This window comes from Strongylocentrotus purpuratus, unplaced genomic scaffold (genome assembly GCF_000002235.5).
Source record: "Strongylocentrotus purpuratus isolate Spur 01 unplaced genomic scaffold, Spur_5.0 spur5_scaffold_14, whole genome shotgun sequence".
Classification (NCBI taxonomy): Eukaryota; Metazoa; Echinodermata; class Echinoidea; order Camarodonta; family Strongylocentrotidae; genus Strongylocentrotus; species Strongylocentrotus purpuratus.
This window is the reverse complement of record NW_022145599.1, coordinates 27777850-27849938: the sequence shown is the minus strand read 5'-3', so window position 1 is coordinate 27849938 and position 72089 is coordinate 27777850. Positions and strand designations below refer to the sequence as shown.

General features: G+C 38.8%; 1 protein-coding gene and 1 long non-coding RNA gene across 3 annotated transcripts; one reads left to right on the top strand and one right to left on the bottom strand.

Annotated features, from left to right (window-relative positions):
* Positions 1–21227: 21227 nt before the first annotated feature.
* LOC115923598 lies at positions 21228–24016 on the bottom strand. Its single transcript, XR_004063988.1, has 4 exons — positions 23880–24016; positions 22874–23171; positions 21815–21973; positions 21228–21388 (listed from the first exon to the last, which is right to left on the bottom strand). It is a non-coding gene; the product is annotated as an uncharacterized LOC115923598 (long non-coding RNA).
* Positions 24017–31469: 7453 nt separating this feature from the next.
* On the top strand, positions 31470–69982 carry LOC105441667 (enteropeptidase-like). Of its 2 annotated transcripts, XM_030984625.1 has the most exons (17): positions 31470–32389; positions 41874–41993; positions 42944–43067; positions 43849–44081; positions 45765–45875; positions 46370–46471; positions 47096–47203; positions 48763–48893; positions 49855–50080; positions 50895–51026; positions 52063–52422; positions 53246–53356; positions 53754–54092; positions 54906–55095; positions 55508–55770; positions 56068–56204; positions 67864–69982. In XM_030984625.1, exons 1-17 carry the CDS (start codon positions 32347–32349, stop codon positions 68029–68031), a joined length of 2898 nt encoding a protein of 965 aa, XP_030840485.1. In that variant the 5' UTR covers positions 31470–32346; the 3' UTR covers positions 68032–69982. The 2 variants fall into 2 exon arrangements, with proteins under 2 accessions (XP_030840485.1, XP_030840486.1); XM_030984626.1 differs by lacking the exon at positions 46370–46471.
* Positions 69983–72089: the final 2107 nt, after the last annotated feature.

Sequence of the window (72089 nt, the reverse complement as noted above, 5' to 3'; positions counted from 1 at the left end):
CGATTAAAGGAGGAATGTCAATTTTTCACATTTTGCGTGTATTCTCTATGGGACATGATTTTTTTCTCAGAACTGGATTCTACATTCCCGTCTTTCGCGAGCAATATCTCCGTTGCTTTAGCTTCGTTTACGCTGAACTTCGAGTATGTTGTAGCTGAGACAATTAGCTATCTCAAATGAGCCATTCATTTTGTCTCCAATTTTAGTTGGACCAGCCCACCTATACTTGTTCCAAACAAGTATTACAAATCTAGTCAGCTGGGCTGTATAACGTACAGACCACCTTATAATTTCGTTAGAATTGCCTTTATTTATTTATTTATTTATCAGGTGGGCTGTATATCGTACAGACCACCTTATAATTTCGTTAGAATTGCCTTTATTTATTATTAAATATTTTTCTTATTTCTAACCACTTTTTTGTTGGCAAGATAACTTAAAAATGGCTCGATCAAATGCCTTGACATTTGGCACACATATGTATAGACATATGTACAAAACACAGAAATTTTTTCAACCTTGACCTTGTCTGATGACGTCATCTAGGCGCCATTTTGTAAAATTTTACGAAAATCAACTCATGATCATATCTTCATAACCAAAAGCTATTTCTCATTCATATTTATCATGATCAAGGTCAATATCCGTCAGGTCAATTTCAGGTCAAATAACGCGCGCGTGCGCGTACGTCCGCGCGTTAATGCGCGCGCAAAATTTTAAAATGCTCAAAATCGTCTCAAAATCATTTTGCATACGTTTTAGGCCATTCTAAGCATTTTATAAAAAATCGCGCACACGCGCATGCGCGCGCGTTTTCGCGCGTTAAAGTATTACACAACATATAGATTCGCCATTTTTTTTCTTTTATAATCAAGGTTTATAATATTCCACATATATATACAAACAAATTGATACCATGTTTGTCTCTTTATAACTATTAATAACGGAATGATCGACCGTTTAACATAAATCTCCGTGCGCGAGAGCTCTTGTAATACATAGCATATATGGGCAAAAACATACCTATACAAAATCCATTGTAGCTCTTTAGGATGCAAGGTGACCCCAATTTGTTTTCATATTTTGATAGAGTATGATTCGGAGATGTCACATTTGACCTTCAATTAACTCATGACTTCATCATAATGGCCTCCGAACTCAAAATTCCAATTTGCATATTATGACGTCAGCATATTTATGGAAAATTGATTGTATCTCTGTAAATAGTGATTGATTTTCTTCCAAATTTTGAAATGTTCTAGCTGAGACAATTTTCTACAAATAAAGTCATCACAATTGTTATTTTTGACAAAAGCATCACGGCGTATTTTTGTGATTAAAGGAGGCATGTCAATTTTCACATTTTGCGTGTATTCTCTATGGGACATGATTTTTTCTCAAAACTCGATTCTACATTCCCGTCTTTCGCGAGCAATATCTACGTTGTTTTTGCTTCATTTACGCTGAACTTCGAGTATGTTGTAGCTGAGACAAAAAGCTATCTCAAATGTACCCTTTATTTTGTCTCAATTTTTTGTTGGATCAGCCCACCTATACTTGTTCCAAACAAGTATTACAAATCTAGTTTATTATCAGGTGGGCTGTATAACGTACAGACCACCTCATAATTTCGTTAGAATTGCCTTTATTTATTATTTATTATATTTTTTCTTATTTCTAACCACTTTTTTGTTGGCAAGATAACTTGGAAATGGCTCAATCAAATGCCTTAAAATTTGGCACACATATGTATAGGCATATGTACAAAGCACAATAACGTTTTCAACATTGACCTTCACTGATGACGTCATCTAGGCGCCATTTTGTAAAATTTTACGAAAATCAACTCATGATCATATCTTCATAACCAAGAAGTATTTCTCATTCATATTTTCAATGATCAAGGACAATATCCGTCCGTCAATTTCAGGTCAAAAAACGCGCGCATGCGCGTACGTCCGCGCGTCAATGCGCGCGCAAAATTTTGAAATGCTCAAAATCGTCTCAAAATCATTTTGCATACGTTTTAGGCCATTCTAAGCATTTTATAAAAAAATCGCGCACACGCGCATGCGCGCGCGTTTTCGCGCGTAAAACTATTGCACAACATAGAATTGCCTTTTTTTTTCTTTCATAATATTCCACATATATTTACAAACAAATTGATACCACGTTTGTCTTTTTATGACTATTAATAACGGATTGATCGACCGTTTAACAAAAATTTCGGTGCGCGCGAGCTCTTGTAATACATAGCATATATGGGCAAAAACATGCCTATACAAAATCCATTGTAGCTCTTTAGGATGCAAGGAGACCCCAATTTTTTTTCATATTTTAATAGAGTATGATTCGGAGATATTGTTTCATGTCTCATTTGACCCTCAATTAACTCATGACGTCATCATAATGGCCTCCGAACACAAAATTCCAATTTGCATATTATGACGTCAGCATATTTATGGAAAATTGATTGTATCTCTGTAAATATTGATCGATTTTCTTCCAAATTTTGATATGTTTTAGCTGAAACAATTTTTAACAAATGTTGTTTTCACGATTTTTCATTTTGACAAAAGCATCATGACGTATTTTTGCAATTAAAGGAGGCATGTCAATTTTTCTAATTTTTGCGTGTATTCTCTATGGGACATGACTTTTTCTCAAAACTTGATTCTACATTCCCGTCTTTCGCGAGCAATATCTACGTCGTTTTAGCTTCATTTACGCTGAACTTCGAGTATGTTGTAGCTGAGACAAAAAGCCATCTCAAATGTATCCTTCATTTTGTCTCAATTTTGTGTTTGATCAGCCCACCTATACTTGTTTCAAACAAGTATTACAAATCTAGTTTATTTTTCTTATTTCTAACCACTTATTTGTTGGCAAGATAACTTGAAAATGGCTCAATCAAAAGCCTTGAAATTTAGCACACATATGCTTAGGCATATGTACAAAGCACAATAACGTTTTCAACATTGACCTTTACTGATGACGTCATCTAGGCGCCATTTTGTAAAATTTTACGAAAATCAACTCATGATCATATCTTCATAACCAAAAGCTATTTCTCATTCATATTTATCATGATCAAGGTCAATACCTGTCCGGTCAATTTCAGGTCAAAAAACGCGCGCGTGCGCGTACGTCCGCGCGTCAATGCGCGCGCAATTTTTTTAAATGCTCAAAATCGTCTCAAAATCATTTTGCATACGTTTTAGGCCATTCTAAGCATTTTATAAAAAATCACGCACACACGCATGCGCGCGCGTTTTCGCGCGTAAAACTATTACACAACATAGAATCGCCATTTTTTTTCTTTCATAATATTCCACATATTTTTACAAACAAATTGATACCATGTTTGTCTCTTTATGACTAGTAATAACGGAATAATCGACCGTTTAACATAAATTTCAGTGCGCGCGAGCTCTTGTAATACATAGCATATATGGGCAAAAACATGCCTATACAAAATCCATTGTAGCTCTTTAGGATGCAACGTGACTCCAATTTTTTATATATTTTAATAGAGTTCTTCTTCTTATCGAGTCACTACACAAGTCCCGTCCAGTGGTCCACACAGGCTTTGGCACGGAAATTAACGGCTTCCAGGTCATCTTGGGTGCATGGCTCTGGCAGGAGTGGGCAGACTAGCAGGTGTTCCATTGTCTATTCCTGGCCGCATTCACATGCCGTTTGTTCGTCTCCTAGACCCCACCTCTGCATTAGGACTCTGCATCGACCGTAGCCAGTTCTTAGGCGGTTGAGGCTAAGCCAGGTAGGCCAAGTCTCACTGGAGCCGGTTGCGAGGGATTCCTTCGGGCTGAGGGAGAGTTTATGTGGAGTTGTCTGAAGGTGGTTAGACCACAAAGTCATCCTTTGGTTGTGAGGGCTAGTATTAAGAGGCTCTACCGAGTGCAGAAAGCTGTGTCTGGATTTGAGCCGCTTGCCCACTGGCTGTTGTTCGAAGAGTGGGTGGAGTGGATTGTTTTCTTGTTTGTCCTTTTCTTTCTGGGACAAGACCAACCTTCTGACGTGTGGAGGGGCAATACCACAGAGCAGGTAGATGTCTTCTACTTTAGTTGGCCTTAGGCATCCAGTGATCGCTCTGCAAGATGAATTTAGAGCTGGGTCAATCTTGGGTGCATGGGCCGACCTACTCCATACTGGTGATGCATACTCCGCAGCAGAGAAGCAAAGCGCGAGGGCTGTCGTCCGGATTGTTCTGGCATCAGTCCCCCAGTTGGTGTTGGCTAGCTTCTTGAGGATGCTGTTGCGGGCTCCAACTTTTGCCTTTGTGTTGGCGATGTGGTTCTTGTAGGTAAGGGAGCGATCGAGTGTGACGCCTAAGTAGACTGGGTTGGGAGTGTGCTTCAGCCTTTTCCCATACCAGCTGATCCTTAGTTGATGGTTGGCATCCCTGTTCTTGAGGTGGAATGCGCTTATCTGAGTTTTATCAGGGTTAGCTCTCAGGTGGTTGGTCGCATAGTATGGGATGAGACCGGCCAGGGCATCACTGAGGGACTCCTCCAACTTCACAAAAGACTGGTTCTGGGTGGCGATGCAGAGATCATCGGCGTAGAGGAAGCTCCTGGTGTTTGGGTGGATCGGTTGGTCATTCGTGTACACGTTAAAGAGTAACGGTGCGAGCACACTTCCTTGTGGTAGGCCATTTTTCTGTCTGCGCCATCTGCTGCGATTCCCATTGAGAACCACAAAATATCGCCGATTGGACAGCAACGTCTGGATGAGTCCAGTCAGTCTCACGTCCTTTGTCAGCTCAAAGATCTTCCTGGTAAGGATTCTGTGATTCACGGTGTCGTAGGCAGCAGAGAGATCAACGAAAGCAGCTCCGGTGATTAGCTTACTCTCATACCCGTCCTCAATGAACTGAGTGAGGTTTAGGAGTTGGCCAGTGCATGATTTTCCTGGCCTAAACCCTGCTTGTTCTGGAATGAGATGTTCATCCACGAATGGGGCGATGCGGTTGAGGATAAGCCGCTCGAACAGCTTATATGTATGGCACAGTAGGGAGATAGGCCTGTAGCTCTTTGGACTGGCTGCGTCTTTACCAGGCTTCAATAGGGCAATAACTTTGGATTTCCTCCAGAGCTTTGGGATGTTGTTGGTGCCCAAACATTCGTTGAACATTTTGAGAAGCCAGTTGAGGGCGCCTGGTCTAAGCTGTTTGATCTGCTCGCAGAGGATGTCATCAAGTCCAGCAGCTTTGTTGTTTTTCATTGCTTTGATGGCAGCAAGCAGGTCGTTCATGGTGAACGGTCTAGTGAAGCCTGGGTCATCTTGAGAGCTTAGAGCGTCTGGGACCTTAGGGAGTCTGGCCCTTCTGGGGTATTGGTCAGGGTTTCCCCGACCATTCAATAGGAGTTGATGGGCAACTTGGTCAGCAGTGACTTCAGATCTTGGTTGGGCCTTTGTATAGTCATTGCCCAGTATCCGGATCGTTTTCCATGCCTTCCTGCTGCTATGTGTCATGTCAGTGGATTGAATGAATTCCTGCCACTTCCTCCTTCTAGATTCACCAATTTCCTTGGTCAGATTTTCTCCAGATTCCAGTGTCTCCTCACTAAAGGGGTCCATCTGGAAGTGTTCGATGTAGTCTTCATACATCACTTTGGAGTGGTCCGTCAAGCCTTGAATGTAGCTTGTGCGACATCCTCGGGGGATGTTACACCTTGACGATTTCTTCATCAACTCTACAAAGGTGTCGTAGTTTTGGGGGGTGGCAGGTAGGTCCTGGATGTAGGAGTCAAAGTCCTTAGCAAACTTTTCCCAGTTTGCCTTCCTCAGGTTGAAACGACGTCGGAAGGGTACTGCTCGTGGAGTAATGACTGCATTAACCTTAAGCCCTATCGGTCGGTGCTGGGAGTGAGGGATTGGGTCGAGAATGACTTTCTCGCACTGGTTAGCAATCCTGGTAGATGTAAATATCAGGTCAGGGTTGTAGCCACGTCTCCACCTTGCACTGTTGAAAGAGGCAGGAAGCTTAGCGTCATGAATGAGGGACAGCTGATTAGCATCTGCCCATGTCTCAACGAGTTCACCATCTTCGTTCATTTCTCTATATCCCCAGGAAATGCTATGGCTGTTGAAATCACCAATGACCACATTCATCCTGCCGTCAGTAGCTCTGCCGGGCAGGTCGAAAGGCTCTTGAGGTGGCTTGTACACGGAGCTTACGGTGATTCCCATTAGGTCAATAGAAAGGACTTCAATGTTATTGATGTCTGATAGGTAAGATTTGTCCACAGCAAGACCATTACGGGCAAAGATTGCACTTCCGTATTGGTCATGTGGTCTCTCTGCGATGAGGGTCATTCCGGAGATACGAGGGCGAACTCGTGTAGGCCCGCGATGGGTCTCCTGGAGGCAGAGAATGTCACAGAGAGTATGATTCAGAGATATTGTTTTATGTCTCTTTTGATCCTCAATTAACTCATGACGTCATCATAATGGCCTCCGAACTCAAAATTCCAATCTGCATATTATGACGTCAGCATAATTGTATCTCTGTAAATATTGTTCGATTTCTTCCAAATTTTGATATGTTCTAGCTGAGACAATTTACTACAAATGCAGTTGCTTTTATTTTTCATTTTGACAAAGGCATCATGGCGTATTTTTGCGATTAAAGGAGGCATGTCAATTTGTTCACATTTTACGTGTATTCTCTATTGGACATGACTTTTTCTCAAAACTCGATTCTACATTCCCGTCTTTCGCGAGTAATATCTACGCCGTTTTAAGCTTCGTTTACGCTGAACTTCGAGTATGTTGTAGCTGAGACAAAAAGCCATCTCAAATGTGCCCTTTATTTTGTCTCAAACTTTAGTTGGACCAGCCCACCTATACTTGTTCCAAACAAGTATTACAAATCTAGTCAGGTGGGCTGTATAACGTACAGACCACCTTATAATTTCGTTAGAATTGCCTTTATTTATTTATTTATATATTTATTTATTTATTTATTATATATTTTTCTTATTTCTAACCACTTTTTTGTCGGCAAGATAACTTGGAAATGGCTGAATCAAATGCCTTGAAATTTGGCACACATATGTATAGGCATATGTACAAAGTAGAGAAATTTTTTCAACCTTGACCTTGACTGATGACGTCATCTAGGCGCCATTTTGTGAAATTTTCTGAAAATAAACTCATGATCATATTTTCATAACCAAAAAGAATTTCTCATTCATATTTATCATGATCAAGGTCAATATCCTTCCGGTCAATTTCAGGTCAAAAAACGCGCGCGTGCGCGTACGTCCGCGCGTCCATGCGCGCGCAAAGTTTCAAAATGCTCAAAATCGTCTCAAAATTATTTTGCATACGTTTCAGGTCATTTGAAGCATTTTATAAAAAATCGCGCGCGTGTTTTCGCGCGTAACACCATTACATAACAAAGAATCGCCATTTTTTTTTCTTTCATGATAATTCCCATATTTTTTCAAACAATTTGATACCATGTTCATCTCTTTATGACCATTAATAACAAGATGAGCGTCCATTCAAGATAAATGTCCGTGCGCGCGAGCTCTTATAATACATAGCATATATGGGCAAAACATGCCTATACAAAATCCATTATAGCTCTTTGGAATGCACCGGGATCCTCAATTTTTTTCATATTTAGATAGAGTATGAGTCGGAGATATGATTTCATGTCTCATTTGGCCATTAAGTGTATCGTGACATCATCACAATGGCCTTGGAACTCAAAATTCGAATTTGCATATTATGACGTCTTCATATTTATGGAAAATTGATTGTATCTCTGTAAATATTGATCAATTTTCTTCAAAATTTCGATATATTGTAGCTAAGACAATTCTCTACAAGCTGATGACGTCATCATAGTGAAAATCTCGATTAAGGCCTCATGTCAAAAGGCCTTCATAATTTGCGTTATCCCTATGGAAGGTGAATTTCGTTCACGTCATGAAACTACATGATATTGTTTTTTAAGAATTTTTAAGCAGTATCTCGCTTATTTTTGCTCTATTTTGTCTCAAATTTAAGTTGACCAGCCCACCTATACTTGTTCCAAACAAGTATTATATGTCTAGTTAGAACTATTTTACATACACGTACAATAAAAACTAAAGATAATTTGAAGTGATCGGTGTCATCTTTCTTATCCCTCTAAAGGGAAAAAATAAATGTTGATCTCAGAAGTGGCATGGTTCATGGCATTTGTTATTTGGGGGAGACATGAGTAACAGGACAGCATTATGTCCGATATAAACAACTCAACGGCACTTCCAATTCCCTAGGTTTCTCATCTCTCCCGTATGCGCACACTTTTTGCTCTCAAAACAATAAGCTATACAGTTCCCTTATTTTGGAATAGCTTGGACATTTACAAAAATAACATAGCATACGTCTATGAAACAGGGGAGGGGCACGTTAACACACAATGCAGGCTTCAGTAATCCGCCTTGGTTAGATTCGAACCAACTTTGATTTGACAGGCAACTCTGAGCCAACTCGCCTCCTCGATTTTATCTATGGATACGTACAAAACATAGCTTTTCAATCAGCTATGACAGACGTACCTCTTATTCAGTTACTCTCTATGATATTTCCCTGCTCTTTATTTCATGTTGCAGAGGGACCCTATAGTGTAAGACTTGTGAATGGTCCATCGCCCAGTGAAGGAAGAGTAGAGATTTTATACAATGGCCAATGGAACACTATCTGTGATGATTACTGGAATCCTGAAACAGCGGCGGTTGTATGTCGTCAGCTTGGCTATAGCACCGATAATGTCATAGCGAGGGATTCGGCCTACTATGGACAAGGTTCAGGACCGATTCAACTAGTCCGGTGCTCTGGTGGGGAGTATACCTTGGCGTCCTGTACTCTGTCTTCAGGGGATCATATATGTGGCCATTATGAGGATGCAGGAGTAAGATGCGGTAAGCTTATACAGACATTTCTTTTTTTCTGCCTTGTATTATGTAACTGAGCGGATACATGAGCCAGGGGTGTATAAAAACGAATTGAGTATTCGCATCTAATATGAAAGAGAGATATGATGATCGAATACCCCCCCCCCCCCAAATATTATCCTCGTTATCTCTATATGTGCACAATGAAAGAAATTAATCTTCTCAAGAGTGACGGCGCGGGGGTCCGGCCATTGACACCAGTTGCACTGGTGTTATGGGATCATGAGGTTGGTATATAGACACCGGTTCAACTTGGTGAATGAAAGTCACACAAGAACTAGACCATCAAGTATTGCGAGAATGTGAAAGGGGTGTTTTATATCGTTTTATGTTGCCTTTTATTTCTTTTCTGGCTGCCTTTTTTCCCATTTGATCGGGGGCAGCTAGGTGCGCCATTTGGGTCTTCACACGAACCGCATCTTCTAATGAAGGTTTTGTTCCTTTTTATTAGACCACAAAACCAGTTAGTCATCTTGACTAATCAGGTGGGCTGTATATCATACAGACCACCTTATATTTTTGTTAAAATTGCCTTTATTATTTATTATTTATTATTTATCAGGTGGGCTGTATCTAATACAGACCACCTTATATTTTTGTTAAAATTGCCTTTATTTATTATCAGGTGGGCTGTATATCATACAGACCACCTTATATTTTTGTTAAAATTGCCTTTATTTATTATTTGTTTATTTTTCTTAATTCTTACCACTTTTTTGTTGGCAGGATAACTTGAAAATGGATCAATCAAAAAACTTGAAATTTTGCACACATATGTATAAGCATATAGAGAAATGACAATAAGGTTTTCAACCTTGACCTTGACTGATGACATCATCTAGGCGCCATTTTATGAAAATGAACTCATGATCATATCTTCATAACCGAAAGGTTTTTCTCATTCATATTTATCATGATCAAGGTCAATATCAGTCCGGTCAATTTCAGGTCCAAAAACGCGCTCGTGCGCGTACGTCCGCGCGCAAAATTTTAAAAAGCTCAAAATCGTCCCAAATTTATTTTTGCATACGTTTCAGGTCATTTGAAGCATTTTATAAAAATAATCGGGCACACGCGCATGCGCGCGCGTTTTTTGCGCGTAACACCATTACAAAACATAGAATCGCCATTTTTTTTTCTTTTATGATTTTTCTCATATTTTTTTGAGGAATTTGATACCATGTTTATCTCTTTATGACCATTAATAACAAGATGGGCGTCAATTCAAGATAAATGTCCGTGCGCGCGAGCTCTTTTAATACATAGCATATATGGTCAAAAACATGCCTATACAAAATCCATTATAGCTCTTTGGAATGAACCGTGACCTTCAATTTTGTTTTTCATATTTAGATAAAATATGAGTCGGAGATATGATTCCATATGGTTCATTTTGTCATTCAGTGTATCGTGACATCATCACAATGGCCTTGTAACTCAAAATACGAATTTGTGTATTATAGAGTCAGCATATTTATGTAAACTTGATTGTATCTCTGTATATATTGATCAATTTCCTTCAAAATTTCGATATATTGTAGCTAAGACAATTCTCTACAAGCTTAAAAATAATCATTTTTCATTTTGATGACGTCATCATAGTGAAAATCTCGATTAAAGGCCTCATGTCAGAAGGCCTTCATAATTTGCGTTATCCCTATAGAAGGTGAATTTCGTTCACGTCATGAAACTACATGATATTGTTTTTTAAGAATTTTTAAGCAGTATCTCGCTTATTTTTGCTCTATTTTGTCTCAAATTTAAGTTGACCAGCCCACCTATACTTGTTCCAAACAAGTATTATATGTCTAGTTATTCTTTATTTTCTTATTTCTAACCACTTTTTTGTGGACAAGATTACGTGAAAATGGCTCAATCAAATGCCTTGAAATTCGCTCACATAATGTATAGGCATATGTACAAGGCACAATAATGTTTTCAACCTTGACCTTTACTGATGACGCCATTTTGTAAAATTTTCGGAGAAGCGACTCATGATCATATCTTCATAACCAAAAGCTATTTCTCATTCATATTTATCACGATCAAGGTCCTTATCCGTCCGCGCGTCAATGCGCGCGCAAAAAAATTAAATGCTCAAAAACGACTCAAAATCATTTTACATACGTTTTACGCCATTCTAAGCATTTGATACAAAATCGCGCACACGCGCATGCGTGCGCGTTTTCGCGCGTAAAACTATAACACAACATAGAATCGCCCTTTTTTTTTCTTTCATGATATTTCAGATATTTTTACAAACAAATTGATACCATGTTTGTCTCTTTATGACTATTAATAACGGAATGATCGACCGTTTAACATAAATTTCCGTGCGCGCGAGCTCTTGTAATACAGAGCATATATGGGCAAAAACATGCCTATACAAAATCCATTGTAGCTCTTTAGGATGCAAGGTAACCCAATTTTTCTTCTTCATATTTTGATAGTATATAAATTGGAGATTTGATTTCATGTCTCATTTGACCCTCAATTTTCTTATGACGTCATCATAATGGCTTTCGAACTCATAATTTCAATTTGCATATTATGACGTCAGCATATAATTGGAAAATTGATTGTATCTCTGTAAATATTGATGGATTGTTTTCCAAATTTTGATATGTTTTAGCTGAGACAATTTTCTACAAATGCGGTAGTCACGATTTTTCATTTTGACAAAGGCATCTTGACGTATTTTTGCAATTAAAGGAGGCATATCAATTTTTCAGATTTTGCATGTATTCTCTATGGGACATGACTTTTTCTCAAAACTTGATTCTAGTATTATAAATCTAGTTTATTTTTCCTATTTCGAACCACTTTTTTGTTGGCACGATTACTTAAAAATGGCTCTATCAAATGCCTTGAAATTTGGGACACATATGTATAGGCATATGTACAAAGCACAATAACGTTTTCAACATTGACCTTCACTGATGACGTCATCAAGGCGCCATTTTGTAAAATTTTACGAAAATCAACTCATGATCATATCTTCATTATAAAAGCTATTTATTTATCATGATCAAGATCAATATCCGTCCGGTCAATTTCAGGTCAAAAAACGCGCGCGTCAGTGCGCGCGCGAAATTTTGAAATGCTAAAAAATGGTCTCAAAATCATTTTGCTACGTTTTAGGCCTTTCTAAGCATTTTATAAAAAAAACCGCGCACACGCACATGCGTGCGCGTTTTCGCGCGTAACACTTTTGCAGAACATAGAATCGCCATTTTTTTTTCTTACATAATATTCCACATATTTTTACAAACAAATTGATACCATGTTTGTCTCTTTATGACTATTAATAACGGAATGATCGACCGTTTAACTAAGATTTCCGTGCGCGCGAGCTCTTGTAATACGTAGCATATATGGGCAAAAACATGCCTATACAAAATCCATTGTAGCTCTTTAGGATGCAAGGTGACCCCAGTTTTTTTATATTTCGATAAAGTATGATTCGGAGATATTTTTTCATGTCTCATTTGACCCTCAATTAACTCATGACCTCATCATAATGGCCTCCGAACTGAAAATTCCAATTTGCATATTATGACGTCACCGTATTTATAGAAAATTGATTGTATCTCTGTAAATATTGATCGATTTTCTTCCAAATGTTAATATGTTCTAGCTGAGACAATTTTTTCCAAATGCAGTTACTATTAATCTTCATTTTGACAAAGGTATCTTGGCGTATTTTTGCGATTAAAAGAGGCATGTCGATTTTTCACATTTTGCGTATATTCTCTATGGCCCAATAAACAAAATCACGTGAAAATCACGTCAATATCAAGGTATCGACTTGAGGAGAGTTACGTTCTTCAAACACCGGACATTTACGTAAATGTGTTAATACGTTTTTTGCATTAGGTAACTTAAAACACACGTACACTAAATCACGCAATTGTCACTGCAATATCACCATTATAATAACGTGATTATCCCTACCTTGGATACCATGGTTTGTAAACCTAATACTCCCGTGTTTGTTTGGTTATGAAATTACATCTTCATACACGAAATTATCGCGTCACAGAAACACGTGAAGCGTTAGTGATAGTTTTAGTCAAAATATCTGCGTGAAATTCACGTGAATATTACGAGGCTGACTAAAGATGAATCATGTTCTTCATTCACGTGAAATTTACGTCGAAGAGGAAGTATGTTACTCTAACCCGCGTTAAACCCAATAATTACGCAAATGTTACTCAATAAATGAACCAAAATAATGACGTTCTCATCCCGTTTCTGAACATCGTGTCTAAGACCTTCCATAATTACGTCCAGGCGCGCCGGAAGCAGTTTGGGATTAGAGGGGGTTGGGTGGGGGGGGGGGGGTGCAAACATCCAGAAGAGAAAGCTAGTTGCAACTGGTCCAGTTGATGAACCATTTAATGCCAACTGGTAACCCTGGAAATTGAAATGGGCTAAATGATCCAGTTGATCCAGGTCAGTTATAATTCAACTGGTCTAGCTGAGCCATTAGAACCATTTGGTAAAACTTCCAACCAGTTGAACAGCAACAATACTTCAATACTGGTACGTCTGTATTTCCAATGTAAGGGCATTGGTAATAAGTAGACTTTATAATTGAAGTAAACGAAAAAAAAATCGTACACTTGTACTTTATTGAAATTATTTTAGTTCACAGTTAATGTTTCCCTTATTCATGTTTAACTATTTATACGAAGTAGCGAAATGTCCTAATAACTGGTTTTATATTTGTAGTATTTTCGAAATAAATTGCATATAACTAAATCATCAGTAATTAAGAAACATGCTGTTAATTCAGATAAATTGTTTAAAAAACATAGATCTGCACGCACCCCATATTCAATATGCATTGAATTGGTGTCAGCTGGGTCAACTCGAAATATGCCAACGCTCAGTCATCAACTAGTGCAACTGGAAATATGCACACTCCAGTTATCAACTGGTGCAATGAAAATATGCCAACAGTCAGTTATCAACTGGTGAACATAGAAATATGCCAACAGTCACGGGATTACCACCACGGAACTTAAATGGTAACTGTGAAACCATCAAGACACCCAAGAATAACTCATTTTCACACATGGAAAACACGGAATACCCAGCTTATATTAATAATCTGTTTGAGTCACGCGATCATCACCGCGGAACTGCTGGCAACTTTGACTACGATTTAAATAGGTATTTTAAGACACCTAATAATGACTAATTTTTCACACCTAAAAGTCACGTATGCCTAGCTTAGATTAATAATCCGTTTGAGTCACGAGATCATCACCGCGGAACTTATGGCAACTTTGACTTCCATTTAAATAGGTGTTTTAATACACCTAATAATGACTAATTTTTCACACCCAAATATCACGGATTCACAGCTTAGATTAGTAATCAGTTTTAACTACGTGATCATCACCAAGAAAATTATGGTAACTTTGAAACCATTTAAATAGGTGTTTTAAGACACCTAATAATGACTAATTTTTCACACCTAAAAGTCACGTATGACAAGCTTAGATCAATAATCCGTTAGAGTCACGAGATCATCACCGCGGAACTTATGGCAACTTTGACTACCATTTAAAAAGGTGTTTTAAAACACTTAATAATTACTAATTTTCACACCTACATATCACGTTTTCACAGCTTAGATTAGTAATCAGCTTGAGCCACGTGATCATAACCAAGAAATTTATGGTAACTTTGAAACCTTTTAAAGAGGTGTGTAAGGCACCTCAGAATTACTAGTTGAATATAACCAGAGATTCACGGACAGAACAATAAGACGATTAGCCGGTGTAAGTAACGTGATTATTACCATCAATCTTGGATAACCTGTGAAACCAATCAATAAAGGTGCTTACAAGACCAAATAATTACGTATTTATCGCCACCATCGGTTAACTGACAAAAAACTCGTTGCTTGGTCAAGTGGTTATTTGGTCATAAACACTTGATTTACAGAGGTAAGTGGAATCACGCTACTCCAGTCGCGTGATAAACTGGTGGTTTTTAGGTTAGATGAAAACGTGAAAAGGAGTACCTTTTTTGTTTAAAAGAAGGCACGTGTCGATAACGTTTAAATCTAGTTCAAAAGGCACTATACTTTAAAATCACTTAAAATACACTCCCAAAAGAGGTTACTTTTTGGTGTTCTGTTTATTGGGGGGACATGACTTTTTCTCAAAACTCGATTCTACATTCCCGTCATAATATCTACGTCGTTTTAGCTTCGTTTACGCTGAACTTGGAGTATGTTGTAGCTGGGACAATTAGCTATCCAAATGTGCCATTTATTTTGTCTCAATTTTTTTGTTGGATCAGCCCACCTATACTTGTTCCAAACAAGTATTACAAATCTAGTTTATTTATTTATTTTGCTTATTTCTAACCACTTGTTTGTAAGCACGATAACTTAAAAAAGGCTCCATCAAATGCCTTCAAATTTGGCACACATATGTATAGGCATATGTACAAAGCACAATAACGTTTTCAACTATGACCTTCACTGATGACGTCATGTAGGCGCCATTTTGTAAATTTTTCTGAAAAACAACTCATGATCATATCTTCAAAACCAAAAGCCATTTTTGATTCATATTTATCATGATTAAGGTCAAAACCCGTCCGGTCAATTTCAGGTCAAATAACTTGCGCATGCGCGTACGTCCGCGCGTCAATGCGCGCGCAAAATTTTTAAATGCTCAAAATCGTCTCAAAATCATTTTGCATACGTTTTAGGCCATTCTAAGCATCTTATAAAAAATCGCGCACACGCGCATGCGCGCGCATTTTCGCGCGTATTACTATTAGACACCATAGAATCGCCATTTTTTTTTCTTTCATAATATTCCACATATTTTTACAAACAAATTGATACCATGTTTGTCTCTTTATGACTATTAATAATTGAATAATCGACCGTTTAACATAAATTTTAGTGCGCGCGAGCTCTTGTAATACATAGCATATATGGGCAAAAACATGCCTATGCAAAATCCATTGTAGCTCTTTAGGACGCAAGGTGACCCCAATTTTTTTTCATATTTTGATTGAGTATGAATCAGAGATATGATTTCATGTCTCATTTGACCCTCAATTAACTCATGACGCCATCATAATGGCCTCCGAACTCAAAATTTCAATTTGCATATTATGTCGTCATCATATTTTTTGGAAAATTGATAGTATCTCTCTCTCTTAATATTGATCAATTTTCTTCCAAATTTGTATATGTTTTAGCTGAGACAATGCTCTACAAATGCAGTGGTCACAATTTTTACTTTTGCCAAAAGCATCATGGCGTAATTTTGCGATTAAAGGAGGAATGTCAATTTTCACATTTTGCGTGTATTCTCTATGGGACATGATTTTTTCTCAGAACTGGAATCTACATTCCCGTCTTTCGCGAGCAATATCTCCGTTGCTTTAGCTTCGTTTACGCTGAACTTTAAGTATGTTGTAGCTGAGACAATTAGCTATCTCAAATGAGCCATTCATTTTGTCTCCAATTTTAGTTGGACCAGCCCACCTATACTTGTTCCAAACAAGTATTACAAATCTAGTCAGGTGGGCTGTATAACGTACAGACCACCTTATAATTTCGTTAGAATTGCCTTTATTTATTCATTTATTTATTTATTATCAGGTGGGCTGTATAACGTACAGACCACCTTATAATTTCGTTAGAATTGCTTTTATTTATTATTTATTATTTATATATTTTTCTTATTTCTAACCACTTTTTTGTTGGCAAGATAACTTGGAAATGGCTCAATCAAATAATTTGAAATTTGGCACACATATGTATAGGCATATGTACAAAGCACAATAACGTTTTCAACATTGACCTTCACTGATGACGTCATCTAGGCGCCATTTTGTAAAATTTTACGAAAATCAACTCATGACCATATCTTCATAACCAAAGGTTATTTCATATTCATATTTATCATGATCAAGGTCAATATCCGTCCGGTCAATTGCAGGTCAAAAAACGCGCGCGTGCGCGTACCTCCGCGCGTCAATACGCGCACAAAATATTAAAATGCTCAAAATCGTCTCAAAATCATTTTGCATACGTTTTAGGCCATTCTAAGCATTTTATAAAAAATCGCGCACACGCGCATGCGCGCGCGTTTTCGCGCGTAAAGCTATTACACAACATAGAATCGCAATTTTTTTCTTTCATAATATTCCACATATTTTTACAAGCAATTTAATACCATGTTTGTCTCTTTATGACTATTAAAAACGGAATGATTGACCTTTTAACATAAATTTCTGTGCGTGCGAGCTCTTGTACTACATAGAATATATGGACAAAAACATGCCTACACAAAATCCATTGTAGCTCTTTAGGATGCAAGGTCACCCTAATTCTTTTTTCAAATTGTGATAGAATATATATTGGAGATATGATTTCATGTCTTATTTTACCCTCAATTAACTCATGACGTCATCATAATGGCCTCCGAACTCAAAATTCCAATTTGCATATTATGACGTCAGCATATTTATGGAAAATTGATTGTATCTCTGTAAATAGTGATTGATTTTCTTCCAAATTTTGAAATGTTCTAGCTGAGACAATTTTCTACAAATGAAGTCATCACAATTGTTAATTTTGACAAAAGCATCATGGCGTATTTTTGTGATTAAAGGAGGCATGTCAATTTTCACATTTTGCGTGTATTCTCTATGGGACATGATTTTTTCTCAAAACTCGATTCTACATTCCCGTCTTTCGCGAGCAATATCTACGTTGTTTTTGCTTCATTTACGCTGAACTTCGAGTATGTTGTAGCTGAGACAAAAAGCTATCTCAAATGTACCCTTTATTTTGTCTCATTTTTTTGTTGGATCAGCCCACCTATACTTGTTCCAAACAAGTATTACAAATCTAGTTTATTTTTCTTATTTCTAACCACTTATTTGTTGGCAAGATAACTTGAAAATGGCTCAATCAAAAGCCTTGAAATTTAGCACACATATGCTTAGGCATAATTATGTACAAGGCACAATAACGTTTTCGAAACTGACCTTCACTGATGACGTCATCTAGGCGCCATTTTGTAAAATTTTACGAAAATCAACTCATGATCATATCTTCATAACCAAAAGGTATTTCTCATTCATATTTATCATGATCAAGGTCAATATCCGTCCGGTCAATTTCAGGTCAAATAACGCGCGCGTGCGCGTACGTCCGCGCGTCAATGCGCGCGCAAAATTTTAAAATGCTCAAAATCGTCTCAAAATCATTTTGCATACGTTTGAGGTCATTTTAAGCATTTTATAAAAAATCGCGCACACGCACATGCGCGCTAGTTTTCACGCGTAAAACTATTACACAACATAGAATCGCCATTTTTTTTCCTCCATAATATTCTACATATTTTTACAAACAAATAGATGCCATGGTGGTTTCTTTATGACTATTAAAAACGGAATGATCGACCGTTTAACAAAATTTCCGTGCGCGCGAGCTCTTGTAATACATAGCATATATGGGCAAAAACATGCCTATACAAAATCCATTGTAGCTCTTTAGAATGCAAGGTGACGCCAATTTTTTTCATATTTTAATAGAGTATGATTCGGAGATATTTGTTCATGTCTCATTTGATCCTCAATTAACTCATGACGTCATCATAATGGCCTCTGAACTCAAAATTCCAATTTGCATATTATGACGTCAGCATATTTATAGAGAATTTAATCGTATCTCTGTAAATATTGATCGATTTTCTTCCAAATTTTGATACGTTCTAGCTGAGACAATTTTCTACAGATGCAGTGGCAATTATTCTTTATTTTGACAAAGGCATCATGGCGTATTTGCGATTAAAGGAGGCATGTCAAGTTTTCACATTTAGCGTGTATTCTCTATGGGACATGACTTTTTCTCAAAACTCGATTCTACATTCCCGTCTTTCGCGAGCAATATCTACGTCGTTTTAGCTTCGTTTATGCTGTACTTCGAGTTTGTTGTAGCTGAGACAATAAGATATCTCAAATGTGCCCTTCATTTTGTCTCAAATTTTAGTTGGACCAGCCCACCTATACCTTTTCCAAACAAGTATTATATGTCTAGTTATTCTTTATTTTTCTTATTTCTAACCACTTTTTTGTGGACAAGATTACGTGAAAATGGCTCAATCAAATGCCTTGAAATTTGGCACACATAGGCCCGAATTCACAACGGAGGTCTGAGGACAGACCCGGTTTGATCAGACCAAGGTTTGTACAAACCTCGGTCTGAGCTCAAACCTGGTTTATTTTCAAACCCATTCCACAAAGGAAGGTTTGTATAAACCTTGGTCTGTAATTCCCAAACCTCCGACCAAGGTTTGTAAAACTAGTCTCAGCCATAGGGTTTCTAACATAATTTTTATGGGCTAGGGTTTAAATGTTAAGAATTGAAAAAACTGTTAAACTAAGCATTCTTAGTACGATCCGGACATCTTAATGAGCAATCTTGAAAAGATGATGGTTAGAACATCTCTGAAATAAACTTTTGAATTGCATTTTCATGAATTAATCGAACCAAACTGGCGCGCCGATGCAGAAAGTGCCCCACGTACTCACATTTGTGTGGTGCTGGTGAAGCACTCAATCTGACCCAGAACAAATTGACATCGGCACCTGAAAACCTTCGTTAGATAAATACATCTAAGGTTGTCAAGGGCTCTTTTAAATTAACTGTAAGAGTCTTATTGTTTTGGGGGTTACAAATTCTTATCAATAAAATCACCTAATAATAATAATAATAATAATAATGATTTAATATGAATTAAGTTTTTATTGTGATTAATATATTAATTCATTTGATTGCAATTGTTAATTACTATACATCTATATAGTTATTTTGTTAGAATGGTCAATCAATTATTATTTTAACTAGTTCCCCGTTTGTTTCCCCAACTGGCTATTTTTTTCACATCAAAATTGTAACTGGTAAATGATTTGTTTCCATATAATATTAATTTTTAAAAATTCCTCTATGGCCATCTTTTCTTTCTCTCTCCCTCCCTGTCTCTTTCTCTGTCCCCGTCCCTCTCTCTTTCTACCCATTTTTGTTCTCTCTCCCTCCCTTTCTCTATTAATTCTTTTTCTTTCTCCCCTCTTTCTCTATTCATCTTTCTCTCTCTCCCTCCCTGTCTCTTTCTCTGTCCCCGTCCCTCCTCTCTTTCTATACCCATTTTTGTTCTCTCTCTCTCCTTTTCTCTCTCTATTAATTCTTTTTCTTTCTCCCCTCTCTCTCTCTCTCTCTCTCCCTCCCTTTCTCTCTCTATTAATTTTTTTCTTTGTCCCCTCTCTCTCTCTATTCAACTTTCTCTCTCTCGCTCTCTTCTTCTTCTTTTTTGCAATGAAACACATAATGCAAAACCATGCAAACTGCAAACACACACATCTGCACCCCCCCCCCCCCCAAAAAAAAGGGAGAAAGAGAGAGAGAGATAATCTGACACATATCTATTTCAGTTATCTTTGTAAATATATGAAAGCAAGAATATTGTATTTGTATTTTCATGTTTTACATAAATAATTGAGCATACAACACAATAGTAATCTACCGTTTGTTCAAACAATGCAGTTCACATTTGTAAATTTTGTAGCATGCTTATATGAAATATAGCCCACTAGAGGTTAAGAGAGGCTCTGGAAGGCCAATTAAAAGTCTCACTGTAGCGCTATTAGCAGAAAGAAAATCAGAAATACAACAAAATGGGTGACGAAAATTCAAATTTGCACATAAAAGTTCTTTAATTCTGACTTCGCTTAGTACAGTAAATAATATTTGTTCGAATACTCTCCCCTAGCTGCCAACCAAATAATTTATATTGACCCACCCCTCAACTCAGCAGTACAATGCTAATTATAGTTAAATCGGGTGCATTTAATCTATAGAGAACACTTAATTACAAATACCGTCAGAGTGACAACAAATACTTATCAACTAAACATAACATCAAACATATTCAACACCCAGGTTCTTGATGTAATGCTGCATAACTACGAAGTATTGTGGGAACACCAGGGAGTGGCCGTATTTTGAAATACTCTTAGTATTGATGAGGCATGGAACGTCCTCATCCTTGCATTTAATAAATATGCGCTCAATCACACATCTCCCTTTTTTGTGTGTGAAGTGTTAAAGCCCCACTGTACTACTTCTAGCTACTTGCTCCCTCTATATAGAAAACTTCCCCAATCTGTGCCTGTTAATCCCCCATGATCCTCTTTTTCTTATGTTAATTGAGAACTGAATTGATGAGATAGCCTCCCGTCAGTGACCTTGCTGGGTTGTCTAATCCTCTTTGGCTGAACTAGTACAGATGGCCTTTAAAGCACATCTGTGGTCGACCCTCTGAATGAAGAAATGGCTTCTGATGAGGCAGAGAAGGCATGGATACCTGCAAAATTGAATGAACAAAATAAACAATATCATAAACAATATTTTTAATTTCGACTTGTTCATTTTTTTTCTTGGAGGGGGGTGGGGGGGGGGGTAATACTATAGAAAGGATACAATGTATTGTACACATAATCAGGAATTATTCAATCCTGTGTCACTAATACAAAAACTATGAGGTTCCACTTGACAACAAACTAATCAAGTTGCATCCAGATATCAAAAACATTAATTGTGATTTGTGAACTGAAATTTAAAAGCACATGAGCTCGTTTGAATTAATTACTTAATGCGAGTTGTTACTATATTACCAAATGAACATTCCTAACATGTCACATGTTGGCCAAATACAAAAAAGGAAACAAGATTGATTAAGAAAAAGAATAAACAAATGTTTTCATATAAAGAAATAATCTACAGTACCTACCCTATAGTCTATCTCCAAGAATCAACTGTTATTCATATGCCCTAGCATCAAGCTGTCAATTCAGTGCACACTCAGAAAAGATCCTGGCATCGTGGCTGCTACCAGTCCAGGCCACCTTGCAACGATACTAGTTATTTTCCCAGCATAATCACAGACAACCTGTCAATATGAAATAACATGTTGGCATTCATTAGTTATGAAAACTCACTCATTTCACACTTCAGATAGGCCGTGAAATGTATAAATTTCACTTGTTATTTATGGTAATTAATGCAAATGCAGTTGAATATGTGATAATTGCTTTTCAATATCTATTCATACAACAAAAATTGGAAGAAAATTCTAATTACCCTATATTTATTGACTGATGAAGTATTTCTTCATTTTTAACTCATGTTTTCATTGTTTATCTTGTAACAATGTAAACAAAAATAATCTCACTTTTAACAAAACATTTCGAGCCTAAAACAACAAATGCTTTGTTTGTGTGTGGGGAAGGGGGGGGGGGGGGGGGGGGGGGGAGGGGGTACCCACTCTCGCATCTTTTTATTGGAAATGAACCTGTTTGTTTTTCTATAGTTTAAAATATATAGTGGTAATTGCCATTGATCAATTTACATGCTTCTCTTTGTTGTTTTTTCTTTCATTGATCAATGGCAAAAACAGTGGCCCAATTGCCATGGCCATCAACAAAATATCAGAAATCTAGAGGTCATATCCGTATTGCCAATAGAAGGATGGAACAAGTTTTGATTTTTCAAATTTCCCTTTCGTTAAAAAGATATTAACGAGTGTTAGGATTTTTAAGTTTAACTATTCATTGGATATTCTTAACTGTGTACAAAGGCAGTGAAATGAGTACCTGTACGCGAATATTACTTTAATATCCATTTGGCCACTAGAAATCTTGCATTGGTCACCAATGAATTAGCATGGATGTACAACACACAAGACTGGAGAGTGTATATATCTAATGTGAAAATTTTGCAAGGTACAAAAAAAAAGGTCTAAAGGGAAAGCCGTGCTGGATCCAGTCATGATGTATTCATTTATTCTCACCTGAACATCGATGGAGTACCTGTTCTTCCTATTGAAGTAGTACCTGGCTCTTGCCCCACCAGGGCTCCTGATGTAAACATGTGTCCCATCAACAGCAACTCCTGGAAATCTGCAGTACTGGAAAAACTGCTTCTGAATAGTAGTCACTATTGCCTTGTAACTTGTAGGAAACTTCATGACTTGTCCCTTTCTTCTGACAACAGCTTCGGAAACATCCCTCACTACTCTCCATTCGGCAAACAGATGAATATGACACGGCATGCCACCTCCTCACGGTGCATCCTTTAGATCGAATTACCTTTTTAAAAAAATTAAAAAAACAAGCATTCAAATAAATCATTTTTTTGCTGGTTTATGCTATTATAATTTTACATCCCCAACTGTCACTGTCACTTTACAAAAAAAAAATCCTGATTTCTAGATGTGGTGTGAATCAATTTAACGTAAAAGACAAAATTGTCTATGCCTTTTCTAATCTCCTTCACGGCTTCACCTTTTGAAAAATAAGTTTAAGTAGTTAAGTAGTTTTACACAAAACAAGAAATCACAAACCTGTTTCCAACACATAATCTGAATAATTTCCTCATGTATTAAAGCCAAATAACAGTATTGGGAAATGCCCCACACACAAATTATGAACATTAATGCTCCCATCACCTACAGTACCATGTAAAAGAATAAATATCATAACTAATCTATCAATGTATCGAATATGACAGAAAATGCTTAGAAATTGAATAAATTTATGTAAATGCACATGTGTATTGCATTGGGGGCTTGCACGGTCGTAGGCAGACCAGCGAAGCGGGGCAAACGAACAGTGAATTTAGGCGGTCAACATGAATTGAAATATTTCTGCATTTTAATAACGACACTAGTCTAGGGTTGGATTTTACAACAGAAGCCCTTTTTTTGTACTATAGCTATGTTAACAATATTCATCAAGTAGTTTGGCCATGTTTTCAGCAACTTTCCCAATACAGAATTTGAATTCAAAGTAGCCTACCTCAATCTAAAACAAAAGGCTCATCATCCAGCGGGTTTTCCCAATCTCAGACTCAGAGGCCTCTGCCCGGTTGTGCTGCTATATATTGCTCCAGCTCCTCCTTCAGGTACACCAGCTCATTATAAAATTAAACAAATGTTTAAACAATGTTTTTAAATTAAAGAAATGTTATTACTTGTGCTTGTGACTTTGTGGGTGATCCTTGCTCTGGAGACTAAGCTAGTTAATTAAGACAATCAGAACCAGATCTAAATTTAATAAAACTAAGCTTTGCTTGTCACGACTCATACTAGACTAGTCTAGATCTAGATCTAGTCATAGACAGAAATAACCGTCTGAGTGATATGGGTCATTTCTTTAATAAAAATAATTAAAACTGACATTTGTTGACATTCTATAATCGGAGGTCTAGTGGAGCCAGGCGTAGTCTCAGTGAACAACCGGCGATATAGAGAGACTGAAGCTTTTGGTCCATGCCTGTCAGTGTGATTTATTTTGGGGAACATTGGCATTGCTGATGCCATTTTAATTTCTATTTATTTAGGTACCAGTGTCAGTGAAACAAGTCAAGTGATGATGGACATCATTGCCAGGCCTATACTAGGCTAGAGCCTGGTATTATTATCATTATCATGAATTTGTAATAACTAGTGTAGGTCTAGGCCTATTCTAATAGGCATGTGTCATGGCATTGCTGACAACAAGACGAAATTAAACATGACAGTCATACTGACATACTCAGATATAACCTACTGTAGGCCCGGCTAGGCCCAACTCCAGCCCAGGGTCAGAGGGTGCGAGCTCCCCCGCCGCCTTGGGCGTTGGACTCGAGCTCCCTCGGACTCAGTCCCTGAACTCTGGAATTGAGAGGCCGTCGGATATGTAAACACCGAACATTTCATGGAAAATGGAAAGTTATAAAGCATATCACATATTGAAATCTCAGTAAAGTGAAGAGTATGGATTCGACTACATGTACAGGTTTTATACTTACGATTTTAAGGAAAGGATCGAGAGATTGAGAGATTTCAATTGCACTAAAATCGGGCTGACCAGATACTATCGCAGATTGTTTAGGCGGTGAATTATTTGGATAAAATCAATCGAGCATAAATTATCTCCACCCAGTGCTGCATCCTGATTGGTTGATAGCTCTCAAACCAGGTTTGAGAAATTACAAACCTCCTATCTGAGCAGTCTGTAAATTTCGGGTCTGATGACGTACATAAACCTGGTCTGAGGACAAACCTTGCTTTGTGAAATGTAATTTCAGACCAAGGGCTGAACTCAAACCTGAAACGCGTCATATGACGTACATAAACCTTGGTCTGAGGACAAACCGGCTTTGTGAAATGCATTTCAGACCAAGGTCTGAACCAAGGTCTAAAACGCGTCATATGACGTACGTAAACCTTGGTCTGAGCTCAAACCTTGCTTTGTGAATTCGGGCCATAATGTATAGGCATATGTACAAGGCACAATAATGTTTTCAACTTTGACCTTTACTGATGACGCCATTTTGTAAAATTTTCGGAGAAGCGACTCATGATCATATCTTCATAACCAAAAGCTATTTCTCATTCATATTTATCACGATCAAGGTCCTTATCCGTCCGCGCGTCAATGCGCGCGCAAAAAAATTAAATGCTCAAAAACGACTCAAAATCATTTTACATACGTTTTACGCCATTCTAAGCATTTGATACAAAATCGCGCACACGCGCATGCGTGCGCGTTTTCGCGCGTAAAACTATAACACAACATAGAATCGCCCTTTTTTTTTCTTTCATGATATTTCAGATATTTTTACAAACAAATTGATACCATGTTTGTCTCTTTATGACTATTAATAACGGAATGATCGACCGTTTAACATAAATTTCCGTGCGCGCGAGCTCTTGTAATACAGAGCATATATGGGCAAAAACATGCCTATACAAAATCCATTGTAGCTCTTTAGGATGCAAGGTAACCCAATTTTTCTTCTTCATATTTTGATAGTATATAAATTGGAGATTTGATTTCATGTCTCATTTGACCCTCAATTTTCTTATGACGTCATCATAATGGCTTTCGAACTCATAATTTTAATTTGCATATTATGACGTCAGCATATAATTGGAAAATTGATTGTATCTCTGTAAATATTGATGGATTGTTTTCCAAATTTTGATATGTTTTAGCTGAGACAATTTTCTACAAATGAGGTAGTCACGATTTTTCATTTTGACAAAGGCATCTTGACGTATTTTTGCGATTAAAGGAGGCATATCAATTTTTCAGATTTTGCATGTATTCTCTATGGGACATGACTTTTTCTCAAAACTTGATTCTAGTATTATAAATCTAGTTTATTTTTCCTATTTCGAACCACTTTTTTGTAAGCACGATTACTTAAAAATGGCTCTATCAAATGCCTTGAAATTTGGGACACATATGTATAGGCATATGTACGAAGCACAATAACGTTTTCAACATTGACCTTCACTGATGACGTCATCAAGGCGCCATTTTGTAAAATTTTACGAAAATCAACTCATGATCATATCTTCATTATAAAAGCTATTTCTCATTCATATTTATCATGATCAAGATCAATATCCGTCCGGTCAATTTCAGGTCAAAAAACGCGCGCGTCAGTGCGCGCGCGAAATTTTGAAATGCTAAAAAATGGTCTCAAAATCATTTTGCTACGTTTTAGGCCTTTCTAAGCATTTTATAAAAAACCGCGCACACGCACATGCGTGCGCGTTTTCGCGCGTAACACTTTTGCAGAACATAGAATCGCCATTTTTTTTTCTTACATAATATTCCACATATTTTTACAAACAAATTGATACCATGTTTGTCTCTTTATGACTATTAATAACGGAATGATCGACCGTTTAACTAAGATTTCCGTGCGCGCGAGCTCTTGTAATACGTAGCATATATGGGCAAAAACATGCCTATACAAAATCCATTGTAGCTCTTTAGGATGCAAGGTGACCCCAGTTTTTTTTATATTTCGATAAAGTATGATTCGGAGATATTTTTGCATGTCTCATTTGACCCTCAATTAACTCATGACCTCATCATAATGGCCTCCGAACTGAAAATTCCAATTTGCATATTATGACGTCACCGTATTTATGGAAAATTGATTGTATCTCTGTAAATATTGATCGATTTTCTTCCAAATGTTAATATGTTCTAGCTGAGACAATTTTTTCCAAATGCAGTTAATATTAATCTTCATTTTGACAAAGGTATCTTGGCGTATTTTTGCGATTAAAAGAGGCATGTCGATTTTTCACATTTTGCGTATATTCTCTATGGGACATGACTTTTTCTCAAAACTCGATTCTACATTCCCGTCATAATATCTACGTCGTTTTAGCTTCGTTTACGCTAAACTTGGAGTATGTTGTAGCTGGGACAATTAGCTATCCAAATGTGCCATTTATTTTGTCTCAATTTTTTTGTTGGATCAGCCCACCTATACTTGTTCCAAACAAGTATTACAAATCTAGTTTATTTATTTATTTTGCTTATTTCTAACCACTTGTTTGTACGCACGATAACTTAAAAAAGGCTGCATCAAATGCCTTCAAATTTGGCACACATATGTATAGGCATATGTACAAAGCACAATAACGTTTTCAACTATGACCTTCACTGATGACGTCATGTAGGCGCAATTTTGTAAATTTTTCTGAAAAACAACTCATGATCATATCTTCAAAACCAAAAGCCATTTTTGATTCATATTTATCATGATTAAGGTCAAAACCCGTCCGGTCAATTTCAGGTCAAATAACTTGCGCATGCGCGTACGTCCGCGCGTCAATGCGCGCGCAAAATTTTAAAATGCTCAAAATCGTCTCAAAATCATTTCACATACGTTTTAGGCCATTCTAAGCATTTTATAAAAAATCGCGCACACGCGCATGCGCGCGGGTTTTCGTGCGTAAGACTTTTACACAACATACAATCGCCATTTTTTTTTCTTTCATAATATTCCACGTATTTTAACAAACAAATTGATACCATGTTTTTCTCTTTATGACTATTAATAACGGAATGATCGACCGTTTAACATAAATTTCCGTGCGCGCGAGCTCTTGTAATACATAGCATATATGGGCAAAAACATGCCTATACAAAATCCATTGTAGCTCTTTAGGATGCAAGGTGACCCCAATTTTTTTAAATATTTAAATAGAGTATGAATTGGAGATATGATTTAATGTCTCATTTGACCCTCAATTAACTCATGACGTCATCATAATGGCCTCCAAACTCAAAATTTCAATTTGCATATTATGACGTCAGCATATTTACGGAAAATTGATTGTCTTTCTGTAAATATTGATCGATTTTCTTCAAAATTTTGATATGTTATAGCTGAGACAATTTTCTACAAATGTAGTCACTATTATTTATCATTTTGACAAAGACATTATGGCGTATTTTTGCGAATAAAGGAGGCATGTCAATTTTTCACATTTTGCGTGTTTTCTCTATGGGACATGACTTTTTCTCAAAACTGGATTCTACATTCCTGTCTTTCGCGAACAAAATCTCCATTGTTTTAACTTTGTTTTCGCTGAGCTTCGAGTATGTTGTAGCTGAGACTATAAGCTATCACAAAAAAAAATTATTTTTCGATCAGATGCCGGAATTATGCTCATATTGCACTTCCAAAGTAGGATTTGAGCATTCGATTTCCCGTTTACGTGTAATTTCTATGGGAAATGTTTTGGTATATCGGTAACGCACTTGACTTCCAACCTCGAGATCCCTGGTTCGAGTCCGGGTGTCTCCAACAATTTTTTTTCCCACTTTTTTTTCTTCTATTTGACCTTTCACTGTACCATCTCCTTTGATTATTAAAACATGTAGATTCGCAAATAATGTATAAAACAACCCTATTTACTTTATTATTACCCTATTTTCACTTAATCCATTACTTTTTGCGTGTAATCCCTATGGGAGATGACTTTTCTCAAATCTGGATTCTACATTCCTATGTTTTGAGCAACATCGTCGATATTTCTGCTTGGATTTTGTTGATTATTAAGTATGTTGTAGCTGAGACAAGTTTCCACAAGATTTATGTAGACTATCTAACATTATCATGACGTTATCATAGTTAAAAATTTAATCATAGGTGACTTGTCAATTATCATATATAACAATCCTCAATCGGATATCTGAAGGGGGCGCTATACCACTTTCAATCATGGTCATCTGGAAGGCATTGTTCTCAATTGCATCTCTCTCTCCTCTCTCTTGCTCTTTTACTTCTCCTCTCATGTTCTGCCCCTCTCCTTTTTTGGTCTGTCTCTGCATCTATCTCTCTCTCTTCTCTTTCACCCGCTCCCTCTCTCTCTCTCTCTTGCCTTGCCTCCCTCTTATTTTCTTGGTCTGTCTCCCTCTGCCCTACAGTTGAAACTTGACTCATGGATAGACCATAATGGGAGTAGTAAATGAAAGATGAAATCGTGAAAATGCGTTCTTTATTATGTTACACATGAGCATACGTATCACCTAATTCGTCAAAGTGACGAATTAAAGTCTAGTTTATTTATTATTATTCTTCCGCGAATTTATTCGCAGGATATCTCAAGAATGAATAAAGCCATTATCATGAATCTTGCAATGAGGATAGATATTACCCTTACTTAGAACTGCGTGACTTTTCGGTGACTCAAGGTCATCGTGACGTCATTCAGGCGCCATTTTGTAAAAATCAACTTATTATCATATCTTCCTAACGGAAAGGAATTTCTCATTCATATTCATCATGATTAAGAGTATTATCCGTCCGGTCAATTCAGGTCAATAAATGCGCGCAAAAATGCGCATACGCAATTGTGCGCGCGTAAACGCGCGCGTAAAATTTTAAATTGCTCAAAATCTTCTTAAATTTTTGTTGCATACGTTTCAGGCAATTATAAGCATTTCATAAAAAATCGCACAAAACACGCATTTTTGCACGTTTTCGTTTGTCACGGCCGAACGAAAAATAATTCCTCCGCAAAAACTTTTGACAGAATATTCCTCCTATTTTTCAGAACAATTTGATACCATGTTGATCTCTTCATCACTATTAATAACAGAATGAGCGTCCGTTCATGATAACAGTCCGTACGCGTGATTTTTGCAATACATAGCATATATGGGCAAAAACATGCCTATAAAACGCCCATTGGGATGAATAAGGACTGCCAATTTTTTGTTCATATTTAGATAGAATATGAGTCGGAGGTATGATTTCATATCTCATTTGGTCATTAAGTACATCTTGACGTCATCATAATGTCCTTGGAAGTCGTAATACAAAATTGCATATTATGACGTCATTATATTTATGGAAAATTGAGTGTATTTATCTCAATACTCATCGATTTTATTCTAAATTTTGATATGTTGTAGTCGAGGCAATCGTCTACAAGATCAGTTTGCACCAATTTTCATTTAAATTATGTCATCATAGTACAAAATTCAATTCAAGGTCACATGTCAGAATTTTCTTAATTTGCGTGTTATGTCTATGGAGGGTGAATTTCGTTCACTATGAGTCTACATGACATCCATCTTTCAGCACTATCTCGCTCATTTGTGCTCTATTCTCTCCCAGATTCTTGTATGTTATAGCTGAGACTACTTTGTAGATTTTACTGTCAGACACTCTTGAGTGACTGACTGACTTCTTCTTTTCTCTGGTAATAATATACATAAAATCAGCTGTATAAGGAGGATGAGCATTTGTCTACATTAATAACCCATTTTTTGTAATGGTCCAAAATAAATTAATTGAATTTCTTCGCAGCAACTTATAGTATAGGTAGAACATAACGGGTAAAGCATTTTATGGAATAAGATGAAATTGTGAAAATGCATTTTTCATTAAGTCATTTAGAGACGAAGGTGTAGCTGCTCATTGTACGTGGTTAATGGTCATATTATCTCAATCTATCTTCTATAGATCCATAATTGTCAATATGCTACACAGTTTAGGCTTTTTATTTTGGTGTTATTGTATTTATTAACGTTTATTTACTTCTCGACAATACAATATGAAACACAATGTATACAGTGCGTCCCCCCAAAACGAAACCGAGAATTATCGATGTTTTATCATAACTTAATCACAATTATAATTGATAAATGATACATATTTGTAAAGCTTAGATCCTCCTCTTTCCTTTGATGCAACTCATATAATGTATATTTCACGCATGAGTGATTCAAATGAATATGAAGAGAGGAAACCAAAAAGACATTTGGCGGACGGTATCTGAATTTCAAAGAGAAAATCACATTTCTCAAAAGTTGAGTTTCTGCTCTTTCATATGACACCTCAATCAGGAAAAATGAGCTAGGAATAACAAAGTTATGTTTGTTTTAAGTAGTGCTTGCATTTCCATTATTTTATTTAACGATTTCGTTTTCACTGGCTGCCTGTCGTAGCAACAAGCAGAAATCTACAAAATACTCAACTCCGTTTCGTTGACAATTAGCCATGCATGAACTGTGTGATCCTGTAGACTGGATATTACGCTAAGCGGACTTGGCCACATGACTTCGAGCTGAACGGACGGTTTGAGCGGAGCTCCTGCCACCCATTAGATTACACGTTACACAACGCAAATTATGGCATCCCATGGCCCGAGGGCCACTACCCGACAAACTGCAAGTAAGCAGCCGGCCCCATAAGCTCCCCCGACTGACAAAGTTCGTTCGCCTACCACCCCGGATCCCTCTAATGCGGTTTTACAACGAGACATTGCAGACTTTTCAGATAAAATATTATCTAAACTTGATAATATCAATACCGAGCTACAATCATTTCATCGTCGCCTAACAGATGTGGAATCAGTGGAGTTTAACTCTGCCAAAATATCTGAAGTAGAAAATTCCATACCAGCTAGCATCGCGCCCCTTCGAGAGGAGATATCTAATCTAAAAGAAAAACTGCTTCTGATGGAAATCTACAACAGAAAGCCAAATCTACTATTCTACGGGGTTGAAAGCGAACCAAACGAGGATATCTATCGCACGCTTTGTAAAGTTTTCATCCATCTTGGAATAGATGAGGAAACCGCCAAACAGATCCAAATGATCAACGCCCACAGATTACCCTATCGCAACCAACCAAGGACCCCAGACGCCGGTGCCCCAGTCCGTTCCCGACCCGCTCCGATAATCGCTAAATTCGTCAAGATGCCAGACAGAGATCTCATTCTTTCTTCTTTTGAGAAGCATCGCAGCAACTAGGAAACGCAACGGAAATGCGACATGCACCACCGCCTCCCCCTCGCATAACGGTCAGGACGGACCTCCCTCCCACCCTGAAGGCTCATCGCGGCCATCTTGCTGAAATTGGATAAAAGTTGCGAAAGGAGAAAAACCAATCTACGAGAATAAAGTTGCAAGGTGCTGAAATCGTCCTCCAGTGGAAAGAAAAGAGAACAATTACATGGAAACCCTACAGAGAATGAGCAAATCCATCATCATTTTAGGTGACACAAACAATTATTCATCTTTTAATTTGAGGTCCGAAAAACGAAAAGTGATATAAGTGAGTAAAGTAAACGAGAAGTTTATGAAATCATACTTATAATTATATTCTATGTCACTTTAATATCACTGTACATTGCTTGCATCGAGTTTCAAATGCCTTGCTTAGAAATAACAATAATACATGAAAAGTAAATCTTTTTTTTTAATTTTGAATTTCTGAAGCAATTTTGTATTCAGGACTCTGATTTTTGCTTATGCTCTAAGATAAAACTAAAGTGCTTCCTTTTTTCATATTTTTTGTAACAAAAACCATGAACTTGGTCGATATATTTACAGGAAGCCATTTCATGTAACGTGTGAAGAAAAAAAGGGGAAAAAGAAAGAAGGAAAAAAATGTTGTTAAAACCCTAGAGATCAACGAAAAGTACACCCGTTAGGTTGGAGGCATGTATTTTCCATCGCTGTACTTGATGAATGGAAAGTTTAAACCCAAGCATTTGCCAACTCCAAACTCTTTACCAAATGTTGGAGGTATTACATTATATTATTACTGCAATTTCCAAAGGTAAAACCTGATTATAAACATCATTCAATTCGCAGTCCACCGCAGGATATATTTATAACCAAGAATGTACATGTAGCTCTGTATATTTTGCCCCGCCCACCTTTTTTCTCACGGGGTATAGACCACCCTATAGACCGTAGAGTCGTACATGGCCGATAAAGCTACCATCTAACCATGGACCCTTGGACGTCACTTAATTCGCAGGTTAGAAGTTACATATTTTCCAACCCCTCCCCACCCCACCCCCGTTGGGTTATGGGCAAGTATTTGTGTCAAAGTACATCTTGCTTTGAATTACGGAAGCTTTTTGTAACAGGATTTTGATTCGTGTTAACCCCTCTCTTTTATAGCATATTTCCACGTTAGATTGTTCCATTTTCAGCAACATTAACCTTGAATATAGTCGTTAAAGCAATATATAAACCCTTGGACTTAAATACATGTATCTGAACGGGTAACCGACCATAGGAATTATTGCATACTAGACCATTAATGTCACCCAATTACGGTTAAACTATTTGCATGCCGACCGAAAGGTTTGAGGAAAATCTTTGTTTTGCAGGGTCACCTGTATCAATCACAAAGCCTATATTTGTATGAAACGCTTATTAACTGTATCAAATATTTGGGCTTGTCGTTCAAGTGCGTGTTACGTTGGAACAGGGCGCGGCTTTTCCGCGCCACGGCTGACCGATCCTCACATCGGTCCGCTGTGGCGCCCTATCACAAAGATAATTGACGCATAGAGCGACGGGATCATTAATTGAGCAGCCTAACCTTCAAAAAAAAAAAAAAAAAAAAAAAGATAAATGTTTTTTGTGTGCGTGTTTTACTTTTTTGTGACCAATAATACTGGAAAATTCGATTGTCCAAATACGTAAAGCAGTCGAATCCTGGAAGAATTTTACGTTGTCACGAATACTAAATTGTCATGATTGTATACCTTTCAGGAGTCATACAGTAACATTTTGTTTTATCATACAGGAATTTATTGCATACCCTCCACTGGGCTGGGGGCTGGAGACAAGTTTTTTATTAACGTTTGATCTTGATTACTGGGTTTGTCAAGAACGAACTCCTAACTCTTGGTCAATAATTATTATCTGTATAGCATTCAATTGTTTTGGGTCCATCTGTTTTATTGTAGTTGACTGAACTTGTTTTGATGACCGGGAATTCATGTTAAAACCCTCTTTGCCACTTAATAATTGTACTCCGAATTGTCATTGCTATCAAGCATTATGTCATGGTCTGCTGTAGCATGCACGAATATTTTTCGTCTGCACAACGAATCTCTTAGTTTTGCAAAACACCTGTGTCAGTCACACCATTCGTGTATGATGGGCTTATTAAACTTACTGTAACAAATATATGGACTTATCGTTTACGTGTGTCTAAAGTAGGAACAGGGCGTGGCTTCTCCGCGCCACGGCTGACCGATCTTCATATTGGTCCGCTGTGGTGCTCTATCTCAGAAATACGCGACGCATGGGTGCGATGGGTCCATTGTTTGACCAGCCTAACTTTCTTTTCAAAACCGCATTAAATGTGTAAAGCATTTGAATCTTGAGAGAATTGTATTGTTGTCACTAATCTCAAATTGTCATGACCTTTCGGGGTCATGCAGCTCCATTTTGTATCATGCAGGAATGTATAGCTTACCCTCCACTGGCCTAGGGGTCGTAGACAAATTTGTATTAACCTTTGATCTTGATTACTGGGATTGTCAAGAACGAATTCCTCACCCTTTATCAATAATTATCTGTATAGCGTTCAACTGTTTTGGGTCCATCTGTTTATTGTGGTTGACTGAACTTGTTTTGATGACCGGGAATTCATGTCAAAACCCTCCTTGCCACTTAATAATTGTACTCCGAATTATCATGCTATCAAACATTATGTCATAGTCTGCTTTAGCATGCATGAATATTTCTCATCTGCACAACGAATCTCTTTGATTTGCAAAATACCCGTGTCAGTCACGCGATTCGTATATGATGGGCTTATTAAACTGTAACAAATACATGGGCTTATCGTTCACATGTGTCTAATGTTTGGGTGTGGCTTCTCCGCGCCACGGCTGACCGATCTTCATATTGGTCCGCAGTGGCGCTCTATCTCAGAAATACTCGACGCATGGGTGCGATGGGTCCATTGTTTGACCAGCCTAACTTTCTTTTCAAAACCGCATTAAATGTGTAAAGCATTTGAATCTTGAGAGAATTGTATTGTTGTCACTAATCTCAAATTGTCATGACCTTTCGGGGGTCATGCAGCTCCATTTTGTATCATGCACGAATGTATAGCTTACCCTCCACTGGCCTGGGGGTCGTAGACAAATTTGTATTAACCTTTGATCTTCACATCGGCCCGCTGTGGCGCTCTATCACGAACATACTCGACGCATAGAGCGATGGGTCCATTGTTTGAGCAGCCTTACTTTCATTTCGAATCTGCATTTATGTTTTGGTGTGTTTTATTGTTTTGTGATCAATAATAATGGAAAATTTGATCGCCCAAATACGTAAAACATTTGACTCTTGAAGGAATTGTACTTGTTCACTAATGCTAAATTGTCACGATTGTATACATTCGGGTGTCATGCAGCTCCATTTTGTATCATGCAGGAATGTATATAGCTTACCCTCCACTGGGCTGGAAGCTGGAGACAAGTTTTTATTAACCTTTGATCTTGATTACTGGGATTATTAAAACCGAACTCCTCACTCTTTATCAATAATTATTATCTGTATAGCATTCCAAAAATTTGAGTCTGTCTGTTATATTGTAATTGACTGAACTTTTTTTTTTTTTTTTTTTTGAGCGGGAATGTCAAAACCCTCTTTGCCATTTATTATTAATGTACTCCGAAATGACGTTATTGCTATTAATCATCATCTCAGAGTTTGTTTTAACGTGCATACATTTTTCTCCTCCGGACAACAAATCTCTTTGTTTTGCAAAACTCCTGTGTCAATCACAGAATCCATTGTTATAGACTGAACTAGTTTTGATGAGCGGGAATGTCAAATCCCTCTTTGCCATTTAATAATCGTACTCCGATTTGTCATTATTGTTATCAAGCATTTTGATTCTTCCCAGCCCCTCTATTTTGCGTGTCAAAAATACACCCTTTACTCGGGCGGTATGGGCTCCGCTCTGTTGCTCCTAAGCATTTAGTAGGGACTTTTAGATTTGCACGTCGACAGCTTTGACTGCAACGTGTGACGTCATTTTAAGGCACTGCGCATGCGTTACGTCGTCTCAGTCGGCGATCGAGAATGCGTCAACCTTGATTTTTCTAAATCTAGTACATACAGTACATACATACATGTTGATATTTAAGTAGCGCCTTTACATGCTCAAGGTACTAGTAAGCCGCGTGCGCATAAAATATACAGTTCCTCAGGTAGACAAAGGAACATCCCTTCCCTGCTCAGGCGCGTACACCCCCCTCCCCTTCGATAATTTTTTGTGTGTAAACCCCCCTAAATTTCTCTAAACCCCCCCCCCCCCCTTTTTTTTTTTTTTTTTTTTTTTTTTTATTAAAAAAAAAAAAAAAAAAAAAAAAAAAAATCCCATGGTTGACCTTTAAAAGCTGACCTTACCCCCCCCCCCCCCCCACGGAGCAAAATGTCAAATTTTCAAATTTCGAGACCAAAAAAAAAAAAAAATGTGTCCTCTTACCCCCCGATTATTAATAAACCCACCAGAATAAATCCACATTCATCAACTCAGATTGACAATATTTTTTCAAACGTACATAACAACAAAACCATCGGTGGAATATTGTGTTCGGATCACCTACCCGTATTTTTAACTTGTGAATGCAAACTATTTGGCCGTAAATCATTTGATGAGCTTATATATCGCAAAGAATCCAAACGTAATATAGAATTGCTGAAACAGGATTTATTTTTCGAGGGATGGGCTGAGGTATATAATGTAAATGATGTCAATACTGCATATAAACATTTTAGTAACAAATTGCAATATTATTATGAAAAGAATAATCCTTTAGGCAAAATGAGTAATAAGCGAAATAAACCCAGGAATCCTTGGATAACGAAAGGTTTATTGAAATCAATACAAACACGCAATCGCCTCTACAAATTACATTTACACAATCCAACTGACACTAACCTAAACACATATAAAATTTATCGAAACAAATTAACAAAACTTATCCGTACATCCCGTAGATTGCATTTTTCTAATAAAATAAAAAAGGCCAATTCAAACACAACTGCAACTTGGAAAATTATCAAAGAGGTAATGGGAAAAAACGAATCCCCCACCCACGGATAATATCACATTAAATGGCACTAAAAATACATGATCCTAGTCTTCATGCAAATTCATTTAACTCATTTTTTACGAATATCGGCCCTGCACTCGCCATCAAAATTAATAGAACTCACGCTCACTTTAAAGACTATCTTTCCAATCAAAACCAAGAGTCTCTCTTTTTAAATCCGACAAATCCTAGCGAAATTATTAACATTACCTAATCTCTTAACAACTCAAAATCGCACGGTTTTGATAAAATAAGTATGTCTCTCCTAAAAGAAATAATGTATCCACTTGCAAAGCCTTTAACTCACATATTTAATCACTCGTTATCGCAAGGTGTTTTCCCTGATCTATTAAAACTAGCTAAAGTCAACCCCATTCTCAAAAAAGATGATCCTCACGAAATTAGTAACTATCGTCCAATTTCCCTACTTCCAAGTATATCCAAAGTCTTAGAAAAGATCGTTCATAATAGGCTACACAAATTTATCACTAAACACAAAATACTCAATTCAAATCAATATGGCTTCAGAAAAAATTACTCAACTGACTTAGCATTAATTCAAATTTATGACAAAATTACAAGTGCCATAGCTAACAAAGAGCATGTTATAGGTATATTCTGTGACTTGAGTAAAGCATTTGATATGCTCAATCACGCTATTCTACTCTCCAAACTCAGTCATTACGGAATTCGGGGTCAGCCACTCTTATGGTTTAAAGATTATTTAACAAACAGAAGACAATATGTTACATTTAATAGTTATGATTCTGATCCTCTTTTAATTCAATGCGGTGTTCCTCAAGGCTCCATCTTAGGTCCACTGTTATTTCTTCTTTATGTAAATGATATTATCAATACATCCCCCATTCTTTCTTTTATCTTATTTACCGATGATACAAATATCCCATATTCCCATAAAGACCTTAATTCGTTAAACAATACTTTGAATTATGAAATTAACAAAGTATCAGATTGGTTTAAATCCAATAAACTTTCACTAATTTCATGTATTTTAAACATCATTCTCATAATACAGAAACACCTACAGGGCTCAAATTAATTTTTTGTCCACGGGGGCTCTTCTCCCCCCCAAAAAGAGCCCCCGTGAGCCTTCTCACGGGGGCTCTTTTAGTACTGACGGGGGCTCTTTTTTATACAAATATCCATTGAATTGGTACCTATGATACTCCTCAATTATTTGCTGTTTCATCATTATCATTTTAATCAGCATTTTCCCTCTTACAAATTTACAAGCTACATAGCTGTTACTGACTTTCATCCCGTGATGACATTCTCTCGATGTCTTCCCGTTCTGCACATTATTTCCTCCTCATTATTGGGAGCAACCTTTACATTCTTTCTTTACTGAGCCGCGTAGCGGCGAGGCGATTTTGTGTGTGTGCTATTTTGGACAGGCGCGGATCCACGGGCCGATTCTACAGGCCAGCCCCCCCCCCCTAGCCTCCCAAACCGGTAAAAAAATAGGATAGTAACGTAAATTTTACCTTAAAAAATAAAATAAAAAACGCCCGCCCCCTGACTTGCCAGTGACACAAATGCGGCATCAAAATATTTGTGCTTCTCTGACCGTAATTAAATGCCTAAAACCCCTGCCCCCCCCCCCCCCACACCAATTTACGCTCGCTACCCTCTACCTGATCGTAAATACTTTAGCCCCCCCCCCCCCCCCCACTTTGATAAACGTTCCGCGGGGCCTGTGTATATTATATACGCATACAACACTGATCTTTATGATGTCTTTAACTTGACATATCTTCTTCTCCCCTTGCAAACGAGAAAGAAAACAAGGTCATTAAAAGGGATTAAGCGACAAATAATGATTGTGATTCAAATTGATGCGAATATTTGTTTGAATAAGCACTGCTATTCACCCGAATCTTCTTTGTAAAAACAACTTTTACAAATCTCAGCCATGCTTACTGAGTTGAGACGTTCCATTCAATGTAAAATACTCATTAAAGAATACACTTCTCCTAATCTGAAAGTGATCTTACAACACAGTGGCAGAATTGCATGGCTGAGATTTGTAAAAGCCGTTTTTACAAAGAAGATTCTGGTGAAAAGCATTTCTTATTCAAAAAAAATCCTTGCACAATTTGAATCACAATGATTATTTGTCGTATGATCCTTTTATTAAATAACCTTGTTTTCTTTTTTGTTTGCAGGGGGAGAAGAAGCTATGTCACGTTAAGAAATCATAAAGATCAGTTGTATTATGCGTATATACATAATGATACCAGAACAAAATGTTGATTATCAGAATGTCATTTTGGAATACCTCTATACAAATACCACATTGTCTTTAGCCGGTATCAGTATTAGTATGAGCCAATATAAAGCTAATATTCTTTATTCAGTTCAGTATAATGCTTTTCCTCAAAAATAGTTTCGCTATTTTTTTAGGGTTGAGATGCTAAGAAATGGTTTCAAATGTACATTACACAAACCCTGAACCATTGCAAAAGGATGGTGGTTCTCTCTCTCTCTCTCTCTTTATTTTAATCATACATTATCAACTACATATAAAGCAGCAACCAAAAACTTAGGGTTATCTGAGATAGGTGAAAGTAAGAGTTAAAAAGAAAGTCATGCTAAAATGGCGCTTCACCTCCCCCCCCCCCCCCCCCCCTGAAAAAAAAATAGTGGTCCTCCTCTCCAGCATCCCCCCCCCCCCCCCACTTTAATATTCACCGGCCGGCTGAGTCGGCGCAAAAATGTTCCCCAAAATCTGGACCCCCCTAAACTTATGTGCATTTATCCAGCCCCCCCCCCCCCCTCCGCTCATTCGCCGATCGCCGGCTGGCTGATTCGCCGCTAAATATTTTCTCCAGATTTGCCCCCCCCCCCCCCCCCCCCTCTCTCTCTTGCCGCCGGCTGGATCCGCCCCTGATTTAGGACCCCCGTAAGTGATGTTTTCCTGGCATCTACTTACATGCGAAGCATCGTCCACGAGCCGCATATCGGCGAGGCGATTTTTTGTTGTTGCTATTTTGAACCCCCGTATTGTTTTCCTGGCAACTACTAACATCTTACTGTGTGGGTCGATCTGGACACATAATGGCGTTTTTCTATGCACATCACATTTTCACTTGGCAGGCCAAGGGGGCCGGGGAAGGGGGGAGGAGGGGGTTAAACCCCCTAACCCCCCCCCCCCCCTCCCCCGTAGATCTGCCCAGGTTACCATATCATTCCACGACATCTTGGTCTTCCTCTTCTTCTCAATAGGGACTTTTAGATTTGCGTGGACGTGGACGTGTTCTTTTAAGGCACTGGTAGTCACATGTGACGTCCTTTTAAGCACTGGCAGTGCCTTAAAAGGAGGTCACACGTTGCAGTCCACGTTCTCATAGTGCAAATCTAAAAGTCCCTAATATTGATTTACTGGTCGAGGTTCATTATTTGCTGGTCATTTGAAATCACCAGATTTCAGCGGGTTTACGCTTTCACAACGAAAAACTTCTCCATGACCATGTTTCTGCCCTTGCGCGATCGCCTCCATAGCTCCAGCAGACATGGCGCGGCAGCGTGCACACGTACCATTACTAACGGCGCAGTAGGCCTATAACCACTGCTGACGGCGGAACTGCACTGCGAGCTGAATCGGTAATAATAGGCCTACTCATAGAACGAGACATCTTGCACGCTAATCTAAGTTCCATTTCATTGGTTTAAGGTTTGTAAATTGAAACTCAATATTGTGTTAAAGTTATAACAGAAAAGACAATCTTTATTTTATAATTCCACGGGGACGATTTTTAATTTTGCAATCGCCCCCGTGAGCAACCTGACGGGGGCGATTATGTAGCTCACGGGGGCGAATCGCCCACCGCCCCCGTGTATTTTGAGCGCTGTCACCATCATCACCATCATCACCATCGCCACCAGCACCGTCCATCACAGTAACCATCACTAAACACACTTACCAGTCATATTTTTCCCCTCACAATTCTTCGTCCAACCTACTAGTAAGGGAAAAATTTACGTGGTCCGTGTTTTTATTTCTCTTAAAGGTACTATGTCCCATTTGCAGGCCCAAAAAATGAAAATGATAAATTCCAACAGCATTTGAAAGATAATACTAATGTAGAACTTCCCTAGAAAAGGTGGGGCTTGAAAATGTCTTCAAGTGGGAAAATAATGAATATTAGTTGTCAAATCGACTTAGGAGCTATAGAGCCAAAAAGTAATAGTCTCGATTTTCAGACCAATGTAACGAATGGTCATACGTTTTATGCTGCGCAAATATTCAATCAGTTTAATTTTGGCCATCACAAGCAGTGGGTTATTGATGTAGACAAATGCTCATGTACCCTTTCCAGCTCATTTGATGTATGTCATTACCAAAGAAGAAAAAAGCCAGTCAGTCACTCAAAAGTGTCTGACAATGAAGTCTAGCATGTAAACGGGTTTTCTTGCATAATTTGAATATTAGGACACTGCTAATGTTTAAATTTCACAGTTAGGACATACAAACTGTACATGACATATTCATAATTCCTGCAAAGTTCTACAGAATTTGAGGTTGGCTGCAAAAGGGACATAGTACCTTTAATGTCTATTTTAACCTTTAAAATAATTTCCTTTCAACGTTTCTCTCTAGGTGTATGTACACCGGATGAGTTAGCGTGCGCGACGGGCCATGAGTGTTACAATGCAACGTATCAATGCGATGGAATCCAAGATTGTGCTGACCAGTCAGACGAACAAAATTGTACATCGGGTAAGTATAATTACGTTATAATTATTTCATTTTTTGATAGATGGACTGATAGAGGTACGTCCAACTTATCTAAATAAATGTACTAGAATATTGTTTTTCATCGTACCTTTCGTTGTCAAATGTATATATGTATCCATCACTTTGTACATTTGCTTATAATTGTTTTACGCTTTGAGAAAAACTGAATAAAGACTTTATGTGAGAAAAAAGATATCCTGCGTACGCGCATGTGTATCATTATACGTGTATGTACCATTAGACCAATACACTCCCGCTTTCCCATTTTCTAAAATATACCAACCTAAAATTTGCAGAAACATAACGCTGTTAACATGAAGTATTATGAGAGTAGGACATTATTGTTCATGTCTCAACGAATGCTCTTATAAATGTTCATTTTCATAAAAGCTACATGTATCGTTAGTTTTACCCTCCCCCTCCCCCTCTCTCTCTTTCTCCCTCTCTCTCTCCCTCCCTCTCTCTTCTCTCTCTCTCGCTCTATCTCTCTCTCTCTCTCCTCTCTCTCTCTCTCTCTCTCTCTCCCCTCTCTCTCTCTCTCTTCTCTCTCTTCTCATATCTATGATCTGACTTTTTGACCATCGACATTTTTGTCCGGGTTTATTTTGTCAGAGATATAGGTAAAGGTTGCGGGTTTCGATTGAGTTTCAAGCTAGATTTATGGTAAGGGTTAGGATTAGGGTCCAGTATGTTGTTGGCCGAACATTGGGTTTTTGAACTGTCTGTAACTGTCAGATTAAATTATCTTTGCATTTATATCTATCTGCCACTCTCATCCTTCCTTTCTCTTCCTACCTCTCCCCACTTCTCCTTCACCTTTATCCTCCTCATCAATTTTATTTCTGCACAAGTCATACAATAATGTTCTTATTACATTTCTTAACATACTTACAAATCGAATTTCTTGTTTAATCCATTTCTTTTTCTTTCAGAACTGATCGTGATAGACCTGGCTGACGTACCGGCTCCATATTACCTATCTAGTCCCAACTACCCCGAGAACTATCCACTGAATGCCAATCAGTCCTGGCTCTTTATTGCTTCATCTGGAAACAGGTACGTTACCATGGTTACGGAGTCCAGGGCCCCGTCTTATAAAGAGTTGCGATCGATCTGAATCAATCCCAAGTTTGCAGTCTCCTATTTATTATTTACGTAGTATCGATTGATATCAATCGCAAATAAGTTTGTGATTAATATCAGATCTTAATAAAAACGGGGCCCAGTTCTCTTTTTGCACACTATACCAGATCTTAAAAATGTCTCTATTTTCATGTTGATTAGAGTCCGAGAACGGTGTATTACTTTTATTCAGAATATTGGGAAATGTCGGACCCAGAACCTATCATGAAATCGTTTTTAAGACAAGATGAAAAACATTTTCATGAAACCTTGGATTAGGGAAGCACTGCAAATGTCATATCTTGAAAAACGTATATACGTTTACTATTCAAGGGGTGTTATTTTTGCAAAAGCTTTGAATCTTTCTGTTACTTTCATCATATTCATGTTAATTATAATGTTAAAATATCTCAAGATTTGTGCCTACATAGAATTGTTATCTTTTCTCTAGAAGCTGGAAATTTCATCTAAATGCTTCAAAACGGATTTGCTATTTGGGGGAAGGGTGTCAACAATCATATACATTGTAGGCCTAGGGTCATTTTGATGTGTTGAATACATTAATCTGGCACGCTTCTTTTCTAGGCTTCACCTTGCAATTGACTTAATGTATTTTGGAAATCGATTAAGAATCGATCAAAAGCCTTTTTTTCTTCTAAAGTGCTTATTTTCTTGCTAGCTTAATATCTCGATGTTTATGCTACTTTCTCCGCAGCCCGAGGATTGATGTCAGCGATTTGTACACGGAACCCAACTGGGATCTATTAAGCTTCTACTCGGGCGATGGTCCGACGGGGCAGCATCCACTGGTGCTCTCGGGTGCCATGACTCGCTCAGGCATCATCAGCTACCAATCAAGCAGCGCGTATCTCTACGCAACCTTCACGTCTGACAACGCCGTGTCCGTCCGGGGCTTCTATGCCAGTGTAACCCAGGAGCCGGCGAATGGTAGGTCAAAGATGAGAAGATGGAGACTTGCAGAATATTTCGTATTGATGAATCTGTTTATCAGGCGCGGATCCAGGATTTCTTAGGGGAGGGGGCCCAACTTTTTTTTTTTTTTTGCTCCCGAAAATTTGAAAAACGCGCCGGCCGAAAAGTCGCTCAGTGGGGGGGGGGGGGGGGGGGGGGGGGGGGGGGGGGGGGGGGGGGGGAGCACATTTAGTGAGCACATTTGCACCCCCCCCCCTTGAGCGCCAGGGGGGGGGGGGGCCCAACCCCCAAAAATCGTAAAAATCACGTGATTTTACATGATTTTTTTCTCAAGGCCCCCGGGCCCCCCCTGGATCCGCCACTGCTGTTTATGTTGCTATCGCTACGACTACATGGTTATGAGTGATAGTGGGTTGATGTTGTGTTCCAGTGTGCCAAATTTAGATTGATTGCGAAGTTTATCTGGTTATCGATCCAGACGAACGGCTTGTGTGGCAAAATTGATAAAAACAAAGAAGTACATCGTGATAAAAAGGCAGAAGAATACATAAGTATTTAGGAGGAAAAAATGAGATGCATAAGAATTGGGGTGGAAGTGATAATATCATGAGCGTTCATATGGATTGAAACTAATATGCTACAATAAAACTTATTTTCAAGTTTTTCTCAATTATTCAACAAAAAACATGTATTTATCAATAATTTTAATTTGCGTGATGAGTATTGAAACCTGAAAAGAATAGGAATGATAGCCACGGGTGCAGTTTTCCTCCTGAATGTTATGTGAGTTGTGTATGAAATTTCGTTGACATTGTGAGCAATATCTTGAGCTTGAGTAATGACTTAATTCAACCGAATCTTCAACCTCTCTAACTTTTGTTAGACTTTAAACAAAATAAAACTTATAGGTTGATACAATCTATAATATACATGCAGGCGCGTACACAGTGGGGGGGGGGGTGGGGGGTTAAACCCCCCCCTTTGGTAATTTTTGTGTGTGTAAAAAAAAAAAAAAAAAAAAAAAAAAAAAAAATTCCCATGGCCGACCTCAAAAAGACGACCTTACCCCCCCCCCAACGGAGCAAAATGTCAAATTTTCAAATTTCGATACCCCCCCCAAAAAAAAAGTGTCCGCTTCCTCCCCCCCCCCCCCCCCCCCCCCCCCCCCCCCCCCCCCCCTCCCCCCCCCCTCCCCCCCTCCCCCCCTCCCCCCCTCCCCCCCCCCTCCCCCCCCCCCTCCCCCCCCCTCCCCCCCTCCCCCCCCCTCCCCCCTCCCCCCCTCCCCCCCCTCCCCCCCTCCCCCCCCTCCCCCCCCCCTCCCCCCCCTCCCCCCCCACTGAGCGACTTTTCGGTTGGCTGAGTCGTTGCGATTTTTTTTTTGGACTACCCAAAAAAAAACAAAAAAAAAGTGTCCGCTTACCCCCCCCCCCCCCCCCCCCCCCCCCCCCCCCCCCCCACTGAGCGACTTTTCGGCCGGCGCGATTTTCAAATTTTCGGGAGCAAAATATTTTGGGCCAGATTTTAAAACCCCCCCTTGAAAAAATCCTGCGTACGCCCCTGTATACATGTACATGCATGATGATGTATACTTATAACCAAACCTGCCTATAACACTCGCCATATGTGATATTCCGTAACATACGGGTTTTTTTCTGAATGCCCTCTTCCCTGCATTCTCCATTTTGTCTTCATTGTTAGATGTGCAATGTGCCCAGAGTCAATACGACTGCAGTGATGGAATAGTTTGTATGCCGACAGACAAGATCTGCTCATGCCCTCTGCCTTCTCCCAATTGCAATCTAACTACAGGTAAGTCTCATACAAACTTTGATTTCTTTCCACCCAAGTCACCAAATCGACTCAAAAGGACCGTCACCTAAGAAAGCATTTGCCATTCTGGCAGGAATTAATTCCTTGAAATGCTAGAGCGCCGTAATGGCCGCATTGCTAAAGTCCAGGCACGTAGCCAGAGATTTTTTTTTTTTTTTTTTTTTTTTTTTTTTGGGGGGGGGCACATACATGTAATCGATCGAGGTCAAAAAAGGGGCCTAAAAAATTTCAACCGAGCCCCCCCCCCCTTCCCGTGTCTACGTGCCAGCTAAAGTCGGGGTAATAATCGGGGAAGCGCCAAGAGCGTCATGACGTGACGGACATGTGCGCTATATAAGAAGACACCATTATTATTATTATTCGTGGAAGACAATCAACCAGTTTCAGTAAACGAATACAAATCAACCCTTTGCAATCTGATTAACAGAGTATAATGTGATTAATTCTGTTTTATCATAATCTGTTTATCACAGACTGTTTTTCGTGTGACAGTGGTAAATGTATTCCATTCGAAGAAGAATGTGACGGCGAGAATCAATGTGAATTCGGAGAGGACGAGAGAAACTGTATGCAGAGTAAGCTAAGAACATCTTTTTGGTTTCCCAGATGAAAAAACGACATAGCTTTGATGTTGTCGTATTATATATGCAAACTGTCATATTCTTCTACTGAATATGTAAAAGAACGGCTCTCTTTAGACATTGTTGAGAGCGTACTGAAACGTTTGAAAGTGGAGCGGGATACTAAGCAGAAAATGTCGTATTGGTAGATAAATAGAAACATATACAGCTAATGATTTTATAACCACATTTCCTTTTTCTGACATACCACAGTATGGATTTTTTTAATTTGTGTTCTGTTCAAGAAAGATTCAATGAAATCTTCATGGTAAGAAAAGTTCAATAATACAGCTTTACTTTTCAACCTGACATTGTATCATAGAGGTTATTAAAGAAGGTGGGCCTAGTGGCCTAGGGGATGTCATTCATGAGGCCACCCGATCATATTATTTGATCAGGAGCCCTTTTAAGGATTTATTTTCAACAAGCGTTTTGTGCTTTTTATGATCCCACAACTATAATTTACAATGATTATATTATGTTGTCAATGATATTTATATACACGTCTTCGTAGTGGAAAATAAATTATTTGATTTGATTTGATTATAAATAATGTTCGTATCCTCCATATTATATTAGGATGCGATAGCTTCTTGTGCAGTGATGGGATCTGTGTGGCGAACTCGACTGTGTGTGATAACGTTAATGACTGCACCGGAGGGGAAGACGAATCGGGCTGCTCTTATCGTAAGTAGCATTATTATGCTTAGAGAAAAACCAGTTGCGTAGCGTAGTTCCAGCCAGGTGAAAATGGAATCATGGGGGAGGGGGGGGGGGGGGGGGGGGGGGGGGGGGGAGGACACCATTTTCACGAGGTTAGTTGATGACGTGAGATAAAATGCGATAAACAAGGTTACCGATTAGTGGGGTAGCTGTGGGAGGGGTTCTTTCATTTTCAAGTTCCCTTCCCGTCTTTCTGGCTTTCCTGCTCCCTCACATGCACTTGTTAGATTTCCCATTTTCCCATGAGGAGGCTGTTCCCCCTATATATGCCCCGTGTAGCTACAACACTGAGAAGGCAAATTTCATAGAATGCGTTAGCAAGCCCCCTTCCAGTCTATGCATTGCAACTATAATCAACTTTTTAAGCGAAAATAGTGTCCTCAACTCGAGATATAAACCAAAGGATTGACTAAATTATTTCACAAAAGTTTCAATCTTCTGCCCTTAATATATTCTAAGTGATAATACAACAATCATAAATCACGGGTGGGGGAGGAGGTGGGGGGAGCACAGTGTAGGTTCCATAAATATATTTGTTGATAAGGTCAAATCAAGTCCACATCGGGAAATATAAGTTATTTTTAAGACTACAGTTAATGTTACCAATAGCTTTATAAGTCTAATACGTTTACATCTTCTTTAGATCAAAATACGTTCTCATGCGCCACACCATCCGTATGCCTCTCTCTCTCTCTCTCTCTCTTTCTCTCACCTCCTTCTCATCTCTTTTTTCTATCTATCTCTCTCTCTCTCTCTCCCTTTCTCTCTAAAAGTCTCCTTCTTCTTTCTCTCTCTGTCTCTCACCTCCTCTCTTTTCTCTATCTATCTCTCTCTCCCTTCCTCTCTAAAACTCCCCCTCTCTCTCTCTCTTTCTCTCTCCCTCTCTCCCTTTCTCTCTAAAACTCCCTTTCTCTCTATATATATCTACATTCCTTTCTCTCTCTCTCTCTATTTACATTCCTTTCTCTCTCTCTCTCTCTCTCTCTCTCTCTCTCTCTATCTACCTCCCTTCTCTCTGTGTCTATCTACATTCTTTTCTCTCTTCTCTCCTTTTCTCTCTCTCTCTCTCTCCCTTTCTCTCTTTTACTCATTTTCTCTTTTAAATTCCCTCCCCCTCTCCCTCTCTCTCCCCCTCTCTCTCTCTCTCTCTCTCTCTCTTTCTCTTTTCTCTCTTTTTCCCTCTCTCTCTCTCTCTCTTTCTCTCTACTCTATCAAATAGTGCTACGAAATCAGAGCAAATTTCTTTCTATCAGAACAACAAGTTATTACGTAAATGCTGATTAACAAACCAGGACTGAAAGTTTGTTATTAATCAAGTTAATCAAAGGTCACGAGTAATATTAAATGAAATGCCAATCTTCGGGAGATGTGTTCGAAAATCACTAAAGCACCTTGATTACTGTTTTTATTAATACCATCAAGAGTCGACACAAGACCTGATATGAAAGGGAACAACTGATTACCTCTCATTGTATTTTGACCTTATAACAAATTCATTATCTTGTGCCTTTTTCTCTTTATAGCCGTTGGTGAAGAAACTATAGACATAATTTACGGGGACGTTCCCTATTCGTTGACGTCATACGGATATCCTGCCGAATATCCGAATAATGTACTTTACAGCTGGAAATTCATTGCTGGAACTGGTTACAAGGTACGTTTTATATTTTTAAAAATGTATTTTCCTCCCTTTTTTCAAACACAATAACATTAATCAAGACAGTATATAAAACCTAAGGTATCTGTAAGGCTGATTTATTCGAGAAGAAATATTTATAATTTTGTAATAAATATTTGGTAATTGAGCAAAGTGAGCATGGCCAATAAAATGATTGGATATAGGTAATGCATACAAAAATATGAAAAATGAGAATAGGGGCAATATTCATTTCAAATGATTATACAAGTCATGTACCACGATCTTAAAAATATGTTCAGTGTAACTATGAGATGACACCCCTCTCTATCTCTCTCTCTGTCTCTCTCTATCTCCCACTCTCTCTGTCTCTCTCTCTCTCTCTCTATCTCTCTAGGTCTCTCCCTATTTCTTTTCATACATGCATTTTAGTGAGCTGAGCAGTTAGATACCTTTAATGTTTTTTTTTTTTATCAAAGTTACTTCAAATTTATTTTTTTATTTTTACTGCAAGATAGTTACGGACATAGGAGATTTATTGCATAAGTATTACTCCAGCATTAGCCTTATACCTGAATCCTCGAGTAATCCTTCCTTTTCGATGCATGACTATATCTTTGTTTTTGTTGTTAATTGTTTATTTTTGTTTACTGTCAACTCAAAAATTCATTGATTTTGTATGAGTGTATTATGTTAAGTATATGTGTACCACAATACCATGTAACACGATGAATTTCCATTGTTAAATGGACAATAAAGAAGAACCTTATGAACCTTATGAACCTTAATCAACGTCCTATGGTAAGACGCCTTTAAGGCTCATGGTAAACGGTTCTCCTCAATTCAATCAGTTTTAACCCTTGACCGCGGCTGACCGAAAGCATGTCGAAAAGGGTACCATCACAAATCATATTTCTGGTGAAACAGAAACGCATGAAAATAAAGTTAATTGGATTTTGTTTCTAAATCTATCCCTTAGATTCGCCTTCAATTTTCATTATTCTCAACGCACGATGCCAATGATTACGTCATAATCGGAGATGGTGACGTCATTGGTAGTGATCCATTTCTGCGGCTCTACGGCGGCAGGTTTGTCCCGGAAGAGATTCTATCACAAGGCGGTGACATTTGGATCACCATGGTAACAGACAGAAAATTTAGGTCCATCGGATTCATGGCCAATATCACATCTGTGCTCCAAAATGGTTAGTTTGCTTTCCGCCAACAAAAATGTAACAGTAAACGTGTAAGTAAGTCTAAGTGCAACATTACATATCCAGGCACTTCGAGACATTTAGGAGACAAGAAAACAGCAAATCTATATTGAAAGTGGTGGATGTAATGAAAACAATTAAGATTCAGTATAACTTTTGGTTACATTATTAATGTCTCCAATCCCTCAAAATAGGTTAAAATTTTGCAATTTCGATAGTTGATGTTTTACGGTCGAGCTATCGATGATAATAATTTATCCGAGTCCTATATATCTGAAACTACCTTCCTATATCTTAAAATGTACAGGTTTTCTAATGATTTGACAATCACAATGACTGGTCTTATTATATCTTGAAGACTAAAATACAAATATCATGATGGTCATCGTGTGTGCAATTTGGTTTTAATCAGTTATTAGTTAGATCTAGATATGATTATTTACGTCGGGAATGACGTTTAATAGGGACTTTTAGATCGTGTGTGCAATTTGGTTTTAATCAGTTATTAGTTAGATCTAGATCGGGAATGACGTTTAATAGGGACTTTTAGATTTGCGTGGACTGATCATACGTATGACGTCCATTCAAGGCAGTGCATTAAAAGGACGTCGATCGTAGCAATCCCCATTGTCTTCATGCGAATCTAAAAATTCCTAATGTCACCTAACAAAAGACGGGACTCAGTTTCGAACCGAGGTCCGTCAGAGTCTGGTTCTTTTTATAAGGGGAGACAGCGAGCTAACCGTACCACCAGACCAACTCACATCCTCTTACGTGTGTTTTATATTTTTTGTCGTTCTGTCAGAGGTCCTCGGAGCATGCGCACCTTCCGATATGCTATGTGGAAATCACTTGTGCATCAAGGCAGAAAGGCTTTGCGACGTCACTCCGCATTGTGTTTTACCCACTTTTGAACCCGGCTGCCCGGCCCGGATAGGTAAGGAATACTAGTTGGGAAATATCATTTTATTACTCTATGATTTCTTTTCGACCTTCTTACAGCAGCCACATAATATTGTCACATAACAGTATTCAAGATCGTTTAGATTAGAAGAAACAAAATTCTCGAAGCGAATTATGGAACAATGAGAAGAGCTTCTAAGATTCATTTGTATATCCCTTGTCAGATATCTTTCTTAAGGAAATTAATCCAAAGCGCTTTGAACCGACAGTTAGTTTGTGCATGGACCTATTACGAATGGACATTCATCGTTTTCTTAAAGAATTCATTGTGATTGTCTCCGTCAATGTCGTCTCAATAACATTCCGTACATGTTTCTTCCCTTTGATCTCATGATGGTCACCGCCAATAAGCCGGGACAGAATCAAGATAGTGATTTTAAACAGGTTAATATACATGCGCAGAAGATAATAAACCGCTTAAATCATGGGAAATCGATGTGCAGTTCTGGTAAATAATTGGAAATTGTTGTTCCGTGTACTGTGTTCTAATTTTGAAAAACATGTTGATATTACCAGATAGGTTTTGTTTGGATTGTTTGTGATTTAAAATCCTGTTTTCCCCAATTTCCGCATAATATTCCAGAGTTACAACGCACAGGGCTTATAAACATCATGGCCTTCTAATTGTTTTATAAGGTCATGGGGGTGTGCGAAAGTGTGCGAATCAGTAATAATACATTTCATATCACCAAAATCGTCTGCTTTTCGACTTTGCTGCTCTCTATTGGAGATGTTTTTATTTAAGACACACTCTTACAGAGCACTCCATCCAAACAAAACCCAAGCGAGGGAAACTGCTCCTTTGTCAATGACCGAAAATGCTTACGCAGTCGTTATTGTTAAAACAGCTGAATGTTCTCATTAAGATGCACATAATCAGAAGGCGGCGACTATCTTTGGATCAAAGAAAGAATCACGTTGAATGTCCATCCGTAATAGGTCCATGGTTTGTGAGAGCGCTATATTGAGTGTAATTATTGATCATTTACTTTTTTCCGTTTCACCAATAGATCTTAGCGGTACCAGCCAACAATATCAATCCGTGACGTCACCTTTCCTGACGCTTTACAGCGCCAACTTCCCCGCCCTGTACGACAACGACATCAACGCCACCGTCTACCTGACGGCGCCGGGCGAGCAACGCATCCTTGCCGCAACGCGTCAATTCGACATCGAGGCGGATTACGACTTCCTTACGTTCTACGAGGGACACGGCACCGGTTCCAATAACCAGATCGCTAGGATCAGCGGACTGTTGCCGAATCAGGTCATCATGACGACCGGGAACCAGATGACGGTCGTGTTCCAGAGCGACTTTTCTGCTAGCTATTATGGGTTTAGGATCGAAATTGAAGGACAGGCTTCTAACGGTATGTGGAAAAGAAGTCAAGCCTGTTGCACAATGATGCGTTATTTTAAGTGCGTTATTTTGATTGCGCTGTTACTTGCGTTAATTGAGCCTGTAAAGGTCTTTCGTCACTTATTGAAAGCATTGTTTGCTAGTTTACACTCTCACATGACCCGTGAAAGGCCACTCCAGTCGCGGACGCAGTCATACGTCAATCAATTGACACTTCACGTACGTTGCATCCAAAGCGTCATTTTGCTGACGTAGGACTGAATCAGCGACTGGTGCAGCCCTTTGACGTGTCTTGTGCAGGTAGGCTGTACAAAAAAGTGAATGCAAATCAACATAGTACAAACATTGCGTTGAATTACTAGCGCATGCACTTATTGCCGTGTTAAGCTTGATCAGCGGTGGTGATAACTTAATCGAAATGCTTAGTGTGTAAACGGCCGTTAGAACTTTTAATTGGATCAGCAAATGTTTCTTCAAGCCTTCAAATAGATTTCAGCTGATGGGAAAATCCTGGGATTCGACTAATAGTTGACAACAACAAAATGAACATTTAACCAGTGAGCTTATTCGTCGTAAATATGAGGGGGTGAGGGCGACCCCAAAGGAATGTGCTCATCAATTTGATTTAACAAGGTTCACATTTTTCCTGACGAGTAAAAGAAATGTCGCATGTTCTTTAGAAAACTTCTTTATATTTGCACTCTCCCTTGTATATAATTATATTCGTCTACTTCTCAACCTGATTATGTACTCTCTCTCTCTCTCTCTTTGTGTCTGTCTCTTTTTCTCTCTGTCTAAATCTCTCTCTCTCTGTCTAACTTTCTCTATTACAGGTTCATGTAACATTGACGAGTTAAAATGTATGAATGGTCAGTGCCGGTCCAATAGTCTTGTTTGCAACGGAGAGATAGACTGCATTGACTTTTCAGATGAAGACAAATGTCGTAAGTCAATTTTCCATCTCATTTATTGTTTTGCTTTTGTTAAAAAAATAATTGAATAAAAATGTCATGCTCATAAGGGGTTGTTCAGTGTGAATTAAGTTCATACAAGAAACAAACTCCATAGCTTAGTCACTGGAAACTATTCTAGCTGGAAATGCAAACGAAATGATTCATGTGTTCCATTTAAACTATGCTAAAGCAACAACATAAAAACACAGTATATATATTGTTTTAGTATATCTATACATAACAACGTGCACCAAAGATCAAAACAAATAATTTTCATAAACTATCATTGACCTGATGATTGTCTTGACGTTGAAGTGAGTTAACAGTATACAAGTAAAATAGCCTACCTCATTTTCATTTTAATAAAAATGTTTCTATTTCCCCATAGCTACATGTCAGCCAGTCCCATCCGTGTGCTCCAGCCGTCTCGCGTGGACCACGACCGTGTTCCCCAACGCCCGCTACCACACGGAGTCGGATGCCCTTCAGGGGTATGCCGACCTGGAGTTCATTGCTTTGCCTTCCTGCGGCGAATCCGCTCTGGTGCTCATCTGCGCCGCGCTCTTTCCAGAATGCCCGCACTACGGTACGACGATCAACCTGTGCCCTTCGGTCTGCGAAGCGGTGATCGACGACTGTCCCATGTTGTCGGAGCTGTCCAATGCCTGCTCGGGAAGCACGACGGTCTACGGCTACGCCAATCTACTCTGCGAGGCCCGAAATGGGGGTAATTGCTAGGATATCTGTATGTTTGTGTGTGTGATCGGGGGCGGGGTAACCCCCTTTTCTATTACATTAGTAGGACACACAAAAATTGATTATGAAATTTGACGCTATCACTTCTGTTATTACTAATACAGTCATAATTATAGACTATGTGTGCACCTTTTTCTAATTTTTTTTCGGTATGGGAGGGGGGAGGGGTGCATGATCTAACCTCTGGTGCATACATGTTTTCTTGTATTAATATTCTTCATTCATTTGGGGATTGCAGAACGTACAAACGCGATGCTGTATATATTGATTCAAAAGTGGAAATATCTATTTGGTTATGCGTGATCACATTCCTAGTATTTATCAACTTTCGAATTCAATTTCCAGAAGACATAAGGGTATTTTATTCATAAAGGCAAATGAAAGTGTATGCATTCATAAATAGTGAAGACATTAATGATTATAAGACAGGGTTATTTATTCGGTGAAGCTTTAGTTTTCTTCAATGTTCTTTAGGATTTTAAAATTCTTTTTAAAAAGACGTGAAAGCAAAGATTTTCACGAAATGAATTCAAGGGCAATGTTAATATCCTCTTGTCTTATGAACAAGACCATGTTCGAATAATGATATATATTATTGTAATGTTCGCATGTTTCAAATGATGATAGACAAAGCTATAAATCACACAAGGTTGATTTCTTGAAAGGCTTTACGATCGAAAAAGATAAAGTGATACATAATAATATTTCCCCTCCGGTTGAGGACAACAGATATCTACAAAATGCACACGTATCACTGTCTAATTCTTACTCTCCTCACTCCCAGATCCCCTTGACACGATGGTGTGTGGCACCCGACCGGGCTATTCGGAGGTACAACCCCGCATCATTGGCGGCACTTATGCCGAGATGGGAGAGTTCCCTTGGATAGGGTCGTTAAGGACACTAAAGGGCGATCTACAATGTGGGGCCACACTCGTCAATGAGTACTGGGCCGTCACGGCTGCTCACTGCACGTAAGATTTGATATAATGTTCCTAGCATATACATATATATATATATATATAAGATGAACACGGAGAAACACCACTGATCATTATTATTGTTTAAACGACATTAAGCCTACCACGTCCATGTTAATAAGCTCATGGGGGGACCGGCCCGTGCCTCTCTCTCTCTCTCTCTTTGAAACCTTAGTGGTATACCTTTTGTTTGATATATTTTGTATAGTCCACAGTTACAAAGAAATCCTGATTGTCTCGTTTTTGTCAACAAATTTCAAGAATATTGTGCCCCACTTTTACAAAAATCCTGGACTTGTGCCTGCATGATCTTTCGATCTAACGTATTTTTTTTTAAGTGAAAGAAGTTATCAAATCATTCTTAAATAGGCAAAAAGCACCATTTTCATATCTCTTCCTTTCACAGTGGTGTCTACGATGAAATCGTTTTCGGCGACATAAAAATCGACACAGAAAGTAATTACAGTGTTACACCGAACATTGCCCAAATCATCGACCACCCCAACTACTTTTCGACGAGGGGCGGCGACGACATCACTCTCATTCGATTTTCAGAACCAGTCGAGATCAATGACTACGTCCGACCGATCTGTCTACCAAGCAACGTTAGTGAGACTCAGATCTATAGACGATGTTACGCTGCTGGCTGGGGAATCATTGTGTTTGATGGTAAATATCAAAGTTTAAGCAGCCGTACGTTACAAACTCGGGCGACAATAAAGCTCATTAGTTTATTTCTTACTGTTTGCGTTCACATTTTTTATAATTAAACTGGCTTATTTATGATAATCATTTTGTCCTGAAAACATGCGTAATTGACATTACTAATGGTTTGAAAAGAGAAGAAATTTAAGTCATATTTATTGTCATTTGAAAAACAAATAGCATTCATAAACGATTAAAAATCAATTATGCTATCACATCTTAATATAATCATCTGCTTGTTTTCCTTTTTTCTTTCCATAGGAGAAGATGCTTCCAATGATCTTCTCAAGGTCTTGCTTAAATCGGTTGAGAATGATGCATGCGGGGAAATTTATGATGACATCATACCCTCTAAGATATGCGCTGGTTATTCAACAGGCGGCTATGACAGTTGTCAGGTAATTTGTCTTCATTTGGGAAATTCGCATTATTTGTTTGTTAGACTCTCTTTTTCTACCTTTTAAACCTTTTAGTTCACCTATTTACCCAGTAACACGTGCATTTTTAAATATTATATTTTGTATCTTCAGCGTCCATCACATTAAGTTTTTTTTCCTCCTCCTTAAAATGCTTCACTTATTATGTTTTATCTAAATAAGTAACAAAATATCAATTATTATCAAAAAATCTATTTAAATTTGTTTAAAGGGAAAGTTGAGTTCTTGTTTAAAGGTAAAGACCAGTTATGAAAGAAACGTTGAGGCATGGATCAGAAAAAGTTGATCATTTAGCGTATAAGTATTGGTGTGTACTGCAAGGGTCTGAAATCATCAAAAATGATAAGAAATTTGGCCCAGTCTTGGTAAAGGTACATAAAGTGCTGTATATACACAGAAAGATATAGACACGTGCGATATCTATCTGGTCCGGATAGATATAATAATTTACCAAATATATCAATTAGTAGGTAGTTTCCCGGCAAAATTTGTATCATCACGTATTAGTCAAAACATATTCTTTCACATGACTGGTAATAAGAGCTTCCGTTTCATTTTTGAGAGGGAGGCGTTTCTAAAAACCGGTTTTTACCTTTAAGACCGCAAATGCCTTCAAAGTGCATGGTTACTGCTCTTATGTATGACATTTCTAGTGCCCTTTAAGACCTAAAAATGCTTTTAAGGTAATTTTAAACCCCAAAATGTGTGAAATTTCGATTAAACCGGATCATTCCAAATCAGCTCCACTTCCCAAAATTCGGTGACCGTTAATTTATCAATTCATTGAAATTAATAATAACAATATAGGGGCCGGCTGGTTGTGATTATTAATAGTGTTACGAATTTAGATATATGCCTGTATCATGTGCATAGTCCATTATTATTTCGCTACAATATTATTGCTTGCTGTGCAAGTCAAACTTGTCCTTCGGTAGATTTACGACGTTGTTTTTCGTCCTCGAGTAATTCTTGCAGTTCGATTGCGTAAGCCCAGGGCCACGCTCGTCTAGAGAATCTGTCCTCGTCTTACGTAACGGCAAGGACAGATACTCAGTCGCGTGCGGCCTCCGACTGACCCCGAGCGGAGGCCAGACTTTGTCCTCAGTTTGAGGACAGACTCTGCCCTTTAGCTCGAGGTCGGGTTGTGTCCTTGCTGCTACAAAACAGCTCCCTATATAAAGCCAGGGATTCTAAAATCGAGAGTTCGGACTGACTTCTTGAGACTTCTCCTCGTACTCCTTTCTGCCGTTTTTCGTAATTCACTGAACCTGACTGTATACCAAGTTGTCATTATTTGAAGTAATAAACATCGAATGGAACTGAAACTCACGAATACTCCATTTCTTCTGTTGAATTTATATTGCATACACGCATGAGCTCGAGTGAGAGAGATATTGAGCGAGAACTGAACGAGAGCAGTCTGAATTAAACACTTGTAATCAAATTTCGTTACACTGGTGGCAGCGGTGGGATTTTGGACTTCAACACGCTAATCGAAATGGCAAGGAGGCGTAGAAAAACGGATTTAGAACAGGAGATCAGGGAGCTCCAATTGGAGCTTGATGAAGCACGACTTCAAATTCAACACTCTAGCGAGACAGATGCACAACCTTTGGAAGAGGAGGTTCAAATTCGCAGCCCCGCTCAACCAAGGGCTGCTATTCAGCTACCCCATCAGGAACATTTTGATGGAACACGCCCGTGGGAAAGCTTCATCTTTTCGTTCCAGAACATTGCAGAAGCGTGTGGATGGAACAAAAACGAAAAACGATTTCGAATACTGGCTTGCTTGCGAGGTAATGCAGCAGACTTCGCTTTCCAACAACTCTCCTCTGACGTCACAGGGGACTTCGATAACCTGGTAGCGGCGCTAAATGAGCGATTCGAAAATAGGAAAACACCGGCCTCATTCGTCTCCCAGTTGGAGGCAAGGCGTCTTGGACCGAAGGAGACTATTGCCGATTATGCCGCCGACGTAAGAAGACTGACAACTTTCGGTTATCCGAGTGCCGACGTCGACACAATAGAAACCATTAGCACAAGACATTTTCTACGAGGAATCGGAGACCAAAACATGACATTAACAGTGGGAATGCACGAACCTAAATCCCTGCAAGAGGCCCGTGAGATAGCCGAGCGGTATTTCAATCTGCGAGAGGAGAGTAGCCCCAATGCCTACCGGCCGATTAGGGCCCTGTCATCCTCGCAATCGGTTAGCGTTACCGAAGGCCGGCTTGCTGATTTTGAACGTCGCGTTATGTCCATTGACGAAAGACTGAACACACTCTCATCCCTCTTAAAGGATCAGGCGGAAAGAAATTCGAGAGATGCCAATACAACGGGAGATAGACGGCAAGGTAGGCGAGGGAATGATGACAGAGGACGTCAACCTCGAGGTGGTAGACCCATGCACAACAGATGTTACGAGTGTGATAGGGAGGGGCATTTAGCTAGAAACTGCCCTAATCCTCGTTAAAACAACCGCTGCTATCAACAACAACAACCATTCGTCCCACAAGCCTGGGCACCTCCACAGTTTGTGCCGCCCCAGCCCCAGCCAAAGACACAGCAGCAAATGTGGGTACCACAGGCACCACCACCACCACAGCATCAACAACATGTACAACATCCCCAGCCTATGCATCAACGACAGGCCAACCCCTTACCATCCGTAAATAATGTCGAGGCGGGAAACTAGCTGGGGCCGATCCAATCGACCAGGTTTCGGCCCTTAAAACTACAGTGAGTAATGCATCGAGAATAATTAAACTCGTCAAAAGTACAGGGCTTTCGGCTTTTATTGGAGCAAATGTTCATGGTGCAAACGCTAAATTTTTGGTCGACTCGGGCGCAGCAGTGACTGTTATTTCCTCTAAAGTTTACGAAGGTATAGACATAGATTTGCGTAAACATCTTAACGAGCCGACAGAGGACATTCAACTTCAAGCAGCGAATGATGAAATACTACATATCTATGGGACTATTGATCTCGACATCACACTTGAGGACATGACATTCAAGTGGAATGTCTTCGTGGCTGATATAAGTGACGAGGGCCTTCTCGGATTTGACTTCATGCACCACTTTAACTTTATTCTTGAACCTAGACGTGGGCTTCGTTTGAATGATCGCTTGTTTCAATGCGAAATTATTTCTGACTTGAGCTGTAATGTGATAGCCAAGCGTGACGTCATTATCCCTGCTAACTCTGAATTCATCATCGCCGGCAGTGCTAATGTCACTAAACTAAAAGGCGATCTTCCATACGGATTGATTGAACCCATGAATAGCGGAGAAACATTACAACCAATCCATGTAGCCAGCTGCGTGATCGATATCAATAGGAATGATATCGATTTGCCTGTACGCGTAGCCAACACACTTGGGGTGGATATTCATGTGCATGCCGGAACCAAGCTCGCAAACCTACAGCTTATAGACAAAGTGTACCATGAAGGTAGTGACGGAGCTAAGCCTCTTCCTCGAAATATTAATGTTGTAAAAGGTAGCTCTGCATCAGGGAAACCTAGGTTTGAGGATTGGTCTGAAGACTTAAAGTCGTTGTATAATCGGAGCTGCGGAGAGTTGTCATCGACACAGGAGAGGGACAAATTAGCTGAGCTACTCGATAAGCATAAATCGACATTTGCAGTTTCTCCAAATGACTTAGGACGAACATCATTGGTTAAGCATGCAATCGACACAGGTAATGCCTCACCCATTAAGCAGAGGCCAAGACGCCCGCCTCGAGCTTTTGTGGAAGAAGAGGAGGAGATAATTCAGACACAGTTGCGATCAGGGGTTATCCGCGAATCCACGAGCGCCTGGTCGAGCCCGCTGGTGTATGTAAGGAAACGAGATGGATCAACAAGGCCATGCGTAGATTATCGCAAATTAAATGAAGTGACGACGAAAGATGCTTATCCACTTCCTCGTATAGAGGACTGTCTTGATTGCATAGGAGGTGCTAAAATCTTTAGCACTTTAGATTTACAATCCGGATACTGGCAAATAGAACTAAAGGAGGAGGACCAGCAGAAGACGGCATTTAGCACTAGAAGCGGACATTACGAGTACATCACGATGCCGTTTGGATTATGCAATGCCCCGAGCACGTTCGAGCGGGGTATGGAGCTTCTCATGAAAGGTTTGCAATGGAAAACCTTAATCCTTTATCTCGACGATATCATCGTTCTCGGTTCCACCTTTGAAGAGCATCTCGAGAGGCTCAATGAGGTACTCTCTCGTCTTGGCCAAGCAGGGCTAAAACTAAAACCAAGCAAATGCAACCTAGTGAAGTCGGAAGTATGCTATCTGGGGCATGTAGTGAGCGCAAAAGGCATCAAGCCCGACCCCGACAAGATAGATAGGATTCACCAATGGCCTACACCCAAGACGGTAACCGATGTTAGATCTTTTATCGGTCTTTGCTCTTACTACAGGAGATTTATCCGTGGATTCTCATCTATCGCTTCACCCTTGACTCGCCTCATGGAAAAATCTCGCACATTTGAGTGGGACAGTGAATGTCAATCTGCCTTCGATGAGCTGAAACTAGCGATCACGAGTGATAATTGCATGGCATATCCAAATGATGAGGGTATGTTCATATTAGATACTGATGCGTCAGCTACAGGCGTCGGTGCTGTTTTGTCCCAACTACAGTGGGATGAGTCAGCCCAGTGCGAATTGGAGAGACCAGTCGCATTCGCTAGTCGATCTCTTACTAAGACACAACGTCGTTACTGCACTACACGTCGAGAACTATTAGCAGTTGTCTCATTCGTTTGCCACTTCCGTCATTTTCTGTTTGGCAGAAAATTCTTGATCCGGACTGATCACTCATCTCTTAGATGGATAATGTCATTTCGCGAACCAACTGATCAAATGGCTAGATGGATTGAGAGATTATCTCAATTCGACTTCGTGATCGAACATCGGGAAGGGAGAAAGCACGGCAATGCTGACGCGTTATCTAGAATCGCATGTGATCCCGATACATGTGACTGCTATGACAAATCATCGATCCTCGAAAAACTACCATGTGGAGGATGTAAGACCTGTGAGAGGCGACATCGTGAATGGTCTGACTTCTTCGAAGAAGACGACATCATCCCGCTTTCCGCGAGAAGTATCCGGCCAACACAGAAACCGGCCTCACACATCCAAGCTGACGCAAGCTGTCAGACTACGCCAATAAGTTCTCATCAAGGAAAGGGACCTGAAGTAAAGAAGGGACTATACGTCATGATTGTGTTCGTCATCGCTTTCTTTATGAGTTTGATCAGCAGTATAACAAGGTGTAGAACGCTATGGGGAATTATGACAGTGTGTATCCTCGGTATTTTGGCAGTATTTTGGCAGAATGTTGTGCATGGAGGATATTATGTTATGAATGGAGCAGTATTGTCGTTTGGAGGAGGATTATGGTCAATCCCAAGTAGATTAGCTAGAGTGAATCGTGCTTCGACGTCGCAGAAGAAGGTGCCGCCTGATAAGCGAGGTAATGATGTTAACAACGATGGCCAGTCAGACTTTGTAAGTGGGGGGAGGCCCGAGCTCCAGGGAGTCATCATTGGAAATCTTACCCGCGAAGAATTGATAACTATGCAAAAGAACGACCCCAATGTCGCGATCGTGCTCGATTGGCTCACCAAGTCACCTGACAGACCAGCACGCAATCTTGTGCAGGATAAGAGTCCTACTGTTCGAAACCTATGGTTGTCCTGGCAACAGCTGCAAATTGTTGATGGGTTGTTGTACAAACGCCATGACACTAATTCAAAACTCACAACAAGATTACAACTGGTTGTTCCGGAGAAGTTACAAAACCGTGTGATTGAAGCTAATCATGCCTCAATTTTCGCTGGACATTTGGGAGCTAAAAAGACATTAAGTAGAATATCACGCAGTTTTTTTTGGCTCAATATGAACGAAGCAGTCCGCCTATTCATAGCAAATTGCGTAATATGTGGTGCTAGGAAACGACCAACATCGAAGCCAAGGGCACCACTGGGAGAATATAATGTCGGGCACCCCATGGATCGAATTGCAATTGACATTATGGGCCCCCTTCCAGTTAGTGACAATGGAAATAGATACGTCATGGTTGTAGGTGACACTTTCACTAAATGGATTGAGGCATACGCCATCCCAGACCAGACCGCCGAGACAGTAGCCGAGAAACTTGTTAATGAATTCATATCTCGATTTGGAACGCCCTTAGAGCTTCATTCTGACCAAGGCAGGACATTCGAATCTAACCTATTTCAGGACGTCTGCAAATTACTCGGAATTACCAAGACAAGAACAACTCCATACCACCCCTCCTCAAATGGAATGATTGAAAGATTCAACCTGACTCTTGCTAACATGATCTCATCTTTCGTGGATAAAAACCAAAAAGACTGGGACAAGAATTTACCACTTTTGACGGCGGGGTACAGAAGTTCTACACACGAAACTATAGGATTTTCTCCTAATTTCCTCATGCTAGGTCGTGAAGTACGGACACCGTTAGAGTTTTCACTCGACATCGACCCGATTGACGAGGAACCGAGTGATATCGGAGGATATGCTAACCGGATGGCCAAAACAATGAAACAATCATGGAAGCTAGCTCGTGACAACATTGGGAGAAGTACGTCTAGGCAAAAGCGCAATTATGATTTGCGTACATCAGTCAACAACTATGAAGTCGGCGACCTAGTCTACCGTCTAGACTCCACTAGGCACAAGGGCCTATCTCCTAAACTTAAAAGTGCACGATGGATAGGCCCCTGTGTAATCACGAGAAAGCTAAGTGAATTAATATTTGAAATTCGCAGTAGCCCGAGAGGAAAAACGACGTTTCTTCATCACGATAGACTCAAACCCTTCCTTTCAGCCAACGTGCCATCATGGGCCCGAGAACTATCCCAACATGCACGAAATGTTTTTACTACTAGGAATCAACGACAGGCTGGAACACAGACTAATCCCAAGGACGGCATCGAACTGAGGAGGAGCGGCCGAAGGCCAAGACCGCCCGTCCGGCTTAGTTTATAAACAACGGATCTGGCCATCATCGGTTTTGGCATATCTCGTCATTCCATGCCAATAACTTCAACAAGACGAGACGCCTGCTGTTCACTCCTATATTTCTACAATGGCTTACCACCCTTCATATTTGACAATGGGGATGAATAACTGTGATGGGAATATGGACAGCGGGTTTGCATCTCCATCGACACCCATTGTCGATGAGAGGGCCTACTCTCCGGTATCGGCGGCGGGTGATGAGGCCATCCGCAAGTTGCCGAATGATGAATTCAAGACATGCTACCCAGGGGTTCATCTTCACCCACACGCCCCTACCAAGAGACACCACGCCAGGGACGGCAGGGAGGAAGCGCCAGAAGGAGGAGCCCCGAACTAGCAGTGATGTCGACAGGGTCCTGGTCGCCATGGCAGCCATGGAGAGGAGAATCTCCACCGAGGTGAGCTCGCTTCGGGAGGAGGTGAAATCACTGCAACATTCGGTGGAGCAGCTTTGCCACCAAACCGAACTGAACAGCGGCGAGGCCCGTACTTTTACGGAGCATGTCCAACTGGACATCGTGAAAGGTGTGAACCATTTGTCGGGACTCATCCAATTAAGGCAGGAGAAGATTCACAAAGCATCGTTTATCTTGCAGGATTTGTTGACAGCTCCTCGGCCCTCTCCATAATTAGTCTCTTAACTGTGCCATTTATTTGGATATTACTGTTCCGGATTATTTTCATCAAATGTTTCACTCTCTGTCCCTTTTCTTCTTCTTCTGTTGTTCGATGGAGATTAATCATTCAACCTATTAAGGCGTCCAGCATGACATGGTCATTTATTTTGAAATTGGTGTGTTGAGCCAATTGTATAATGTGTTTAACATGTACCTGCTCTTCGTTCACGAAAAAGGAAGCGTTCGTACTTCAGGATTTATCATAGATACGAGGAAATATACTGCATGACCAGTCGACGATTTCAAAGGGAAACCGAGTGTCTTTTTATTTATTTTTGACGGTTGCTGCATTGGGTGCCAGCCTCAGAAGGGGAGCACAGCAATGGCAACAAGAGGACGCAGTGCATGGCCATTTATTTAGTAGCAATAGTTTCGTATGTGTAGGGCCAATTTATTTTTGTTCATTTTATTTGTCGAGAGCATCGGTGTGGAAAACGGAGGCAGAGAGTCATCATTTGGATAGCGTTAGAGATCTCGGCATCGTATTAGTTTTGTTGGCGAATTTTTTGTGTATGCGTCGGAGAGAATGAGAAATCATTATATCAGTTTGGAAACCACGGGCCCGGCCCCCCCACTCAGTGTTATTTAGGGTACGCATATGCTCGTACCCTCTTTTTGAAAGCACCCCCTATCTGAGGACTGCCAACATTTCCGAACCCCCCTATCGCGGGCTTTTCGCGGGCTTTTCCTGCCTTGGAGACCCCCCTAAATCAGGAAAAATGCTCAATGTACCCCCTAAATTCGGAATAATTTCTCAGGAATCCAAAGAGATGAGAGAAAAAAAGAAAAACACCCCCTTTTTAAAGAAAACTCCGGGTGAAAAGTCAAATACACCCCTTTTTTTACAATTCTCGGGCCGGACTTTGTCGCACGAAAAGTACCCCTTTACCGGACATTTTGGCAACACGCATGCGGTCATTCCGACCTCTGAGTGGGGGGGCCGGGACCACGGGACAACCTCGAAGATATCGGAGCAACGTCAATCATTCATGTCCATGATATTGCGCCATGTAGAAGTGGAGGACCCGCCGTAGATACTTGATTGTCAATTTGTCATGTGTTGGGAATATTGCGAAGTCGACATGCTGAGTCAATGCTGTTACGTGATCCTTATGGAATATCCTAAAGTTATTCTTATTTCTGATTGAGTTATCTGAATTCAGTATAGAGGCGAGTTTACACAACCACGAGCTTTATCATGTTTATGGAAGCAGAATTATCATTACAAATTTCCCGAATATAATGGAATATCAATGTGAAGCCAGGATTCCTACACAGAGTCACTCTCGCTTAAACTTAAATCAGCAGGACAAGACATCGGTCCTCGTTGACAGATCTGGACATTTATTCTAAAATTTCAAGATAAACTGGGACTATTTGATCATAGATCGAGGAGACTTTGATAGAGAACTCTGTTGTCCGAATGAAGATTGCGCGATTCTTTTACCGAACTTTGTTTCATTGTTGAAACTGTTGTTTTGAATCTATTTTGTACATGTTATCAGTTGTATATTGCATTTGCATTCTCTTCTCTTGTTCCTCTCTCCATCTATTTCCCTATCACTATGTCTTCTCTATTACCTCTCCTTATTTCTAACCCTCGGCAACAATATGCCTCCCTTTATACCTCTCGATCCTTATAATTATCTTTCTTCTCTTGTTCCTCTCTCCATCTATTTCCCTATCACTATGTCTTCTCTATTTTTCTGTTACATATTTCTATGATGTGATTGAGATGTTTTAATCTTTTAATCGATTTTTGTGCATATAATTGAAACTCAATTCGTTAGCGGCCGCGTAGCCGTTATCTTGGGAACGTATTTTTGTGTGTTAAGTTTAGCACCCCTCGTTCACTGATATTCTTTTCGGCCTGTACGTCTTGATATCCGAAACCGTCATATTGCTGCTAGAGGCATGGTGATGAGTAATCACAATGATCGCGTTTTTTCGGATCGCGTGCTGCATTTCTGCTGACCAAGAGTGGAAAAAAAAAGAAAAAAAAAAAAAAATCGGACACGTGGCCACTAAATTTGCTTCGCCAAAAAAAAAAAAAAAAAAAAAAAAAAAAATGATACTGTTGAAGCGGCTTTCATTCTGCTGCTTCAGCAAATCTTGACTAAAAAAGATGTCAGTGTACGAGTCGGTTAATTGTCAATAATTTTACAGCATTTCAGTAGCTTTTGTTTTTGCTATTTGTTGTTTTCAATTTCATATATCTTATTGCAACCTGAACGATTATGTAAATAATTAGGTCTGCTTTGACGTTGTATTTCTAGTATTATATTAGTTCTCCTCGACTTTTCGACAGTTACTTGCGTTGTATTATAGTAACCTGTAAGGGATACTTTTTTATGTCTTACATAGATTTTCGTTTTACTTTATAAGGTCGTGGCTTCATGACCCCGAATCTTATGTCAAACTCACCAAAACTTTTGAAAACTAGATTACACTGTACCAAGCGATTAAGACTGTGCTGGTTTCTATCACAATGTTACGTATGGGTAGACAAACATATATGCCGTTTTGAAATTTACACATGTCGTCTGTTAAAGTGCTAATTAGGCAACTTCTGCAACGTGCTTTTATTTTGACCAAGTTTTCAGATTCAGATTTGATGTTTGCTATCCCTCATTCGCTTCATTACACGATATGTCAGGATTTTTTTCCCCTTTAAATTCGTTATATACATTGTAGTGCAAATCTTTTGGTTTAACATGACTGTAATTCTTTTTTTTTTATCAATCACTGAGGACAGTGACTTTTTAAGGAGAGGGGGAATAGTGTTACGAATTTAGATATATGCCTGTATCATGTGCATAGTCCATTATTATTTCGCTACAATATTATTGCTTGCTGTGCAAGTCAAACTTGTCCTTCGGTAGATTTACGACGTTGTTTTTCGTCCTCGAGTAATTCTTGCAGTTCGATTGCGTAAGCCCAGGGCCACGCTCGTCTAGAGAATCTGTCCTCGTCTTACGTAACGGCAAGGACAGATACTCAGTCGCGTGCGGCCTCCGACTGACCCCGAGCGGAGGCCAGACTTTGTCCTCAGTTTGAGGACAGACTCTGCCCTTTAGCTCGAGGTCGGGTTGTGTCCTTGCTGCTACAAAACAGCTCCCTATATAAAGCCAGGGATTCTAAAATCGAGAGTTCGGACTGACTTCTTGAGACTTCTCCTCGTACTCCTTTCTGCCGTTTTTCGTAATTCACTGAACCTGACTGTATACCAAGTTGTCATTATTTGAAGTAATAAACATCGAATGGAACTGAAACTCACGAATACTCCATTTCTTCTGTTGAATTTATATTGCATACACGCATGAGCTCGAGTGAGAGAGATATTGAGCGAGAACTGAACGAGAGCAGTCTGAATTAAACACTTGTAATCAAATTTCGTTACAATACTAACACGAAAAAGCCAACAAAGTTGTCGAATAATTATATTTAAGCCGTCTTTGAACCAAATTTGAACAAACAAAGGAATTTTGTCATTTAAATTATTATGCTCTTTCAACTTTCCTTTTAAGCACAAACTGATGGATACATACTTTTGACAAAGAAAGGTACAATCAATATCCTAGCATATACTGGAGGTGCCTCTATTTATCAGGAAATCCTTTCTTGCCATTTAGGTCTGTCCTGAGATATATTTGGGTATTTCAAATGTTGCAACATGTAACATGATATGTTTCTACTTCTAGTTATGAAGGTAGAATGTATCAGTCAATTCATTTTAAAGAACAAAATGTCAACGAAATGAAGAACAAGCAGGACCTATTCTATATGAACAGTAAAAGAAAATTCTTCAAAATTGATGAAATTATATTTACCTAATCTTTTATCCTACTTTTCGATCTTGACAGGGTGATAGCGGGGGACCTCTGGCGTGTGAAGGCGCTGATGGCCGATGGCATCTTGTTGGCATTACGAGCTATGGGACGGGTTGTGGTGATCCTGGGTTCCCTGGAGTCTACACACGTGTATCCTCCTTCCTCGATTTCATTGAAGATACCATCTCGCCCCCATCTTGAGTACATGGATTAGGGTAGGCTGGGTAGCAGTACAGACATTGAATTGGTGGCTTTAAATACTAAGTGTAGACTACAGAAAATATAGAAGAAGAATATATAGAATAGAATGGAATAGTCTATTCTATTCTATTCTATACAAAATTATATTCTATTCTAAGAATAGAATATAATTTTATTGTCTTCTTCCGAAGAATGAAGAAACTTTCCTTCCAAGTGATACATATACATAAACATTTCATAACTTATACAAAATTTATTATATAAATACAATCATACCAAAATATTCAAATGCATACAAAATTCCCTTTCTAAAGGAGTTAAGACAACTTGTGATAAAAATTATGATCGTCGCTTGTTACCACTATTACGCAACATTTCTTTCTCAAGTTCGATGGGTGCCAGTGTGTTCTATAATTATAAAAGGAATCCGAACGCCATTTGTTTACAGAAAATAGGACATTCATGTCATAACTCTTGTTATGCACATGATAAAGGAACTGTAGAAATGGCCTACATTCAAAGCATCATCTATAAAGATATTTAAACTTTATCTGAATAGTTTGATCCATTACCCTTTATTCACTACATCACAATGAATGTGCCATTATTACCATTATTTTGTGTGAATTTAACGAATTTCGTATATATATATATATATATGCCGTAATGGATGAAGGCCTTTAAGATTTGTTCGACTTATTTTTGGATTAATTCCTAAACTCAATTGTTTGTATTAGCGATTGAAATGTTTATGGTCTTCTTCAACAATATTAATTGATATATATAAAGCGCCTGATATAATTATATGAGATATAAAAAAATATATGGTATTTAAATCCATATATTTTGTGTAGACCTATCTGTAATTGTTATAGTTATACTGAAAGTAAAGACAGGTACCTGTATACACATGTAACAATATATTGATTAGTCTTACTGCATGGTTATACCAATAATTAATATTGCAGAAAGGTTCCAGCAGCAACACTACACTGCTTAAATAATTCATTTCTTTTTGTACAGATGTGCCATACCTACTTGGTTTATGGTAGAACAGTGTACTCGTAATTTTAATACCAAAATAACAAATAATGAAAGACAATGCTTCCATTATTGCTGTAGTCAAAGTTTTGACAATATTTAAGAATTAAAGTACAGACGATAAATAATTCTTCTAATTCTATAATCTACTTAATTTTTCTTATCACTCAGTTACCGTATTTATAATATGATTGAATTAAATCTTTAATTGAACAAAAATGTAATAAGTGTGTAAAAAAATTGACTAATTCGACTATAGGAACACCTGTATATATCGCCCTAAGATATGTTTTAAAATGTTGCCGAACATTTCTCAAATAGCATTCGCTGTATCTCAGTTTGATAATGCATACATTCAGAATGATCAACTTAAACAGGCAAAGTGGATTAACTGTTAAATAAAATGGTATTGAATTGAATTATTAGTTTCATAATCCTGATTTTTTTTTTCTTGTACCGAATCGTTCATTAAACCAATAATTAGTGCAATAGAAAATAAATCTTTCAAGGGGTAGTTAAAAATTCCTAGGAAATCTCTGTTTTGTTTGCCCGTCAACTCTCGACGCAACTATATGTATATTCTTTTGTAAGGAACTAAAATAGAAACATAAAAGCATTAAAACGTTACTTCTTATCACAAACTGTACAGTATATGTATTTTTCTAATGGAAAAATTAGTTTTTAAATGTTCCTCAATGATCTTGTTTGAAAATATTACTATTAAGATATGTTTTATATTAGAAAATGCATCTAGATCTTGTTTGCGTATAATCTTCGTCTATATTCACTACGTGGTGCCAATTTATTATGCTAAGTATATACTGGTGATGGGATTCCCCTGTATTGTTAAGTGTTTATCATGATGAAATCTCTAACGGAAAAGTACCAGTGCAGGTATGACTTTTTAAATCAAATTTTATAGCTGAGTTCTGTAACGTTATTCAACGTAAAGATTACCAATTTCGTAAGTGTAAACAAAATTTAAAAAATATTTGTAATTTCATGACTTATACATGTGTAAATTTATCAATGCTAATTCTTACGTCTTTCTGAAATCGGTAAAAATTGTGTCTTTCATTTGGATATGTGTATAGAAAGTTGTCTTTCATGAATAATGTGTTTTTCCAATGGTTTGTGAAAATTGTTTTATATTACCGAAGCTCTTGAACGTTAGTTCTCTTTTCTTTTTATTGGAAAATGTAATTGTTTACTTTTTCATGGTGCGTCTCATTTCAACCCTTTTTTTAAAATCCCTGCACATTACCACACACAAAAAAAAACCTCTTTTGGCGTATGAAATGTTCGCGAAGCAGTGGTTTTAAGATTCGCGACAAGTTCCACGCCGCGAAACTGTGAATCACAATTGATATAAGACTGAATATTTACGATTCGTGAATTAAGTTTTTCGCTGTGAAAATTTTCTGGTTTTATAAAATATGCTTCTCTTCTTTTCTCTAATGAATTGTACTTATTCCTTCTTTTCCGTTTCTGCTTCGATCATTGCATCGTTCTTTCAGCTGTTGTATGTTTTGTTTCCTTCTATCTGTTTATATAGTGCCGGATATACAGTGCGTCCCAGAAAAAACGAAACCGAGAATTATCGATGTTTTATCATAACTTAATCAAAATTATAATTGATAAATGACACATATTTGAAAAGATTAGATCCTCCTCTTTCATAGACGAACGACTTCATGCATGGCTGAATGTCAACGAAACGGAGTTAAGTCTATCGTCAATTTTGCTTGTCACTACTGCAGGCAGCCAGTGAAAACGAATTCGTTTGATAAAATTATGGAAATGCAAGCACTAATATTTAAACAAAAAGAACTTTGTCATTCCGTGCTCATTTTTCCTGATTGAGGTGTCATAATTATGAAAGGGAAGAAACTCAACTTTTTAGAAATGTGATTTTTCTCTTTGAAATTCAGATACCGTCCGCCAAATGACTTTTTGGTTTCCTCTCTTCAAATTCATTTTAATCACTCATGCATGAAATGTGCATTATATGAGTTGCATCAAATGAAAGAAGAGGATCTAAGCTTTCCAAATTATGTGTCATTTATTAATTATAAATGTGACTATGTTATGATAAATCATCGATAATTCTCGGTTCCTTTTTTTCTGGGACGCACTGTATAGTGTAACCATGGAACCTCCTTTTATATAAAGAACATAAATGTAGTTTTAACAAACTCGCATCATCATACTAGGGTGTTTGCTTGTCTGACTTCTTTTCTTTGTATTTGTAACCCCCCCCCCCCCCTCTCTCTCTCTCTCTCTCCCCTCTCTATTCTATATTGAAATCATCAGAATGATGTCCGAGGAGTTTGTGATAATGAAGTCCCATTGTATATTACTAGTAATAATTGTGAATCTCCTGATTATGTAATCATTCGTTCAGGTACATGTATATTCCTTAACAGTACTTATTCAAGGTCAATAAACCCGGTGTTTCCATCGGTATCAATTTTACGAGTAGCTGGAATGGGAAATATTTGAATCTGATTGTATTTGATCTCCGTATGTACTTTTGAAATTAGTCTTTTTACAGTATAGGTGTTTTCTTCATTGATATTTTCCCATCTTGTAACCTTACATAATTATAGTGCTCTATAATGATGGGTTTTATATTTCCCTACACATTTTGTCTTTCTTTACTTTATTATTTGTGTGAAAAAGAGAGAAATAATTTGTAAGTATTTTTTCGATGCACTTCTTAAGTCATTTTTCAAATTGTACATAAGGTGTTTACTGCAAAAGAGAAATTGAAGGGAGAGTGCGAAGCGAGAGAGAGTGAGAGAGGAATAGAGTGATTGATGGGGGGGGGGGGGAGAAACAAGAGATAGAGAAGAGAGAGAGTCCTTTAGTGGCATAGGCTCGTAAATAGTGAAAGGGGGGTTAATAATTAAAAAAAAAGTGATGAATGAAAGTGATGAAAAAAAGGGCCTCCTCCTTCCTTTTTTTTCAAAAAGGCAGGACGCTAAACACGTTTTTTTTTTATTTGGCATATTCGA

Excerpts from the sequence above, each read along its gene's own strand:
- LOC105441667 (XM_030984625.1), top strand. The coding sequence starts at position 32,347 with ATGGAAACCCTACAGAGAATGAGCAAATCCATCATCATTTTAG. Across the intron at positions 53,357-53,753 it reads TTCAGATGAAGACAAATGTC|CTACATGTCAGCCAGTCCCA; the intron begins GTAAGTCAATTT and ends ATTTCCCCATAG. Across the intron at positions 55,771-56,067 it reads GGGAATCATTGTGTTTGATG|GAGAAGATGCTTCCAATGAT; the intron begins GTAAATATCAAA and ends TTCTTTCCATAG.